General features: G+C 44.8%; 1 protein-coding gene across 1 annotated transcript; it reads right to left on the bottom strand.

Annotated features, from left to right (window-relative positions):
* Nucleotides 1-23,076: 23,076 nt before the first annotated feature.
* LOC146868755 (uncharacterized) lies at nucleotides 23,077-55,219 on the bottom strand. Its single transcript, XM_085624158.1, has 5 exons — nucleotides 55,096-55,219; nucleotides 54,574-54,638; nucleotides 40,293-40,441; nucleotides 31,521-31,616; nucleotides 23,077-24,092 (listed from the first exon to the last, which is right to left on the bottom strand). The coding sequence occupies exons 1-4, from the start codon at nucleotides 55,217-55,219 to the stop codon at nucleotides 31,577-31,579; spliced, it is 378 nt and encodes a 125-aa protein (XP_085480284.1). The 3' UTR covers nucleotides 23,077-24,092; nucleotides 31,521-31,576.
* Nucleotides 55,220-72,089: the final 16,870 nt, after the last annotated feature.

Here is a 72,089-nt window from a genome sequence, read left to right as displayed (position 1 = left end):
GTCAGATTTGCTGCGGAAAAATCAAAAACCGCTGGATCCATAGCAGTCAGGAATGCGTGGAGATGCCTGGGATTCGAGTTTCAAGCTCTGCAGTAGTGCTTCCGCTGTCTACGGGCGGCTGGTTTCTCCGCTGCGTTTCGATGGGCTATTTGAGGCATTGTGATTTGTCCGGCAGTTGTAACGTCACTCCGCATGGAGGTCTCTCTCCATTGGCTCCCTCCGCCACCGTTGCGGAAGGAAATTTCTTGTGGATCCCGAGACTTCGCAGTGGACGAGAAATGGGCTATCTTTGCCCATCGTAATATGGCGGACGCAAGGACTGCCGCAGGAGTGAGGAAAAGGATGTTTTCCGTCACTGCCGACACCGCGGAGGTGCCTACAACTGCCATCGTAATCAACCCCAAAGTGTTTTAAATGTCGATAAAAATAAATTGTGTAGGTACGAAGAAAATTGTAAGCAAGGGTGAGCCGCTGTGAGGAGTGAGGTTTTGTGTCACAGTGTTTCGCGCTGCGATTGGTCAGTTGGTATGCTTTTGTGCTTTGATTGATTGGTGACGTAGTAGTGGCATGCTGGGATTGGATGGCTAAAGATGAAATTAGAATTGCGATTTGTACTCCAAAAGACTATGAAAATAACAGCTGTAACATAATCAAAACATTCAATTAGATCTTGTTGTTTCAGATTAAATTGTCATCATAAAATGTTTTAAAGATTTAAAAAATTTGCTGAGGGGCTGTTACAATTCCAGGAAACAAAGGGGAAGAGGCGCCTCGTACACCTGCATATATTATGACTATCGAACATGGATTGAATACATGTGCTTGGCTTCACTAATAGAGTAGAATTACTGAGAAGGAGGGTTCTTTGAGTTTTCCTAGATATGGGACATTTAACTCCAGGATTCTTGATCGTTTGAAGGGAAAGTTGTATGAAATGAAGCCCCTACATATACCCCTTCAGTATAAATCATTTAATGCATGGTAGAGACTGCCAGGGAAAAGGAGAAAGACAAATACCAGAAGAGGACTAATAGGGCAGTGGAGAATTACGCAAATGTCTAATGGTTTGGTGGCAGAACAGTGTAGATGGAGAAAAGCTATTATAGAACAGACTAGATTATATCCAGTCCTTACTTCAGAGACAGGGGGAAAGGCAAAGATTTCATTGCGAAAGAAGGGGACGAGTCAGCTACTGATTCAGGAGATGAAATATTAGAACACATGTTGACATCGAGACCTCCACCACAAGTGAACCTAGCAGAGTAGAGTTGATCAGGCGCTAGTACTAGTTCAATAGCGCCAACTGCTCTAGTACAGCAAAGTGCATCCCAAAATTGAAAGACGCCAGCAGAAATTGCAAATTGCCTCCCCAGTAGTTACAACGGTGACTTACATAGCTTTAGTGACCAGTGTAATGCACCATCTGTAACTCAGGTGGTAGCCAGAGCTCCCCTGCTTATAGAAATGAGACCTGAGAATCAATTAGTTACTGGAGGAGGTTCCACTTCAGGATTTGCTGAGCTTCCCAGAACTCACAGATAGTTGTCCGGAAGCGACCATTAGTGGTGCAAGCACTTACAGATGTAGAGATGCTAGTACTTACAGCCCCAATCTCATCAGAAGAAATAGTTGCGACTGAGAAAGGATACATACCAGCTAGGTTTGATGAGCTAACAGGACCTCGTAGGGCAGAGAATGTGGGAACACCTAAGAGGTCAGACAGTGAAAAAGAAAAGCCCATAAATATCTAACAATTGACAGTTGAATTGAAAGAAATAATAAGGGGGTGTTTAGAGTTCAAACAAATAGAGCAGTATCCTAGGAAAGAGTTAATGTATCTGTGCAAGGAAGTTACGGGAAGAGCCTCTTTCACTCATGATAAAGTGACTGAACTCGCCCAGAAATTTGAGAAAGACCTAGCAAAAAGTGTGCATCTACATAGAAGCTATAGAGTCCAATTGGATGATCCGGCATCATCTGAAAATATGAGGATTACAGGCCTGCAATTGCATATTATAGAATTGGTCAAGTGCATCCACAGGTAGGGTGGGGTTGACAAATTAGAAATCAAATGGGCTAAGAAACATGAGAAGAAAAAGAGGGAAGCAGCTATTGCAGGGTAGCAAGGTGAAGGGAGTGAGGCAAGAGCAACAGCTTATCCTCTTAGAGAAATAGCAGGACGAACATGCGTTCCTTGAAGTCATGGTGATTTGGCAGAATTCACTAACAATATTCCGAAATTGAGAGACAAGCCGTGCAGTGGTATGCACAAGTGGAAAGGTTCATAAAGATTTCAAAGGTACTGTGGACTGATTTGAATACATTTTTGGACATTGTAATGCCTGTGGATTTATGGGCTGAATGTAAAACTGTGGTGCAGAGGCCTAGAGAGGAACCAGCAAGAGTGGATGGGACACATGCCCCATCTTCTATGGTGATGTAGAAGTATGAAGCAGTTATTACTTCTTTGAAGGTCAGAGTGCCTACGAAAGATATGGATTGGCTCAAAAAGTTAAAGAACTACTCAGGAGCCAAAGGAGACTGTACATGAATATTATGAGAGATTGTTGCAGGTTTTCCAACAGCACAGTGGGCATGAATATCCTAAGGAAAAGAATATGGGGATTTTTGTGTCCGAGTTTGTATTTGGACTGAAGCAAGAGATCTGTTCACACGTAACCCAAAGTGTGATCTGTTGGCAAAATAATTCACTCAACAAAAACCTGAGATATGCCTAATATTGTAGTGATGAGTTAGACACGAAGCAGAAGAAGATAAAAGAGAAATTCATGTTGGCTCAGACAAAGCTGGCTCATAAAGGTTTTTAAAACTCTTCTCTTATAAGGAACCAAGGAAACATGCAGGGAGTTGAGATTAACCCTGGGCGCAACACTACGCTTCGCCCACGTAGTGTACGTAGCGCTGCCTGCTTCGCAGTTTTCGAAGTAGGCGAAGCAGGCAGCGCCTACGCACACGCGAGGGCGAAGCGTAGCTGCCTGCCGCCCACCACCCGCCTCCCGCCCGCGCTACTTTTAAAAGATAACATAAAGTTATAATAAAGCAAATTAAAAGGCACTTACCTGAAGCGCGGCGTCTCCGGGGCACCCCCTCTTCCTGGTTTTCAACGTTTCTGACAAATGCGCATGCGTGGACGCCCGCGCATGCGCATTTCTCGCAAGAAATGGCATGCGCGGGCGTCCGCGCATGCGCATTTGTCAGAAAAGTTGAAAACCAGGAAGAAGGAGCCCCGGAGATGCCGCGCTTCAGGTAAGTGCCTTTTAATTTGCTTTATTATAAATTTATGTTATCTTTTAAAAGGAGGGTGGGCGGGAGGTGGGTGGCGCGTAGTGGGGCTACGCGAAGCGCGTAGTGTGTGTAGATTCGGGCACACTACGTGCTGCTTCACGTAGCCCCACTATGCCCACTACGCCCACCGCTAGTTGTGATGCCACAATCAGGTTTTCAGGGAAGTCAAGGAGGAATGCCCATATCACAGGGAAGAGGTAGAGGTATTTCTGTGGTTACAGGATTTGGATCAGATATTGCTGCTATGAAAAAGATTACAGCTTGTCACATCTGTTATAGAATTGGACATTGGAAGAGGGAATGTCGATATAATACTGAAAATGTTGGAGGAAATGTGCAAATGCCGCAAGGTATGTCAATGCAGAATTTGCCAGCACAGAGAATGCAGTGGCAAATCCAAATGATGCCAATTGCACCTGCACAGACGGGGAATCCCAGATTTAGTTGAAACCAGATGCCAAAAATTAATACAAATCAATGTCAGAATGCCATGCCACAATTTCAGAACCCAAACCAGAATACCTTGCGACAATTCCCATTATTCGAAACTGATGGTTCTAGTTCAGAGAATTCTCAATGATGGTGCCCGAGAGAGGAAGAAGACTACCTACTTGGTGCAGTCTTAGAGGTAGAATCTTACAGGAACCTGCAGTTTAAATGAGAGTCACCATATTCACTGACAGCCAATACAGGTTTGGTGTAGTCCATGATGTTGGACAGTTGTGGTCATAGCGAGGTTTTTTTTACTTCATCAGGAACTCCCACAAAAAAATGAAATGCACATCAAAAACCTGCTGGATGCTCTACAGTTGCCAGGGGAAACTGCTGTGGTGAAGTGCTTGGCACATCAAGGAGGACACTGATATGTTGCCATGGGCAACTGATATGCTGACTCTGTAGCCAGGTACTGCACACTGTTAGCCTGTTCACTTAATGGAGGTGTCAGATCTGAGTATGAAGAAGAGAGATCTTTTGCTATGTCAATGAAAGTCACTCATATGTGGGATGAGCTGAAAAGGGTACAGGAACATGTGTCAGGAGCAGAACAGAATATTTGGATAATAGCGGGTTGTGAGAAAAATGCAACTGATATCTGGATATCAGCAGATGGGAGACCAATATTACCGGATGTTTCTAATGACATGATATCACCATGGATACACACATTAAGGGAGAAATGCAATTGTGAGACTTTTCAGACAGAATTGGTATAACCCCAGATTCAGGATGCTGTCAGAAGATGTGTGCCATCGGTGCATAACTTGTAAACAGTTAAAGGGAGGAAAACAAAGCCATGTCACTATTACACACCTAGGGAGATCAGGTGGCCCATTTAACAGGATGCAGATAGATTTTATTGAAATGACTGTCCCTAATGGGCTGAAATATAACCTGGTGATCTGGTGTGTCTTTTCAAGATGGGGATCGCCTACCCAACTAGAAGAAGTGACAGTCTCACTGTAGCAAAGTTGTTGTTGAATGAATTGATACCCAGGTTCAGTATGCCTATGTATCTTGAGTCAGATAGAGAAACTCACTTCAACAACGAAGGTATGAAGATGATCTGCACATGCTTACAGTCTGAACAACGATTGCATTGCAGTTGCAGACCAGAATCCTCTGGTATCATTGAATAGATGAATGGTACCATCAAGTTTAGATTGGCCAAAGTCTGATCATCCACCTCTCTGAAATGCCCAGGTGCCTTACCATTGAAGCTGCTGAGTATTCGGAGGGCACCTGACAGGAAGACAGGGTTATCTCCTCACACAATAGTGATGGGCAGAGCAGTGAGATTACCTGCCGTTCCTGCAAGTGCTCTCCTAAATATTACTGTCAATATTATCTTGAATTACTATAAAGGACTGGTTGACGTAGTCTGTTATGTCTCTCAATAGGTCTGAGCTGCCAAATAAGATCTGCAACAAGAACAGTGCCACAGCCTCAATCCTAGTGATTGGGTCATGATCAAGAAACACGTACGGAAGCCTTGCTTTAAACTCAGATGGATAGGATTCTTCCAGGTGATCCTTACTACACACACAGCTGTTAAGTCTGCTGGAATCCCGAACTGGATTCAGGCCTCACACAACAAAAGAGTGAGCATCCAGCAGAGGTGCCTTTGGCCTTTGATCTTGAGCAAAGAGGATTGATAATTGCACCACCACTTGAGAGACCCACTATACCAGCAACACCATTGCCAGTCCTGCAGCAAGAAGACGAGAGGGGTAAAGATCAATGGACAGAAAATCAAGTGCAAGCACCAAAAGTAGCAGAGAGTGGCGTGGAGATCTCTAACAAAAGAAAAGCAGAGATCAAGTCACCAAAAGGCAGCACTTTGAATGTGGCTTTGAGAGACGAAGATCCAGGTGAAGGAATTAGCACTGGAGTGAGGAGAATTAATCAACAAGCAGAATGGCCACAAAGCTATGAAAACAAAAATCCAAGGGGAAGTGCTTCAATAGCTTGAATGTCAGAAGCAATATCTGAAATGCTGAATCTAATGCTGAAAGCAGCCTAGACCCAAATCAGCAATACCTAAGAAGATCAAAAAGAGCACGGGTTCCTTGTCACAGATATTCAGCAACTGAATGGTTATACTTTGCAAATACTGTTTGAAGATTACATTAGAAGATTTGTGCAACATGAATCCTGAACTGAAGGAAAACGCAAGTGGGAAAATAATTGAGAACAATCTAAGACTGAACAGAAGAACAAAGAAATTTGAACTGTGTCTATTAGAATTTTTTTTTTTCAGTTCGTTATTTAATAGAAGACTAAACTAGGTTTGAGTTGAAAGTTACAGAAGAATATGGATACAATTTTAGAACAACACGAAATAGAGCTAAGGATTGTTTGGTTAGGTACTTAACTGAAAAAAGAAAGAAAAAAAGAAAGTAAAATAAAACAAACATAAAAGAAGAATAACTGCACCAAAGAAGCTATTTACTAAACCTCGTCACAAGCTATTGAACTAAGTGCTATGAACTCAGAGAATGTGTTGCATTAGAAATAAATGTAAATGTATTATGGGTTCAATTTTTATAACAATTATAGTGATCACTATAGTACTGATAGGGTTTTAAGTAGCACTAGAATCAGAGCTTAAAGCAAAGAACGTTGTTAATTTGCATATTTACAACACTAAAGAAGATCCCTTCAATTACACTTTTGTAAGCTATAGGAAAAATTATTATTCGGCTAATGTCCATTCTAGGTTAGTACAAGAATATACTAACGCCATGAACACAAGAGACTGCTATGTTTGTGTACACTTACCTGCAACATGATTCAGAAAAGGTCACCTACTTACTATGCTATTATCGTTAGTTTTGAGTATTTTTATTCTAATCATGTGCCTAATACTTTCAAGTATATTCAGTGAATAGAAAGCATGAACTTCCACTCACAAGCAAAGGAAATGGATACAGCCTGGTACTATTTGCTCCCTCATAGACCCATAGATAGTGTTAAAGCTTATAAAGGTAATTTAACCTATTTAATGCAATCTATATAAAAATGCTTACATAATGGCTTTAGAAAATACAGTAACATGACACGCACTGCTGACAAAAAGAGCGAAGTTTTAGAGAATGCATGGAGAAAAGAGGAAAATTAATTTAGAAAGAAGATGGAATACCCTAAACTAAGACTTGATAGCCAACATAAAGGGCTACATTTGTGTGCATAAAAGACGGACACCTAACAGAACTAGACATGTAGGGATTAGTAGCTGTGAACACACTTTCGAATTGACAGGTGGATCTTGGCAAATATGCAGGGAATTGAGAATGTTATTCCAGGGGTTTAATACATTTGTAGACAGAATGCTTACTTTTTATTGCCAGCTGATTTGGAAGGGACTTGCTACTTAGGCATATTAATCCCAAAGATGTATCATGTAAAAAGTATAGATTAACACCTGCATATAGGCAGAAACGTAATACAGAAACAGGAGTGGGATTAGTAGGAGACATATTTGGAGCTGGCATTCCACCTGTAGGCGTCATTTTAAATGGCAAAAAGATTAGAAAGCAGTCAACAGTTGTTGACAAAATGGCAACTAGAACATCTGGAGCTTTGCTTGGAATAAAGACAGAACTAACAACTATACGGTCAAATGTATTACAAGACCGACTTGCATTAAACATTTTACTTGCCGAAAAATGCGACGTCTGCTGAAAGCTTAACTTAACTCACTGCTGCAAATATATATATGACAAGGGTTGGAAAATAGCTAAGAAAGATGCCACATACACCATGTTACATCTCGAGAAGTTAGAACAGCTCCCATTCACAACAGTAGAAACACCTTCCGCTGTTTGGTTAATACATGGCATAATATCTTTTCCAATTTCAATATTTCAGTTCACAGCTTGCATGAAACACTTAGCTATTAGTAGATATGAACTCCTAGGAGGCAGCTTCATTCATGAGTTATGGTCACTTCCATTTTCCTATCATTGTGAATGAACCAACAAAGAAGTCTTCCTTACGGGAAAGGAATGCAACTCTTCTGTTGGATATTTACTTGTTTCTAAACCTATTACCATTCACGGTACTTGTAATGCTTCGGGAGCTAATATGGCCTGTTTTCTAAAAGGAATTCCAGCCCCTTCAATAGTCCCCCTTAATTAAGTCCTTTCAAACGGACGCTATTCAACGTTGAGCAATCAGGATTATTGTGGAATGAAGGCCATGATTCCATATATCTTATCTGTTTCCCAGTGACCTGCTCAAACAACGTGCTCTTTCCTCCCGCTCAATGCAGTTTTGATAGCTTTGTGTGACCTTTCATTCCAACTTTGAAGACAAACTTTTACAAGCTAAGTCGACTTAAAGCATTATTGTTTCCAAAAGATATAGCACTAACATCTGCTCGAGAAACTTTTGAATTACAAGTTGCAAGGACATCTAGTGAAATACAGTCCTTGATAAACACCAACCTCCAACTGCATTTCAGCAAGTTAGTTCACTGAACATTTAATGCGTCCAATACCAGTGGAATAGCACACCTCTTTACAGTTATTGATACTTGCTTAGTCAGTTCCTTCCAGACAATCTTTGGAGTAATACCAGCTTTTATTCATTCCTTATTTTCCAGTGTGTTGGTTAGATTCCTCATTTATGGCATTTTGATTCTATTTTTGCTCCTCCGCAATGGACATTCCATTTCAAAACCCACTGGAATTACCACTGGTCCAGCTGTGCTGTAAGCGCATGGTCGAGGTTCTTCTGAATCATCCTACTCCAAGAACTGCACACTGAATAGTCATTGTCATTCTGACCTGTCTGGTTTACCTGTATACAACCTGTTGTAATAAGTAGAGATTCACAAAGTTTTCTTGTAAATAAGAAGAGTCGTTTATTAAAGCATCCAGCCCCTGAAGAGCAGCTGTGTAATTGAAGATGGGCTGCTCTTCAGAACGTGGAACAAGAAACATAATTTGAACATATACATGTAGTGCACAGTAATAGAAGCCATAGAGATAGAATTCTAAGGAGAAAAGCATTCTACATAAACTACTATAACATATCTTCCTTCCTTACAATAAAAACAAGAAATACAAGAGGCAGATACAATTGATATAATACAAAATCTTGAAATTGTTTAGGTAACACGTTTCACCTCTTGGTTCCAGATAACTTGGAAGAACTAGAAGGAGAAACCATACTGTCAACATCAACATTTACAAAGAACTGAAAACATGTTGATTTCTTCTCCTTCTCCAACATTACAGAATCACTGGAAAAGTCTGGGTTAGAAGAGCACAAAGATGATTGATATTGGTTACATTGACTTTAGCAATTTTTGAAATGCTGCACTAAGAACCATTGTTCAAAAGTACAGATGTTTTACCAACTTTATGAATAATAAAAACATCAGATAATGTTGATAGTCCTTTTTAGGTCTCGACCTTGCTATCGCGTAAGCGATCGAGAAGCGAGACTATAGAAAGCGGGTTTGAAAAGTGCTCCCAAAAAGCGGATTGCATGGCTAGCACGCGCACAATCACGCGCATCGTGCCGCCATGCAATCCGCCTTTTGGGAGCACTTCAAAGGGTCCGCTCCCCCGCCCCCAAGCGCGCGCGCGCCATGCTCCGCCGGTCTTGTTTTTCTTAACTTCAAGCGCGAGGTGCACGTGCGGCCAATGCTTGTTAAAAGACAGCTTCTAGATACACATACTTTGTTTCCCCTACTCCCTCTTTACACCCCCCCCCACCACTGGCATCAGTGCGGCCGTCTGTCACACCGTAGACTAAACTTTGAAAATGTTTGTGAGTGCCCATGATCTAGCGTATATACTATTTGAAGAAATGCCGAGCTCACCTAATGGCTCCCGTTCCAAAAGATATAGATAACTCTCAAAGAAGTCGTTCCTGAGCGCCTGGTGCAGGATGAAGGACATGCTGTGCCGGCAGAGCTTCTCGTCTGTCTTCTGCCAGCGAGACCTGAACGCCAAATGCGCCCCCAAAAACTCCATGGTTTGTAATCTGCTTTACAGACACCAGGGGAGCTTCGAGGGTGAGCGCGGTGACCGACGGCGATCTCTGCAAGTTTAGGGTCATATGTATGAAGGCATTTTGCATTTCCTAAAGGTGCAAATCAGAATTTTAGGCCATTAGGAAATGTAAAATGCCATTTCGGTATGTACGAAAGGCATTTGTGGTGGTGCAAAATGCAATTTCTATCTAATAGAAATCACATTTTGGAAATTGCTAAGTAGGAAATCATTAATAGGGATTTCCAAATAGCGAATTGCTGACCGCATGTACAAAGGAATTCCTAATTGAGAATAGTCGCTAAAAGGCCATTTAGGAAATGCAGTTACCATCAATCTGGTGGTAATCATGTGCAAACTATAAAAAGCATTGAAAATGCAATAGGTTTCGCCTTTTATAAAGTTAAAGCCATTTGCTTTGCTATACAATACCATTAGCAAAGCGAATGGCTTTAACTTGATTAAAGGCGAGACCTATTGCATTTTCAATGCTTGTTTTACATGTACAGGTAATTTGATTTTGACCTTATCACCTACGTGCAAAACAGGGTGAATAGAGTAAGCACACTTATTGACATTGTTGCAACTTTGTTTAACAGACCTATGTATTGTATTAATATCCAAGTTAGGTTCAAAAGACTTAGCCCAAGAAAGAGATAATTCTTGTCTGGGTCTCCTACCTTTCAAAAGAACAAAAGGAGAAAACTTAGTAGAACAGTTTGGAGTACTACAATTAAGACCAAATTAAATCTGCAACATGAGCTCTTACATCAATGCGAGCTTTAATGGCCAATTGAATACTTCTACTAAGGTTTTGGTAAACCTTTCTACAAGGCCGTTCATATTTGGAGAATAAAGAGCAATTTTGAGATGAAAAATATTTGCACTTTTGAGAAAATCAGTGAACACACGTGAGGTGAATTGAGGCCCATTATCAGATACAATAGTAGATGGTAAACCTTCTTTTTTTTTTATTTCCTGCAAAAATGTAATAATAGATAAAGAATCAGACTGATTAACCCATTCAATTGCAACCCACTTAAAGAAATAATCAATGGCAACTAGAATTTATAATTTCTCTGCTGAAATTCCTTCGCAAGGACCTAGGACATCAATTGCAATTTTGTCCCGTGGATTGTCAGGAAATTGAACTTGCACACAATCAGTGTGTTGACACTTTAAAACTTTATCAGAGTCAGCACACAGAGGACAATTTTTGACAAAGTTAACTATACAACTGTCCATATTAGGCCACCAAAACACATCTCTAACTTTTTTAATAGTTCTGGACTGACCTTAATGAGCAATGGACATGAATTTCTTTCTTATAGCTAAAGGAGGTACAAAGGAATCACCTTTTAAAATAAGACTTTCATTGATACACAGTTCTTCTCTAACTTTCCAAAAAAACAGCTATCTCTTTACACAAATTTCTTTCTAAAGGCAAACCATCAACAATTTAGTTTTGTAATGTTTTTAAGTCTTCATCTTCATCCATAGCTTTCAACCATTCTTCTTTGGAAATAACTTGAGACATTGAGAGAGCCATATCATCACCAGATGCCACAACACATTCTTCAACAAATTCTGACTGACTTTGATTTTGAGAATCTGACAATAGCCTGGACAAATAGTCAGCTCTCATATTTTGAGGACCAGGAATATAAATTACCTCAAAATTGTACTAGTTTAGCCAGAATGCGAATTAGTCTTGAAGAAGCTTTCCCTACGCCATTGTTTGATAAAAGAGAAATTAAATGTTTGTGGTCAGTTTTAAGTTTAAAGGACTTCCCCCACAAATAGGTTTTAAAATGTTCAACTGCCCAGGAGCAACCAAGGGCTTCTCATTCAATAGTTGAGTATTTTGACTCAGCAATTGACAAAGGTCTTGACACAAAGGCAATGGTGACCTCTTTGCCAGCTTTAATCTGACTAAAAACAGCACCATGGCCAATGGCGCTTGCATCAACAGCGATAATTGTTACAACGATGGTCTGCAGGCAGAAGAAACACAGAATCCAGATGGGTTCAGGTAAGATTTATTCACCGTCTCCACTGCTCCACTCCTGTCACAGCCTCGAGGTGCCTCACAAGCCCAACATTCTAAGGTAGCCTTCAGAAACACAGAGTGGGAACATTCTATTTAACAATAGAGAGGAGGGGGGTAAGGAAGGTACCAAGTGGGAAGAGTAAAATGACAACACATCTTCCCCCTATAGGGAAATAAAAGAGAGAAAGCAAATGAGGAGCATAGAAAGGAAGAAGGGACGGATTAGTGGGAGAAGGAGAAGAACTGAGGATAGCCAAAGATATGGTTGACATATCCAACTGAAAATGTTCAGGTGTTCATGACATAGTCTTTATGCCAGACCGGCATTTTGGATTCTCGGCGGGTAGTGATCTCACTGCTATGGGGGCTTGACTTGCTCCCCCTTGCAGAACTCTCACTTGAGGACCATTGCGAGGGCCATGTCAAACCAGTCTGTCCATGCTCCAACATTGTCCATTATCCATTATGGCAACATTTGGAGCAATGCGCATTGGTTGGGAGAATTTGGACGTTGACTTTTCCCAGCCGGTAGGCCTCTTTACATGCACCCGGTCCCCAACATTCCATAGTTCTTTTTTGGTGCCATGTTTGACATTGTATTTTTTTTTCATGCTTGGCTTGGTGGAGTGCAATTTTGTCTCTGGCCAGGTTGGGGTCTTACGAAACTCTATCCCCTCCCCCCAACCAAACCAGAAACAATTTTGTACATGGTTTTCTTCCTTTAAGGACAGTGAATCGTGAGACTCCTGTTACAGAGCTGGGAGTGGCATGGTAAGCCCACAACATTTCCAACACGCCAACTGGATGCATTCCTTAACCATACGGTTGATTCTGTCCACCAACCCATTGGCCCTGGGGCAGTATAAGGCAGTCTTAAAGTCGCAAACATTAAGGTGAGTCAGAAACTCCACCATGGCAGAAGACGTAAATTGCACTCTGTTATCTGTTACAATAGTGACCGGGATGCCTTCACTGTAAAAAGAGTCTTTAAGAAACTTTATTAATAGCTCAGTGGTGATTTGGTGAACCATTTTAAAAACCACCCAGTGAGAATTGTAATCTACCATGACCAGTGCGTAGCGTTTGGTCACCCCTGCCTTGTTGATGGGACCAATGATGTCTAGGGCTACTTTCTCCCAAGGTTTGTCGGGGACTTGTACAGCTGATATGGGAGCCCTATGAACAATCTTGGTTTTGTCACTGTTGGCACATATTGTGCAGTCTTTCACTTTGGCCTCAACCATGCTGTCTATACCTGGGAACCAGAAGCGTTCTCTCACCCTTGACTTGGTGAGGCCCCTGCCTAAGATGCCTTCTTGGGGGGCGAGATTGATAACTTGGTCTCTTAACATTGCAGGGGGTATGATTCTGTCATTCCTGAGTATCAGGTTATTGCTGGTATTTATTTAGTGTCGCACTTCCCAAAACGCTTTCGCCTCATCTTCTAACTCGTTCTTGCTGTCAGGCCATCCCTGAAGCGCATATGCTCTGACTTTGGCCAGCACACCATCCTCTGCGATAGCAGTGTCCCATTCTTCATTGGCGAGTGCTGGGAGATTGATGGCTAAGATGGGGTACTCATAGGTTTCAAATTCTTCCATTTCTTCTAAAGGAGATCTGGAGAGGAAATCCACGGCCTTGTTTTGGTTTCCTGGGAAGTATTCCAGTTTGTAGCAAAAACTCTCTAGACCCAAAAACAATCTGGCTATCCTAAGGGTGCTATTGTAAGAATCTTTTATTGAAAGCATGTGAATGAGAGGTTTATGGTCTGTTCTGATGTCAAATTGGATGCCCCACAGATAAAATTTAAAATGTTTGACTGCCCAAAAACAAGCCAGGGCTTCTCTTTCTACTACAGGGTAGTTGGCTTCTGATTTGTTTAGGTCACATGATGAAAAAGCCACAATGCACACCTCACCCTCAATGACTTGTGAGAGGGTAGGCCCCAGTCCCTTACTGCTTGCATCTGTGGTGAGAATGGTTTTCCTGGAATGCTCATAAATATGGGGGGCTGAGAGAATGGCTCTTTTAATGTTTTTGAAGGCATTATGATGTTCCTCCATCCAGTTGAATGTTTTATGGTTCTTAAGAAGTTCTCTTAGGTAGTGTGTAAGTTCAGAAAATGTATGAACATATTTTAACATGAACTCTGCAAGTCCTAAGAAGGACTTCAACTCTTCTTAGGTTTTTTTTGCAACTGCCTCTTGAACAGCCTTGAGCAGGCAAATTTTTGGCTTGAATCCATCCTTAGAAATGGTATGACCCAGGTATTCAATGGTGCTCAGCCCTATGTTGCATTTCTCTCTCTGGAGGGTGAGTCCTGCATCTCTTAGTTTACACATGACTTTCCTTAGGTGTAAGTCATGTTCTTCTTCTGTGGCCCCGTAGAGTAAAACATCATCCTGGAAGCAGAGGGTTTTGGGGATTCCCTCCAGGATACTTTGAACGGCATTCTGCAAAACATGAAGGAGTGGTGAAGGCCGTTAACTACCTTGACTCAGGATGCAGTTCAACCTGGTGGTGCGTACTGGATAGGTCCAGAACCGAGAAGCACGCGGCATTCCCTATGGTGCTCAACATTTCGTGGATCCTAGGGAGAGGGTGTCTGTCGATCCAGATGTTGCGGTTGAGGTCACCCAAGTCCACACACAACCTTATCCCTTTACCCTGGTCCTTCTTGGCTATCACAATGGGCGCAAACCAGTCAGAACTTTCAATAGGTTGAATAATTCCCTGACTTTGTAATCTGGATAGTTCCATCTTTAATGGCTCCTTCATGAGGTGGGGAATGGGTCTGGTCTTATGCACTACTGGCTTGGAGTCATTTCTCAGTTTAATTTTGTGCTGAAACTCTTTGAGTAAGCCAAGTCTTTCACTGAATATTTCTGGGAATACTTTGCAGATCCAGCCCCAGATTTTGGTTGACTGATAGATAAGACTTGTTCTGGGTTGTTGGGGTCTAGTTCGATCCCTAATTCTTTTTGGTGTTGCCACCCTAAAAGGTTGGACCCTTCCTTGATAACATAGACTTTGCCTACAGTAGGGCGATTTTTTAAGGTGTTGAGAGATTTGAACATTCCTTTGAGAGGAATGGGGTCACGGTTATACCTACTGGGGACAATGTCCGGGGTTTGAAGACCTTCCATTTTAGCATTTCTCATCTTGCCATAATCTACTGAGTTGATGAAGGTGTAGGGGGAGTAGGAGTCCACATACACTTTGATGGGGTTGCCATCAAGGCTGATGTCACAAACTGGGTAGTTAACAGCATTGATATTAGTGAGGTCACCTACTTGCAAAATTATTTTCTTGACCGACTGTGTGACCTCCTCAAGTTCTCTGCTTCCGCTACGTTTCTCTTTGTGAAAGGAGTTTCTGCATACTCTTGAAAAATGTCCCCTTCTGTTGCATTTCTTGCAAGTGGTGGACTTGGCATGACAAAATGGAGAGTTGGCAAGGGGATTGCTACCCCTGCAGCTGTAGCATTTCAGTTTACTGTGCTCATTTTCGCTTTTAGGCCTGGCACCATTTTTTTTCCGTATTCACCTCTTTTATAACTGAAGAAATTTCATTTGAGGTTGTGGATCTGATTTCTTTAAGGCATACTGCAGTGTGCTCTATAGATTTGGCAATTTCAGCCGCTTCTTGCAAGTCCGGTTGTTTTTGTAGTAATTTCTCTTGGATCCTTATGTTGTTGGTGCATCTGACTATCTGGTCTCTGATGAGTGAGTCATTTAAATCTCCAAAGTTACATAGACTGCTCAGACCTCTTAGAGCAGCCACGTAGTTTAAGATGCTCTCTTGCTTACTTTGGGTGCGGCAGAAAAATTTGTGCCGTTCTAAAACATCATTAATTTTGTCTCCAAATTGTTTCTCTAATTTAAGGAATGTTACTCTATATTCATCTGCCTCATCCTCTTCATCATCCTTTTTCAAATACTGGTTCAGGAAGTGAATTATATACTTTTCTACCATGTGCCCCCAAATTATGGAGAAGAATGTGTTGTTTTCTGGTTGGACTGAACTTTCCCCCCCCCAGATGCTATTAGATAGGATTAGAAAATTTCAGCCCCCTCCTTCCAGGGAATATTTGGCTCACCCACCTCATTCAAAAATGGAACTGGTTGGGACATACCTGCAGCTGCCATATTTGAAGGGCAATCAGGAAAGAAATAGAGCTATGTGTGAATATCTAAGCAAAGATAACAAAAGTCAGGTACTTTACAGGCACATACCATTTTAAATGTAACAATGGACCCTCAAAAGGACACAGTACATTTTCAGCAAGGAATAAAACAAGAAAAATACTTTCATGAGTTACAAAGTTTGGAAAAGGAACCCTGCAACAAAAGGAAGTTAACCCCAGAGGCACAGAAGAAAAGATGCAATAAAATGTTTACCGAGTACTTCAGCCCTGGGATAGTAAACGATGGCTATGAATTATATATTGGAAAAAAAAGGGAATAAAAAGTCACTTGAGGTACCTCCAGGGACAGCGAAGACCAGGAGTGCAAGCTGTGCTAGTCAGCACAGGACTGAAGAATGAAAGGAGAGAAAGAAGCCTTGATACTGTAGTAACAAACACGTGTAAGGCACTCAATTGCTGTGCCTGTTAGCTTGTATTATGCGGAATGATCCATCCTAAGCAAGAGCTGTGCTTGTTAGCTTAAATTTGAAGCAAGAGCCCAAGATGCTAATAAATAATTGACAAGCAAGAGCTGTGCTTGTCAGCGGTAATTTGTTTTGAAACCAGAAGGTGGCAGTAGAATTCCTTGAAATCTTCTCGGTGAAGCTGCTCGTGTAACAGAAGGTTGGTTTTGTTAGGTCTCGCCTGCCCCAGCGCATGCGCTGGTCTGGCGCGACTTATTGAGAGGGCTCCAAAAAGTGCTACCAGGCCAGCCTAGAGCTACATTGCATGTGCGCGGGCGCGCGCTGCGCTGCGCTTTACCGATTACTTTCACTTTCGCGGCCGCACGGCCGCTTTGATGTTTGATCGCAATCGCGATCACTTTCCCTTTGCCGCTTGTTTGTCTGTATTATTTGTATGTGCTGAGGCCCCCTGGGGTGAATAGGTAACATGGATGCCACGGGCCCTGCTGCAAGCTAGGAAAATGACCCCATTAACTGCTGTCGTTTACACATTTTTAACACATTTTGCACTGTAATGTTTACTCTATGATAAATCGTTGATATTAGACATCATGAAATATGAATTTAATATGTTAGCCAAATGTGATCTGGCTTTGGATTATTCCCCCAAACATTTGCTTGTTCTCTTACAATAGCCTGGACTTTGCACATGCTAACGCCCTTGCATGATTTGCACATAGGCCTAAATGCGCTAGAAACTTTATAGTTGATTGGCTTTTCCTCTGTACAATGATTGGGGTATTGTGATACTTTATACATGGTATTTCTTTTAATATGTTACACATCCATTTTTTATGAAGCGTAAGTTGGCATGTTTGTTTGATCCCTGTTGCTTTGAATGCCTGTAATGCGTAACTTTGAACTAAGAATTTGCCATGTAAATCAAATGTGTCTTGGCATTGAAACTATTCCGTCAACAAGTAGCATTTGTTTTTATACAAAAGCTTGGCCTCTGCTGATTTCCTTGAAATGTTTGCACACGCGGCCAGTTGCACTAGACAAGGAAGACTGGGTTTTCTCTTTTGCAATTGGACGATGTTTAGGGAACCATTGACATCCTGGTTCACTAGATCATTTTAAATAAAATGTATTTTATTGTATTATAGATTTTTTTTATTCCATGTAACAAGATGTCTTTTTTGTGATTTACTTTCGTTGCACTGTACTGTTATGGTTGTTTATGACTGAAATAAAGTAAACAATTACTTCTGCTGTGGCAGTAAAATACAGCAATTGCAGGAGTTCAATGGGTTTAAAGTTCCCTCACGACTCCGGGCCCCGGTGTCACTGCACCTCCTGCATCAACGCTAGCTACACCCCTACTTGAGGTTTGTGGCCTTGCTGAAGCTGACCCACACACCCCTGTTTAGTCTTAAAATCGAGAGCTCGCAGAATATTCCTGAGGCCTGCAGAGCAGAGCTCCTCTGCCCCCGGCCACTGGAGAGTCACAAAGTGCAGGGCAAAGTGCAGGTGCAGCTGGAAAGTTAATCATACCTCTTAGATTAACTAATTAGTGCGCACTATTCACCGATAGAAAAGTGATGCACGACTTATAAACATTTCATACTGCCGCTGCTTGTGGCCGTTTATAATTACTATTAGCAGGATGTGCCGACGATATTTAAGAGGTGCAGTGGGCAGAACTGGCATTCTATCTGAGAGGTTACCGGCAGGCTATCAAGAGAGGAGGACATTTATTGTCTGGGGAACTTTGTGAAAACAGGATTCAGGATGTTTAGGGAAAAGACAGGTTAGCCTGTGTATACAGAAAGAACAAGCATTTGCAATAGGTCTCGCATTTACGCGAGTTTAAGCTACTAGCATTGTAAATGACGGAGGGCCCGATTCACAGAACTAACTTAAGACAAAATCCTAAACTTACTACCATTTTGGTATTCACAGAAGGCACTTACTCATTTTGGTATTCACAGAAGGCACTTACTCATTTCGGTATTCACAGAAGTTAGGAGTCCTAACTTTAGGACTCCTAAATGCCTTCTGTGAATACCGAAAGCTTTAAAATTAGGATTTTTCTCAGTTTAGTAGTAGTATAGTTAGGACTCCTAACTTTAGGACCCCTAAATGCCTTCTGTGAATACCGAAAGTCTTAGAATTAGGATTTTTCTCAATTTAGTAGTAGTAAAGTTAGGACTCCTAACTTTAGGACTCCTAAATGCCTTCTATGAATACCGAAAGCCTTAAAATTAGGATTTTTCTCAGTTTAGTAGTAGTATAGTTAGGACTCCTAACTTTAGCACTCCTAAACTGAGAAAAATCCTAATTTTAAGACTTCCGGTATTCACAGAAGGCATTTAGAAGTCCTAAAGTTACGACTCCTAACTTCTGTGAATACCGAAATGAGTAAGTGCCTTCTGTGAATACCAAAATGAGTAAGTGCATTCTGTGAATACGAAAATGGTAGTAAGTTTAGGATTTTGTCTTAAGTTAGTTCTGTGAATCGGGCCCAGTGTCTTTTATTTATGCTTTGAAAACCAAAACATAAATAAAAGGCATTGCCATTTACAGTGCCAATAGCTCAGCTCAAACTCGCGTAAATGCGAGACCTATTGCATTTTTAATGCTTGTTTTGTTTATGTGGAAAGGAATGCTCCCTTCTCCCTGCCAGCTCCGTCCACAAAAGTTAAATCAGCTGAGAGGTAGATAGAGAGGCGGTTGCAGTTTGGGTCCTGGCAGATGGCAGAACATATCGCATTGCTCTCCACACAGCCTCTCGGTTAAGCAAGGCTGTCTAGCACTTCACAAACGGACAACGCGAAGGCAAAATGGTGACAGATATCACCTCAGCTGATTCTTCCTGATGACGGCGTGCTCTTAAGCCAGTGGTTCCCAAACTTAAGCCGTGGCTCCCCTTATCTATTGGCCACGGTCCGCGGCTCCCCATTATGTCATTTTCTTTTATGGGTGGCGGGGATGTTAGCTCGGCCTCTGGAGTACTTCAATTTTTCTCCTCTTTTGTCCGGTGGTTGGTCGCTTGCTTACCAAGACATCCAATGGTTGTTAAAAAAACAAATGATTGTTCTGCATCACAGACAGACTGTGCTAAAGTGGCATGTACACAAAAACCCCAACAGTAAATAAACGAGCCATTAGGGTTGCCATCTGACCAGTTTTCTACCAGCACCACCGGTTATTTCAAGTCCAAGCTGGTCCGAAAATAAATAACTCCACCCAAAGCTGGTATTTTTATAGCCCTTATGATCTGTACATGCTTCAAACAGCAAATATAATTTGAGATCTCTTTTAAATGTATTCTAGAGCTGTGTTGATGATAAGTGACTAATAATTGAAGTAAGCAACTTCATGAAAAGTGCTGCTGTCTGTTGAGTCCTGTAGCTGACACTGGAGAAGGCCTTGGTCATGAACATTCCCAGTGTAAACACAGTGGAACCATCAGTGCTGTGAACTCCCCTCCAAACGGACTCATGCTGATTCAGGAGTCGCACATGTAACCGTATTTTAGTATAGATGAGTAGGTGTTTATGAGCAAATGTGTTCTACCATGTTCCAAAATTTTTACAGAGTGGTGAGTATTTGAAAGAGTGGGGAGGGAGCGTAAGAAGGTTGTTGTCTTAATTTTTGAAGATAAGCCAACTGACGATGCAGTATTTTGTTTGTATTGGCAGGAAAAGTTACAACGCACACAACATAGTTCTCCAGTCATCTCAAACACCCCCATACCTTCACAAACACTCACAGCTGAGCGTTATAAAACCCCAATGGTTTTGGTTAGGAAAATATCTCTAATTTCTCAGCCATGCCAGCTCAAGGCTTCTCGGAGTGCTCTTAGCTTCCAATTGCAACAGAGAAGCAGCTGCCAGGGCTTGAAAATGTTACCCAGATATCTCGAATTATAATGGTTTTCGCACGCAAATAAAAAATAATATACAGTGCACATGGGAAGTACTTCCCTATCTGCTACGCACCACCATAATTTTAGTTTATTTTATTATTGAGCTGATTACTGGATCCAGACGATATAAAATGGGTGCTTTTCTCAGGGAGCAGGGTGTTAATTAATATTTAATTGAGAGTTGTTTCATTCTTGGTAGAAATTGGCAGGTCCAGTGCTCAGTTTCAAGGGAGGGACTGCATCCCATGAACCTGAATGAACCACACTGCCCTCAGTGATCTGTAGAACTGCAGCACACATGAATAGGATATTGTTATCATTTGTATTCAGTGGAAGGTTTCATTAGAATTTGCAACTGCGCCCCTCTTCCAAGGCCTCTCTTTCCTTGCATTCAACATTCTTTGCACATGAGTCATGTGGTGTCTATGCATCATTTCTCGGTGCACTTATTTTACATATAAATGTTAGAATGTTACATTGTACTTGCCAAAGTATTCTATGTTTTACATGTTTGGAATGTTTGGGTTAGAGGATGGAATTGCTTCTCTAGCAGTTGGAGCAGCCACCTTGAGCCCTCTTCACCTGTATCCTTGCCTATCCTTTTGGCTGCAATAAATCTACTGAAAGAGTGAAGACACCTGGTCTATTTGAATTCCTACACAACTTTATTGAAGAGAACACTTCAATTGTGGCGACAAGCTTGGGATGAACAATTTTTTTTTCTTTCTTCCAAAAAGAATTAAAAATGGACTTTCTGCTTTCCTGCTTTAAGAAGGTACTGTAACCTCTTTGTTACTTTTGAGGGCTCAAGGACTTATTTTTAGCCAAATTGCTTTCCTGTGACATTTCTCTGTCACTTATCCATTTTTATTTGACTGCGCAAGGACTTATTCAAACACTTCAGCAATTAAGTGTGTGAAGTCAAGAGTCAATCTTTCACAATAATCCACTCCTCTTATGCGCGTTAAATGTATTTCCTGCTATGCGTGCGAATGAACTGTGTGAAAGAAGCTTTTTAACGTTGAAGAAAGGCTTAAAAGTAAACAAAGCATGTTGAGCAGGTATCATTGAGTGCTAGCAGCGAGGAGGAGAATTCCATAGCAGGAGTTAAGCAGCCGTGTCTCTAATTGAAAGTAAACATTGGCAGCGTGTGTGCTCCAGCTGTTTGAAACCAAGTTAACCCCTTCGCTGCGACGCGAATTCCGCCGCAGCGCTGGGGGGGTTTGGGGTGAGCACGGCACCGCCATGCTCATGACGGAACCACGCCGTCATGAGTCACGGGTGAGCTATGCTCATGATGGAGTGGTTCTGTCACGACTCCACTCACTTGCGCTGATCGCCCGCACAGGCGGGAAAACAGCGCCGCGTGGGCGGAGCGGCCGCCAACGGCCGCAGCATGACGGAACCACTCTGTCATGAACACACAGCGCCCGTGGCTCATGACGGAGTGGTTCCGTCATGAGCATGCAAGGGGTTAAAGAAACTGACTTCGTAATTGAAAGATACACAGCACGGTGTTTCCTTTAATTCATACCGCCCCCGGCTTATTGATGTTGAAAAGCAAATAAAAAATTTTTCCCCCTATGAATTGGTATTTAAAAGCAAATAAACACCTTCACAGTGCTTCTATCAACAATCAGCCTCTCTGTTTCAGTGCATCCTACCCAGCATCACTACTCCGTGTTTATAATTGAAGATAAACACGACCGGAGTATCATCTGCACTTAAAATTCTTCTTGCTCATCCAAGCGTGAAGGGAAAGCCATTATTCTTGATTTAAGTGCTTTCCTTCAGCCTGCTCAGTCAACTGTGAAGGGAAATCCATTACACCTTCATTTCATTGTTCCCTTTCAACCATTCAGTTATAAAGGAAAAGTCATTAACTCTTGTAACAGTTGATTGTGCTTATCGTCTACTGCAGCCAAGCATCAAACAGTTTAAAGCTCAGCTGTGTTTAACCCCTTACGTGCGCATGACGGAACCACGCCGTCATGAGCCACGGTCGGTGTGTGCTCATGACAGAGTGGTTCCATCATGCTGCGGCCGCTCCGCCCACGCATTGCTGATTCCCCGCCTGTGCGGGCGAAATGAAGAGTGGGCGGAGTCGTGACGGCACCACGCCGTCATGAGCACAGCTCGCCCATGACGGCGTGGTTCCGTCACGAGCATGGCGGCGCCGCGCTCACCCCGCACCCCCCCAGCGCCGCGGCGGAATTTGCGCCGCGGCGAAGGGGTTAAACGACAATTATTTTTTTTTCTCTTCAACAATCAAGCACTAAGTAAATAAATACAGCTTCTCACTTCGACTATCTTCAAATAAACAACATTTCCATCTGCTTCAACTTTTACTAATCAGAATATCCTACAGTGCCTTTCAGACTGTCATTTTTCTTTTCTTTTGATGTGTTCAGGAAACAAAGTGTATTACATTACCTTGTTTTTTTTACTTCAAGGAGTCCCACTTTTCATCCACTTCATCTAGATTTCTAACATGATTACTACCATAGATATGTTCAACCAGATTAACAAAGGAAGTACTCTTCAACAAGAACTTGTCAACAATTTTTCTTCTTAGTCTTTCTGTCACAGCGCCATCTACTGGATTCACAGCTCATTTTTCATCATCAGCGATTAACACCCTATTTTTTTTGTTGTGGTCTTCTCCATGTGTTAATGCAAAATTAATACATTTTTTTGCTGTTTGGTATTTTAATTACAGCTAACGCATTTTAGATTTAACAACATTTAGTTCCATTCTTGGCACTTAATTATTATTTTCTTTTACAGGAACGACTGCTTTATTTCATTGTTTTCACTGCAAGCACATTCTCTACATTATTTTATTGGTTTACAGGTTACATCATGCAAACTGTTACACCTCCTGCTTTATTTCTACAGGATCCTGGGGAACCACCTCTAAAATGGCGCCTTTGGTTCAGATCTTTTGAAGCCTATATTGGTGCCATTGATGGGTTAAAATTCAAACCAGAAAGAAAACGTAGCCTTATGTATTATTACTTAGGTGTTGAAGAGCAAAATGTTTTTGACCATTTACCTGTATACTTGGGCCAAGATTTAGGTGATCTAGATGAATATCAGCTGGCAGTTAAAAAATTAACTATTTATTATGAGGGAAAAGTCAATTTAGTTGTTCATCGTCACAAATTTTTTACACGCATCCAAGGTCCCAATGAATCTATTGACACTTATATAACAGCTTTAAAAGTTTTGGCCAGTTATTGTGATTTTGATCATTTCACCTCACAATTAATTAGAGACCAATTAGTATCTAGGTGTTATTCAAAGAAAATCCAACAAAGGTTGTTATCTTGTAGAAATCCTTCATTAGATGAAGCTATTGATATAGCGAAGAGTATTGAAACATCTGAATGTGATTAAAACATTTTGCAAACTCAACCTTTGCCCTCAACCACTGGTGCATTATCTACAAAGTCCTCACACACAAATGATACTGTAGCAAACAAATCCAGAGGCGCTTTCTCAAATTTTAGAAGCTTCAGAGGTTCATCTTGTGGTCGTGGCAGAATTGTATGCTTTAGGTGCGGTTCAAATTCCCATGTTTCAAGTTTTAAAAATTGTCCAGCTGCAGCACAAGAGTGCTGGAAATGTAAGAAAATTGGTCACTTTGGTAATGTTTGTAGAGGAGGAAAACGTCATTCCATTAGACTGGTTCAAGACTCCGATGTTGACACTGTTGTTGTAGAAAACAAACTTGAAGAATTAATGTTAGCAGTAGATTGCATTGACATTAATAATGTACATTCTGAGAACACAATTTCAGATCCTTTGGTCCAGATTTTCATTGATAGTATCAACATTCCGCTACTTATAGATTCTGGGGCAAGAATTACTATAATTTCTATTGACAAGTATAAACAAATCTGGTCACACAAAGTGTTATTGCCCCCTAATGTTATCACTACTGCATTTGAAGGCAGCAGGATTGATTTAGCAGGATACTTCTGTGGCAACATCACCTTTGAAACTAAAACTATTCATGGTAAGATTTATGTAGCATACAAAGGTATTAATGTCCTAGGATGGTGGCATCAAGCAGATTTTGGGATGATCATTAAACCTGGTCTTAAACATCCTGTTTCTCTTACCAATTCAGCATCTGACCATTCAACTTGGAAAGAAAAATTTAGAAATGTATTTTCTGACAAAATTGGCTTGATTAAAAATGTTTGCCACACCATCAAGATTAAAGAAGGTGCGCAACCAGTCAAGCATAGACTACGCAATGTCCCTCACAGTGTTAGAAGTGAACTGTCTGCAATTTTAAACAACATGCAGAAGGATGGCATTATAGAGAAAGTAGATGCCCCTCTATGGCTTTCTCCGATCGTTTTGGCCAAAAAGAAAAATGGTGAACTTCGTCTATGCATTGACTTGCGCTCCATCAACAACGCAATTTGGGTAGAAAACTTTCCATTACCCCGCATTGAGGACCTAATCACTGCTGTCGGCCAATCCAAATGGTTTTCCAAACTGGATTTACGAGCTGCGTACCAGCAGGTGGAACTGGATGTGTCTTCTAGGAATTTCACAGCTTTCGTTACACCTGATGGTACCTTCCAATTTCGTAGGATGCCATTTGGCTTGGCGTCAGCTGCTTCTGTGTTTCAGAAAGTCATGAGTAATCTATTTAAAGATATCTCTAATGTAGTTGTGTTTCAAGATGACATTTTGGTGCATACTGTTTCAAAAGAAGAACACAACGTTGTGCTTGAAAAAGTACTCACCGTTTTGCAAAACAATCATGTTACTGTCAGAGAAGATAAATGCATTTTTCTAGTAAATGAGATTGAATACTTAGGACATGTCCTTTCCAAAGATGGTGTTAAACCTAAACCCAGTATTGTGGATGGCATCGTCAATGCACCTCACCCAACTGACAAAGATCAACTTCGATCGTTCATTGGGCTTTGCGAATTTTACTCCAAGTTCATAAAGAACTTTGCAACTCTCACTGAATGTTTCAGAAGTCTTGTAAAGAAAAACTCTGATTTCATATGGACTGCCACTTGTCAAGACCATTTTCAGCGCATAAAAGAGAGCATCCTTTCTGCACCTGCTCTTCAAGTATACGTGGAAGGGCGCGATACATTTGTTACTGTGGATGCCAGTTCTTGTGGCATGGGTGCTGTTTTATTGCAAATGTCTGGCAACAATAAGCTTACAATTGGTTTTGCATCCAGACACATGAAAGATGTTGAACTGAGATATTCAGTTATTGAGAAAGAACTGCTTGCTTGTGTATGGGGAATTGAGAAGTTTAAACCATACTTACGGGGGAGAAAATTTTGTTTGTGAACCGATCACAAACCTTTAGTGGATATCCTTTCTGGCAACAAAATCAAAAAAGCAACCGCTAGGTTAGCCAAGCTTTTAGAATTCAATTTTATTGTACAATACATAGCTGGAGGAAAAAACATTAAGGCTGACTTTTTATCCAGACATCCTGTGCAGGTGGACAGGTCTAATGCTTCAGAAGATGACATTGAAGAATATTTTATTGCTAGCATTGACGACACCGTAATCTGTTCTGACATGGTAGAGTGGCATAAAGCATTAGAAAGTGATTCATTACTTAAACAAGTTATGGAATTTGTAGTGAAAGCTTGGCCTAAGGAAAGATCTGTTGAACCTGAGTTACAACCATTTTGCAAGGTTGCAAATGAGTTATCTCTTGAAGGTAATCTTTTAGTCAGAGAAGGTAAATTGATCCCTCCATCTTGTTTTCGACAAAGAATCCTAGAAACGGCACCTTCAGGTCATTTGGGTATGACTGCTACCAAGCGCAGAGTTTGTAATGATTTTTGGTGGCCGTCTGTTGATCGAGATGTGGAAGCACTTGTTGTTAATTGTACACAGTGTTTATACAGTGACAAACATTTGGTCACAAATTCTCCATCTCCCAAACCTTCAATTTCTCCCAACAGAGTGTGGCAAAAGGTTGCAGTGGACTTTCTTGGACCATTTCATGTAATACCCAATTGTATGAAATATTTCATAGTTTTAATCGATCATTTATCCAGGTGGGTAGAGGTCAGAGGTGTTTCTGAACCAAATACCAAGTCTGTCATTCGATTTCTTCAGGATGTATTCAGCAGAGAGGGCACACCTGAGGAATTACTTACTGATAATGGGGTTCAGTTTACTTCACAACTCATGCAAGATTTTTTGACTAAGATGGGCATCAAGCATTTACGCACTCCTTTATACTTTCCTCAGGCGAATGACAAAGTTGAAAGATTCAATAGGGTTCTAGTTGAATGCATTCAGAGTGCCATCAAAGCTAAAGTAGATTGTGAATCTGCTATTAGAGACGTAGTATGGGCATATAGGACTACTCCTCACTCTGTATCTGGTTGTGTTCCTTTTGAGTTGATGAGAGGGAGGAAAGTGGTATCTACGCTCAATCCATTTTGGAAGCTGAATTGCTTGAATAATAAGTGTGATGTTACAGGAAATTCGCTCATTGCTAAAAATCGTAGTGATGAAGCTAGTGTTAGGAGATGTGATAAACTCTCCGTGCCTGTCTCCATGAAAGAAGTCAATTTTGTGGTTGGTGACCTGGTTCGTGTCAAGGACCCTCTGTTGTTACAAAAAGGTAAATCTAAATTCAGGGATCCTGCACGTATAATCATAATTAAAGGTAACAGTGCAAAATTAGAGAATGGTCAATGGTGGAATTATGGTCGTTTGGCCAGAATAAATCCTGTTTATAATCCAGTGGTAAATTTTGATGAGAGTTCTCCTGAGGTCAGAAGGAGTTCAAGAATTAGGAGGATTCCACGTAGGTATGTCCAATAAGGATTTTTGTTTACAGCTTTGTCATATGTGTAATCTTCCTTTTTAAAAGGAGGGAGATATGTGGTGTCTATGCATCATTTCTCAGTGCACTTATTTTACATATAAATCTTAGAATGTTACATTGTACTTGCCAAAGTATTCTATGTTTTACATGTTTGGAATGTTTGGGTTAGAGGATGGAATTGCTTCTCTAGCAGTTGGGGCAGCCACCTTGAGCCCTCTTCACCTGTATCCTTGCCTATCCTTTTGGCTGCAATACATCTACTGAAAGAGTGAAGACTCCTGCTCTATTTGAATTCCTACACAACTTTATTGAAAAGAACACTTCAAGTCACCTTCGCTAACTGGATGTCTTCCGATACACACAGACACATCATGGGAGTGAAGGGGCAATGAAGACATTAGCCTTGCTGGTAAATATATAAAACGTTTTAATCAAACAATCTCACATTTATAATGGATTACCCGATTTTCCTGGTGGACACCATTACTAGAGTCACTTCAGAGCATGAGCAGCAATAACCCTCCGCATCATGTCATGATTGTTTGCGCCTGTCCTGCAACACATCATACGCTGGTCCAAAACATTTCAGAGGCTGACCGGTGGGGCTTCCGAAACTCCCCCGCAAGACATGTTTACTCAGGCCGCAAGTGCACATTTCAAATATGCACCTAACCTGTTTCAGAACTGAGGTGTACTTCTAGAAAGCTTGCTACCTTTCACACGTCTCCCAGAAGTGCGCGGCGCCCCTGGCAAGTTCTTGTTGCACACCAGGAAGCCACGGCGCACAGTTTGGGAACCGCTGGTATAGGGGGAGCCAGAGTCTGCCATGATTTCAACCACTCTGCCATCAATAGTAATGGTACACATGGGAGGAACATAAGGTTCTGAATCAATATTTTTATCAGCATTAACAGACACTTGACCTAATATATGAGATTGAGATACATCTTCTGTTATACAAATAATGCTGTTTTCAAAAGTTGGTTCATTATTTGTTTCATCAACAATTTCCTCATCAGCAAGACTAGCTACTCTCCTGTTGGCTTGACACCAAGCACCAAAATGACCCAAATTTTTACATTTGTAACATTCTTTACCCTTAGCTGGACAATGCCTAAATTTAAAAGAATGAGATTTAGAACCGCAACGAGTGCATAATAATTTGGTTCTAAAGGTATTAGACTTAACATAAGAGTCTTTTGCACTAATAGCTGCTACACCTGAAGATAAATTATCAACATTGATACTGTTAAATGAATGAATGGAGCATTCCACACTCTTAGCAGTTTCAATAGCCTCTTGTAAGGATGGGTTACGTTGTCTTAAAAGTTGCTCTTGAATTGTTTTATTAGAACAACGTATGATTAATTGATCATGAATGTATTTATCAACTTGAGGACCAAAATCACATTCTGCAGCCAACACTCTTAAATATTCAACATAAGCATCATCTTATTCATTAATCAATTGATGTCACGTATAAAAATTATGCCTCTCCATGACAATGTGCGGTTGTTCAGTAAACCTTTTTTAGGTCTTGCGCCTAGCGTGGCAGTGCACAGACCTGCTCGCGTAGCACGAGACCTCTTGTACGGGGTTTAGAAAGCTACCCACGTGGTCATGCATGTGGTTTTGCTTTCCCCCGCTGGCATTGGCTTGCACATGCTTTTTTTTTTTTATAAATGGCACACGATTGGGCAAAGGCGGGACAATATCACGCCTTTGAAACACCCATTCACGATAGTGGCTAGCACGCTGCCGCGCTCACTCCCCCCGCTCCTCTGTGGTGCGCGCGCACCACTAGTTTATTTAAATATCAACTAAACTAATGCAACTAAACTAAAAGCTGTCCCCGGGAGCAAGAACCAGTCAATTAGGCAGATTATCAATCCGCCGTGCTGCTTGGAGCCAGAGGATGTCTGAGGCCAGTTTAACCACTTCTTCTGTCTCTTGCTCATCGAATGCATCTCGATGTTCGTATCAGTGGCAAGAAAGGAAGTTACCTCGGTCTTGTGGCATCCAATGGCGAGAAACATGCAGCGCATTCAATGACGTTTTCAAATGTTTCTCTTCACCTAAAGTTACGAGTGAGGCGCGCGCGCAGGAGCTTATGAAATGCCCAAACCTCTTCATTTACTTACACAAGAGAAGCACGTTATAACGTGTGTGGGTGTTGTACGGGTGTTGTATGTTTGTATCTTCTGTGTTTGTATGGGGTGTGCAAGTGCACGCAAGCCTGTGTGCTGGTTGTATTTATTACATATTGTAGTTATGGGACAGGGACAGCCATCGTGTCACTGGTTGAACTTTGAGCTGAATAAATGACTAGAATGATTTTGTGTTCGATGTGCACATTAATTGCAGCACTTTGTCAAACTGACACAATGCTTTTATGGATCGTGAATCCGGAGTAATTCGGTGCTCGCGCGTGCTCTTGTATATACTGAAATGTTGCATACTCACTGCGGTGGGTAGGGTATGCCCAGACGTGGGTCCCGTGCTCACTACGCCACTGGAGTCAAGCTATCCTGGCTGAAGAGGGGTGAAAACCCGAAACCGGTCCTAGAATATTTGATTCCGGTCCAGGGACGACATGGCTTGGCAGTTCGGGCTGGACTGTTACCATGAGGCACAGGGTCAAGACTGATTTGCATATGGCCATGTCTGAACTGGGGTGGTGTGGTGAGCAAAATAACGATGGATTAAACCCAGATCTGTGACTGGGGGTGAATGTTTTGCCAATGTGCAACATTCCGTCCATCCGCTTGTGTGTTTTGCTGTTCGCTCTATGTGGGAAGGGTATGCCTAGACGTGGGTCCCATGCTCACTACGCCACTGGAGTCAAGCTATCCTGGCTGAATAGGGGTGAAACCCCGAAACCGGTCCTAAAATGCTTGATTCCGGTCCAGGGAAGACATGGCTTGGCAGTTCGGGCTGGACTGTTCCCATGAGGCACAGGGTCAAGACTGATTTGCATATGGCCATGTCTGAACTGGGGTGGTGTGGTGAGCAAAATAACGATGGATTAAACCCAGATCTGTGACTGGGGGTGAATGTTTTGCCAATGTACAACATTCCGTCCATCATCTTGTGTGTTTTGCTGTTCGCCCTATGTGGGAAGGGTATGCCCAGACGTGGGTCCCGTGCTCACTACGTCACTGGAGTCAAGCTATCCTGGCTAAAGAGGGGTGAAACCCCGAAACCGGTCCTAGGATGCTTGATTCCGGTCCAGGGAAGACATGGCTTGGCAGTTTGGGCTGGACTGCTCCCATGAGGCACAGGGTCAAGACTGATTTGCATATGGCCATGTCTGAACTGGGGTGGTGTGGTGAGCAAAATAACGATGGATTAAACCCAGATCTGTGACTGGGGGTAGATGTTTTGCCAATGTGCAACATTCCGTCCATCATCTTGTGTGTTTTGTTTTCCAATAGGGCACTTTTTTCCATATAAACGGAGACTTGCCTTGTTGAAAAAAGAGAGGAGGATTCTAGCAGAAGGGAAAGGTCCTGGAACGGGCGCATCAGCTTTGTGCAACCTAAGATGCAGACTACAAATGCTGGGTATGGGGTCTGGTTCCAATTCCAGAGATCACTGATATATCCCTGTGCTCATGTAGTGAGGGTAGGCTTAGGCAGATATATCGTTTGTCAAGGTAGGGCTGTTCATTGAATGCAGTTTGCTAGTAATGCTGATTAATTTATTCAGTTGTATATGTTTCCTAATTGAGCACAGTTGCTTCATAATAGAGGACAATAGTTTCAATAAATATTGTAAACTTTCTTTGTATCTTTCTTTTGTTTATTATGGACATGCATGAGTGAGAAGTGAAAGATGATGATCTGTTTCCACTGTTCCATTGGGGACTAGAGTGCTGTGTTCTAGATTGCCAATTCACCTGTTACTCTGGGAAAGTTAGGGGGGCAGGTTTGGCACTATGTGCTAGTCTGATATGGGCACATAGGTACTGATGTGTTATGGTGACTAAGGGCGTTATTATGAGTTTGGCTGTCTGTGGACTGCCGTCCTAATGGTGGCAGTCTGACGGTGGTGAGCCATCCACCGCATTACGAATTGAGAGGGTTGCCTGTGCAGGGGCCGCTGCTGGACCGCCGGCAATCCCAGCACACTGCTGACTGCTGAGGTTGCGGTCAGGGGAAGGCAGCCTCCATTGGGCGGTGCAGAGGTGCAAGACTGCCGTCTGTATTACGAGTTGGCTTTCTCACGAGCCAACCGCAGTGGTCGGACCACTATCTAAAGATTGGCAGAGAAGAACGATTTGGGGTGCATACTCACCCCTTTCCAGTTCTTCCCAGCAGATGTGGAACTGGATCCCTTTCTCCAGGTCCTTCCTACACAGGAGCATCTTCACCCCAAGGAATACGATCCTTTCTGCAACGAAATACAGGTATTATATGGATACAATGGTTCTGTCGGGGATTTACAATTGCTTTGGATTGTTCATAATTTAAATAAGGTATATGTAACACGTATCCATGATTTAGGAAAAAAAGAAAAAATAAATGACAACACCCAAGCAATACTTTTCAATCGATATTTTTTAAGAAAGAGAATAATGAATAAGTTGGGCTACCACAATACAATTGAAAGGAATGTGAAGAAGAAGTGACATGTAAAGGTGAATACAAACGATACACTTAATACAAATAATATAACAAAAACACTTAAGCAGATGTAATTTTTGATGAATGAGTCCATATGTTTGATCACATATGCGTCATGTTCATGTATGAATTGATTTTTGAACTGAGACGTTGTGTAGACTCATAGTATACGTCAAAGTTTCGACCCTATGTTAGGCGCAAAACTTAATAAGCGTCACGGCGGGTCTTCCTCGGGATGAAGGGGTAGATATGTAGCCCTGCGCAAAAGTCAATCACTGCGCGTGAGTTAGGCTTCTAAATACAGCAAAGGTCGGTATGAATTGACCTCCAAAAGGGCACGAGTTGTGAAAGTCTGGGAAAGTTGCCAGGCGATTTAATCCTTTAGTGCCAGTCGGGTACTTTTACATGATCTGGTGAATTAACATCTCTCCAGCTCTCAGTCCGAAGCAATACAGGTAAGCACATTGGTGTTGTATACCTTTTACCGGAGATGGCGACATATGGGTCAGACTCCGGCAATGGTTAGGTGGTATTTTTCATCATATATCATGCATATGCATGCATCCGACACATATGCAGTCGAAATGTACACACAGGCATTGATATATATTGAAATACATTGACCACTGCTGATGACCGCCGCAGCCACACCACCAATCCCTCAACAAACTCTCAATACAGAGGTCGGATGGCCAAAGTCTCAGCGGTTTCCTAGCTGTCGCGCATGCAGTCCTACGACAGTAAAACAGCCAAACTCGTAATAAGGCTCTAGGTCCCTAAATTTTGAGGTCCCTTTTATTCAAATTTCGGACACAGTATTTGTGGTCCTCGGAGCTTAATACGGTTAATGGAGCGAGGGACATGTGCCACCTCCCATCTTTAATTACTCATCCCTGTGGGATGGGTTCCCTTTGCTCTTTTTAGGCTCTGGGAGGGTGGCGGCAAGCCCCCCTTCCACTAATTAAAATGGAGGCCCTGGAGGATGGGATCAAGGACCATGCACCCCTTCCCTTAACCCCTTCCATGCGTTAGACGACCGTGAGCCATCCAACGCAACGGTGTTCGTGTGCATCAGACTGATCCCACGCATCCCCACACATGGCACTGTAAATCCCTCTGGTTCAGGCACCAGAGGGATTTATTTTATTCCAAAACTGCCTCGGTAGCTGGGGAATAGCTTCCCCAACTCCAGAGGCTGTTCTGGGTTGTCAGGGAAATGACGAACTGCATTCACGGTGCACTGACGTCATTTCAGTGAAAACCAAAGTGAAATGAGCCAATCAGCTCATTTCACTTTCACTGCCTATGTGCTTGTGGGGCTATCTCAGCCCCCTGAGCACGTAGGCCGAGGGAAGCAGTATCATAGGAAAGGGGGCAATCTCTCCTTTCTCATGGTACTGCTCTCTAGTGGATCCCTGCTTGAGGATCGCCACAGAAGGGCAATACCCAAGCAGGGATCCATCAACTAGACACCAGGGCGGACGGGAGCAGCCCCTAGGGCAAGGGCTTTTGCACTACCCAAAATTTTTGGATGAAATCAGTCTTTCTGTCCCCCTTGGGGGCAGAAAGCCCACTATGATACCAGGGACTATTTCTTTGTTGTTCAGGGGTGTGGGCTGCCAAGAATGGACATGCCAATGCCCCCACCCCGCAGATGGGGGCAATAGCCTCTGATATATTCCCCGGAGGGCAGAAAGATCACTAGACATCAGGGATGATGTGTTTTTTTTTACACAGGGTGGGGGCTGCCCAAAATGGGCATGCCTGTGCCCCCACTCCCATGAACACAAATTGGACAGATTTTCTGCCCTGACCTTGGGGGCAGATGGGGGCAATAGCCCCCAATCTGCACCCCTGGGGGGCATACAGACCACTAGGAAGACAGGGACTATTTTCTTTGTAGGTCAGGGGTGGGGGCAGCCCAGAATGGCGCATGCCAATGCCCCCACACTCAAGAAATTTACCAGAGTCTTTCTGCCTCCCGGGAGGCAGATTGGGGCAATACCCTCCCACATGCCCCCCTGGGGGGGGCATAAAACCCTTTATGAAGCCAGGGACTATGTTTTTTGTAGGTCAAGGATGGGGACTGCACAGATGCCAATGACCCCACCCCCCAAAACATTTTCCACAGTCTTTCCTCTCCCCCGGTAGGCAGATAGGGGCAATAGCACCTGATATGTCCTCCGCCCCTAGGCACCAGAGATTATGTTTTTTTATACATGGGGTGGGGGCTTCCCAAAATGGACATGCCAGTGACTCACCCCCACAAACACAAATTGGACAGTCTTCCTGCCCCGGGGCAGATGAGGGTTATTACCCCCGATCTGCAGAAAACCCACTAGGTAGCCAGGGATGATTTTTTTGTAGATCTGGGGGGCTACCCAAAAGGGGCTTGCCAATGCTCCCACCCCCCCAAAAAAATCGCCGCAGTCTTTCAGCCCCCCCCCCCCCCGGTGGCAGAGGTGGAGCATAGCCCCAGATCATTTCCCCGTGGTAGAAAGCCCACTAGGCACCAGGTATCATATTTTATTTTATATGTAGGGGTGGGAGCTGCCCAAAATGGGCATAACAGTGACCCCCGACCCCCAAACACAAATTGGACAGTCTTTCTGCCCCCCTTTGAGGGCCAGATGGAGTTTTTTACACCCTATGTAAGGAAAATGTGGGGTTTTCTTTAGCAAAAATTGAGGTTTGCAGGGGATTCTGGGTAGGAAAACATTGGGGAATCCATACAAACCACATATTTCTGGACTCCCCCAGATGTGAAGTTTTCAGAAATGTCTAGATCTGGTAGGTTTCTCTCGATGGCCGCTATGCCTGGGACCAAAAACGCAGATGCCCCCCTTGCAAAACCAAGTCTTTTTTGTGATCGATAATTTAGAAGTTTCCACAGTCCATTTTGGGACTTTTCGTCTCAGGAGCACTAGGGCTACCCATACAAGTGAAGTACCAATTTTATCTGGAGACTTGGGGTAATGCTGGGTGGTGGAAGGTTGTGGCTCCCCACAGATTCCAGAACTTTCCATCACAGGAATGTGAGGAAAATGTGTTTTGTTTTTACAAAGTTTGATTGTAAGGGATTATGGATAACAGAACCTGATGAGAGCCACACAAGTCACCCCACCCTGGATTTCACTGAGAGTCTAGTTTTAAAAAATTTACAGATTTGCTAGGCTTCCCCAACGTGCCGGCTGAGCTAGGGTTCGAAATTCACAGCTAGGCACATTGCACAAAAAACGGTACGTTTTCACGGAAAAATGTTATGTGGCCATGTTGTGTTTTGGGCCGTTTCCTGTGGCAAGCACTCAGCCTACCCACACAAGTGAGTACCACTTTTATTCAAAGACTTGGGTAAATCCTGGGTGGGTGGACGTTTGTGGCTCCCTGTAGATTCCAGAACTTCCCATCACAGAAATGTAAGGAAAATGTGTTCTTTTTTTTACAAAGTTTGAGGTTTGCAAGGGATTCTGGGTAAGAGAACCTAGTGAAAGCCACATATGTCACTCCATCCTGTATTCCACTGGATGTCTAGTGTTAAAAGATTTACTGGTTTGCTAGGTTTCCCTACGTGCTGGCAGAGCTAGGGTCCAAAATCCACAGCTAGGCACATTACGAAAAAGGTTCGTTTTCACTGGAAAAATGTGATGTGTCCATGTTGCGTTTTGGGCCGTTTCCTGTTGTGGTCACTAGTCCTACCCACACAGGTAAGGTACCATTTTTATCGGGAGACTCAAGGGAATGCTGGGTGGTTGGAAGTTTGTGGCTCCTGCAGATTCCACAGCTTTCCATCACAGAAATATGAGGAAAATTTGTTTTTTAATACAAAGTTTGAGGTTTGGAAGGTATTCTGGGTAACAGAACCTGGTGAGAGCCACACAAGTCACCCTATCCTGGATTTCTCTGTTTGTCTAGTTTTAAAACATGTACAGGTTTGGTAGGTTTCTATAGGTGCTGGCAAGGCTAGGTTCCAAAATCCACAGGCTAGCACAGTGCGAAAAAAGGGTCAGCTTTCCCTGGAAACATGTGATGTGTCCACATTGCGTTTTGGGCTGTTTTCTGTCACAGGCCCTTAGCTTACCCACACAAGTGAGGTACCATTTTTATTGGGTGACTTAGGGGAACACAGAATAGCAGAAAAAGTGTTATTACCAATGGACTTTCTATGCATTTCTGACTTCCAAATGCAAGACAATGTGTAAAAAAGAAGTCATTTTGAAAAATGCCATAAAATTCACATGGCAGTATGGGTAGCCACAAATTCGGAGATGTGCAAATAACCACTACTTCCAATATCCATATTTTATTCCCATTTCGTAAATACATAAGTTTCCATGATACCTATTTTTCACTCTTTATATTTTATCAAATGAATTGCTGCACCGGGTACATAATATAAACCATTGCAAGGTTATTGGCTCTGGGTTCCTCGGGTTCTTGGTGAACCTACAAGTACTATATATCCCCTCAAACAGAAGGGTCCAGCAGACGTAACGGTATATTGCTTTGAACAATCTACCATACTTAGATGAAGTTACAGGTGAAAAGGTGGGCACAAATGGCTGATTCTTTTCAATAGTTTTTTATTTCAACTATTAGTTTCTATAGGAAAACCTTGAAGGATCTACACAAACTACCCCTTGCTGAATTAACTATATTGTCTACTTTTCAGAAATGTATAGCTTTCAGAGATCCATTATTGGTTTCACACCCATTTATACCACAATCTGGAAGGAGGTCAAAAGCACAAAAAAAAGGAAAAATAGGCTATGTCCCAGTAAAATGCTAAAATTGTGTAGAAAATTTTGGTTTTCTGACAAATTTCTGCCTGTTCCTGAAAGCTGGGAGGATGGTGATTTTAGAACCACAAACCCTTTGTTGATACCATTGAAGGGGAAAAAAGAGACGCATTCTTCTGCAACATTTATTTCCCATCCACGAATCTTGAGTACTTTTAGAATCCTCAGGCTGTTGGAAGAAAGGGACTCAAATTTGGTGAGAACACCTTATGTGGACACAAAGTTATGGGGGCCTCAGAGCTCCAACTACTCCAAATAGCCCCAAAAAAGGCTTCACCCGGGGGTGGGATGTGTAGCAGCGAACGGGTTAACTGCTATCTGCATTGTGAGTGCTTGCACTGTTTTCTTATTCTGCAGCAAAATTAAAAAAACTTTTGGGCCCTGGTGATGTCCCTCTTATCACCTCACCAACAGGCCTAAGAGTCAGGTTATCGCTACCCTACCCCCATTGTCTTTTCTTGCATTTTTTTAGGGATCAGGACTGAGTTCCTAGTCCTAAAATGGCCAATCATAACTCAGTAGGAGATTTGTCAGATCCGCGTAAGCTCCGCGTCACTAGATATACAAAGGTCCTTTTCGCAATGCTGTACTTGCGGTGGCAGTCCGACCGCCACCACCCTGACAGGTCTCCTGCCATATTATGAGTGTGCCTGTGGGACCACCATGAGACTGCTGTCTCCATCAGGATCAAGGCTCCCGTGGCAGTCTTCAAACTGCCTGAATATGCTGGCAGTGCCAATGCCGGCACCACTTAGCATTACTTCCTGCATATCCACTGCCCTTTTAATGGCGGGGGCACACCATGAAAAGGAAGGCAGACATGCAGGACCCCCAATTTTTCCGGCCCCCACATGACGGATCACCCCAAACCTTTCCATGCATAAACTAGTCAACAAGTAGCACTGGATGAATCTGGTCCTGGGGGTGTACGCGGGGGCACATGTTGTGCCCCCCTGGAATTGCACCCTCGTTACTTCACGGTGTGGCATGCATGACATGGTGCATGCCACACCATGCAGGAATGTGCAGAAGGCACTCTCAAAGCAGCGGTATGCTATTAAGGCTCTTCAATGAGTTTAACACAGCCACTGCCGTGAGACAGCCACAGCACAGCCTGCCCCCCCTGGATTAAACTCATAATCCGGCAGGCAAGCTCACCACAGCCTTGGCAGAATTCCTGGGACCGCCGCAGTGGCAGTCTCATTGGAAGATTGCCAAAGTCGTAATAAGGCCCAAAATGTTTCACCATTAACTGCTCAAAAACTACAGAAACGATTTACAGCATGCTAAAATGGACTTACAGCAAATCACAACAAGCATTGGCATAGCCAATAGGTCTCGCCTTTGGGACCTTCTAAGGGTTTAGCCATGCAATAGTTAGTATTGTTGCACCAAGGATATTGTGCTGCATAACTAAATACTTATAAGGTTCCAAAAGCGAGACCTATTGGCTATGCCATTGCTTGTTTATGTTGGAGGCGGGTTCGAGGGAGACAAAGCGTGTGAGTGAGAGTGGTGAGAGTGGAGGGGCATGGGGGCCCTCGTTTCAGTGGCTTAGGGAGGGGCAGCAAAGGGTTTAATTACAAGGGTAAGGCGGGGGAACCAAGCAGCGCGGGAGGAGGTTTTTGCAGATAAAAATGGAGTCGGTCGGATAGAGTACATTGCCCCCATGTGTCTTCAATTATGGTCGGCGTGGGTTACTCAGATGAGGCAATGCAGTATGTTCAGTGGTTTTTTTGGGAATATTAGCAACTTTTCCTTGCATGTTCTATGGTTGTTATAGGTTTTTGTTGTTGTTTTGGATGGGGGAGGATGTAAATAACAGGAGGGTAGAGGTTGGGAAATAGTATGTGAATTATAATTTGAGTAACGGACGGATATTAGAGGAGAATTAACAGATGTCAGATTTTGAGGGCACTATGGAGCTATAGCAAGAGGCAGCAGTTATTTGCGCTACGAGGCCATAACAGTCCCAGAAGTGTGTTATGCAAAAACTGAGTACCATAGGAAGCAGTGCAATTTTACCCCTTCTTTACTCTTTTATAGACCCGCCCTCTTATTTGTATACAACTTAGAGCACCGTCATCACCATTGAAGATAAGGAGGGAAAATAAAGAGCAGGGCAAAGAAGGAAGGCGAGAACGCAAAGATTAATAAGAACAGAGGATGAGAAAAGAAAAAAAAGAAAAACTGACAAGAGCCAGTAATGGCAGGAAAACGGAAAGGAGATTAAAAGAGTTCAAGTGTAAGAATAAATAAATAAGAAAGGTGGGCAGAAGAGAAGAGAAAGGCAGAAATAAAAAGATTAAGATGAAAGGAAACAGTGAATACAGACCAAAGGGAACACAGAGAAACAGAGCGGAAAGAATGCAAGAAGAAGACTAAGGAGGTAGGGTCAGCGAGCACCACGTAGGTGAAGGGGTACTGCTCCTGGTAAGTATCAGGGGTGTTATTTGCAGGTCACTGGTTCCCACTCTTGCACAAAGACGCAGATGGTCAATACAGTGACATGTGTAGCCTGCTGGTCACTGGTTCTAAACCCAGCCACACAACAAGGTGGGTAAGTGCACCTATTGCAGAAATCTTGTGACTCCTGCAGGACACAGATTAAAATACCAGAAAGCTCAGTCGGTTATTGCAGTGAATGTTAGTGTGGAACATACTGGTAACCAGTTCCATTGATTGTGAGACAGCTAGCTCACAGCAGTACACTAGCTATGAAGGCGCTACAGCAGTAGGGTCCGACAAATCTGATGCACCGCTACTGCTTGGCAACTTCTACACACTGTCGATCCTACCTACAGTACGTTTCATTAAATCTGGCACTGCTTGACTCTGGTGATCCAGTGCTGGGACGCTTAGAAGCAGGCTGCATCAGATGAGAAGCGCTATTAACAAGCACTGAATGGGCATATGTCCAAGGACAGAGAAGGCATGGTGTTATAATCACCCGTCACGCACTGCAAGCCTATGGTCTAATCTGCAGATACACCTAGTGAGAGGCCAAAAACTAAGGTGGCAGCAATTTAAATTTCCCCTGCATTGCCCTGATTGCAGGAGGCTTGAGGTTAAGTTTCAATCAGAATTATGGCTGAAGTGGAGATGAAAGAAGGACAGATGTGAGAATGGGGAAGAGAAAGGAAAGAAGAAGAAAGACATAGCAAAACAGGAATGGTTTATTATATACGTCACGGGCTGACTTCAGACAATAAAAAATGGCACTAGCTGTTGTAATCCTGCATATTGTCTACATGACAGAAGGTTCTCGGCAGTCTAAAGCACCAAAGATGCTGCTTCTCTGCTGCTATTTATCAACACAGCAGAAGTCTCAGCTGAGCGAGAGAGGGGGCTCGGGGAGAAGCTGATATGGCACTCCTTGTCATTTTTTTGATCCTCTGTGCGATGGCGTTTTGCAAAAAAGCACACGGCCTGCAAATAAAAATAATTGCCCCAACTCCGAAAGCACACACCTAACTTCTCTCCAAAACTGAAACTAAATTGCAGTAATCTTACAAGCGATTGTATCGAACGTCTGGGGGTCTGAAAACCGCAGTGAGCTTGGTGCAGTGCAAATTTAAAGACACAGCACCCCGCGTATAACTGCACATTGTTGAAAGAATCTGCATAGGGGGAAAGGGTTAACAGACCTGCACATGTGGCCGAAGTAGACAGAGGCTGGCAACGGGTGGGTGCTGGTGGTAGGAGGTATCCACAGTGCGAGGTCTTGGCATCTGCCTTCTGCTGTGTACTGAGAAATCCACAGCTCATCTTCTGCTTGGAGGATGGGGGAGGGCTTCTAACGTGAGGAGAGAGGGGGAAAGCCAAAATCATAAAGAGGCAGTGACGGAAGAGAAATTTAAGGTGGGCGTGATATTTGCCTGATGGAGATGCACCCACTGGGTGAATCCCGAACACTTGTAAGCACGAAGGCGGGGGAGGGGCGGAGGCAGGGAGCAAGCGAGAGGAAAGACAGATGGCGCTGAAGGCTGGCGGTTCGCACGTGCACGCTCGCATGAACGCAAGCACTAGGCCAGCCAGCAGCACTTTGAAAACTCACCTACTAAATGTCTCTCCGTGCAGCGCATGCGCGCGGACTCAGCGAGACCTAAAAAGCGCTCTCTTTCTGGACTTCGATCTAGTGAATTTGGTGTGCATCTGTTCAGCGGTTTGGGCTGTAGCTGTGTCTAAAATTCCTAGGAAAAATGTATGGGGAAAATGTGTTGTAGGACCTCCTGTTTTCTCGGCCCCCGCATGACGGATCATCCCGAAACTTTCCATGCATAAACTAGTCAACAAGTAGCACTGCTTTAGAAAGTTTCCTGGAGGTTTGTTTAATGGCGCCTAAGTTATTAGCAAAACAAAAAAGGCATTTTCCTATGGAAACACGATCCTGACTATGACTACCCAGTGGCGACCACCACGGTTCACTGGCATAATATCGAAACAATAAATATAATGCAACAGAAATATTGTGTCAAAAATATCGATCCATGAAATATTGGTGTCCTATACATATAAAGGTAAGGACAAAATATCAAGAAAAAAATATCGCTTAACACTAATATCTAAATAATATGTACAAAAACATAGTTTTTAATGTATAAGTAGTTCAAAATAGTAAATCTTAAATATTTTAATATATAACAGTAATATAATGTGAACTAAATATATTTAAATATTATTTAAAAAATATATAAATATATGCTTATTTAAAGAAAAACACACACATATATAGTATGTGTGTATGTTTAAATACACATAAATTCAGTAAAACTAGTAAAAGATATGAATTTGAATTTATATTATAATTGTCGAACTTTTCCTAAATTCCGTAATATGACAATAATAATAATAATAACAATAATAATAATAATAACAGGCAAGCTTCTAAGGGGCATGGTTACACCCACTGGTGTGTCCCTGCGCTGAGGCACAGACTCGTCAGATGTAAGGAGAGGAGCCGTATGCGCGGAAGAGCCAGGTTTCCAATTTCTTCCGGAAGAGTAACTCCGATGGTTCAGCACGTAGGAAGAGAGGAAGTGCATTCCAGTGCTTGGAGGTCAGATAGCTGAAGGAGCGGGCTCCCATTCTGGCTTTTTTAACTGTAGGGATCTTAACCAAGTAGATTCCGGTTGATCTAAGATGACGAGTTGGAGTGTAGGGAGTGAGCAGATTGTGTAAATAGCTAGGCCCTTTCCCCTGCAAGATGCGGTGGCTAATATACAAGAATTTGAAGAATATTCTCTCCTTAAGTGGTAGCCAGTGTAGGATAGAGAGAGCTTTCCTGGTAGAGGTTCTCCTGGGAATCATCAAAACAAGGCGAGCAGCCGCGTTCTGAATGTATTGAAGACTATGAAGGCGTTTGTTAGTTGCTCCCCGGTATAGAGCATTTCCGTAGTCCAGGTGAGATGTTACTAACGCATGTACTAGGGTTTTCCTGGCAGAGATGGGGGGCATGTCCAGAGTTTTCCGTAATCCTCTCAAAACTCTGAAGCACTTCCACGCCACATTTTTGGTGTGAGCCTCAAAGGAGAGATTGGAGTCTAACCACACACCCAAGTTTTTAACCTGATTGCTTGGGGAGGGGTAGGGGCCCATTATTTGAGGCCATGAAGCCGATGAGCAGATAGAGGGATATTTTCCCACCACTAGAATCTCTGTTTTGCTGCCATTTAGTTTTAGAATATCTATATCTATATCTATATCTAGATATCTATATCTATATCTATATATATCTCTCTCTCTATATATATATATATATTCACTTAAAAAACCATAGGTTTCACACATGTTATAGTTAGGTGGATATTTCACTCGTAAAAAAACAATGAAATTCCCCCGTTATAGTTAGTTCAGATAACTATAACTCGCGCGCCCGCAATCCACTGCTCATGACGTCATATATTACATCACTCATGACATGGTCAGTGGCATCACTCATGACATCACTGATGACATCATCCTTGTGATAGAGTGGCGGTCGCGCGAGTTATAGTTATCTGAACTAACTATAACGGGGGAATTTCATTGTTATTTTACGAGTGAAATATCCACCTAACTATAACATGTGTGAAACCTATGGTTTTTTAAGTGAATTTGCAAAGGTTTTTTCAATGCTAATTCCTAACTATAACGTGTGTGAAACCTATGGTTTTTTCAGTGAATTTGTACGGTTTTTTAAATGCTAATTTATTTATGTATTATTTTTTTTTTTATATATTTATTTTACAATAAACTACGTTTATCGCACCCCGCGAGTTTAAAAAAAAAAAATCGCGGGGTCCTTCAGGGACCCCCTGACAAAGGCTAGGGGGTCAGGAACTCTCTACCCTGCCCCCTTTTCACGTTCGCCACCTTCCTTTTTCACTCTCGCACTGAAAACAAACAAAATGGCGGCCGACACTTCCTGATTTCGACCGATTTGAACGTTGACTAACATGTAACCACCAATCAGAATTACGCTCGCGCACGTTAGGGTGCTCGCACGGTGCGCGCAAGGTGCGCGCACCCTGCGCGCGTATAGATATATATATATATGCTTTTAAATGCTATTTTCTCAGGAAATACTGAACAGATTTACACCAGACCTGCAAAAGGCACTTCCTTGACCTTATGGCTACCTCTCTGCCAAATTTCATGTAATTCTGTTCAGCCGTTCGGGCTGTAGCTGCGACTAAAGATCCTATGGAAAAATGCATGGGGAAAACGTGTTTTGGGACCCCCCCTTTTTCTCGGCCCCCGCTTGACGAATCACCCCGAGACTTTCAGGGTAGGAGCTGAGCGGAGCACCCCATTAGTTTTGAAAATTTTGCGAGGATTCGTCAACCGGCGCCAAAGTTATTCAAAATAGAATTTTCAGATTTCCTATGGAAACTCGGTCCTAACTATAACTATCTACTGGCGACCGCCAGTAGATAATATATATATATATATATATATATATATATTCACTTAAAAAACCATAGGTTTCACACATTTTATAGTTAGCTGGACATTTCCCTCGTAAAAAAACAATGAAATTCCCCCGTTATAGTTAGTGCAGGCAACTATAACTCACGCGACCGCAATCCTCTGCTGATGACGTCAGATATTACATCACTGTATTTAGACACCTATTTACCCATGTCTTCTTCCATTAATCTTTAGCTATACATATATTACAAATATTTATTTTTCAGAAAGACACATATGTAATCAGTGATGTAATATCTGACGTCATCAGCAGAGGATTGTGGTCGCGTGAGTTATAGTTGCCTGCACTAACTATAACGGGGGAATTTCATTGGTTTTTTACGAGGGAAATGTCCAGCTAACTATAACATGTGTGAAACCTATGGTTTTTTAAGTGAATTTGCAAGGTTTTTTAAATGCTAATAACTAACTATAACGTGTGTGAAACCTATGGTTTTTTAAGTGAATTTGTACGGTTTGTTAAATGCTAAGTTATGTATTTATTACTATTTTTGTTTCTGGTTTTTCACCGTGCGCACACGGTGCGCGCACGGTGTGCTTCCAATACCGGGCGCAAGCTGTGGGCACTCGGTGCGCTACGTGCACCGAGCGCCCACGATGCGTTGTGCGTGCCGTGCACGCACGGTGCGCGCACCCCGCGCTTTTTCGTCCAAAAAATAAATGTTTTTTCACCCTTGGGGGTCCTTCAGTGACCCACTGACAAAGGCTAGGGGGTCAGGAACTGTCCACCCTGCCCCCTTTTCACGTTCTCCTCCTTTGTTTTTCACTGCCTCAGACTGCGAGAGACAAAATGGCGGCCGACACTTCCTGATTTCGACCGATTCGAATGTTTACTGACATCTAACAACCAATCAGAATTGCGCTCGCGCACGTCACCGTGCGCGCACCATGCACGCACGGTTCCTAACTATAACGTGTATGAAACCTATGGTTTTTTCAGTGAATATATATATATATATATATATATATATATTTATCTACCTATCTATGGTATGGGTTCTATATACCACAACAACTTGCGTTACAACATGCAAGGCATTTATAGAGGAGACGGTGTACATTTCACTGATGAAGGCAACAGAGTCTTCCTCTTGAACTTTAGACTCTGCATCGGTACTTACTTGTAGGTACCACAAAAAAAACACTTCATAAACACAACGGCTCTTTTTAGAGCCCCCTAATATCTAAACACTTAAATTTGATTTTTACTTCTATTTTTTGTATTGTTTTTTTTCTGCCGTGCGCGTACGGTAAGCTTACCGTACGCGCACCCCGCGATTTTTTTAAAAAAAATTTAAATGTATTTTTCATACTTTTGGGACCTTCTTGGACCCCCTCACAAACGCTAGGGGGTCTGCAACTCTCTTCGTTGCCCCCTTTTCACGTTCTCCTCCTTTGTTTATCAGTGTGAGACACACAAAATGGCGGCCGACACTTCCTGATTTCGACCGAGTCGAATGTTTACAGTCATGTAACCACCAATCAGAATTGATGTCGCGCACGGCAGCGTGCGCGTACGGTAAGCTTACCCTACGCGCTCGGAGCGCGCTTATAGATATATATGTTGATTTAAATGCTATTTTCTCAGGAACTACTGAACAGATTTACACCAGACCTGCAAAAGGCACATCCCTGACCTGAGGACAACCTCTCTGCCAAATTTCAAGTAATTCTGTTCAGCCATTCGGACTGTAGCTTGGACTAAAGGTCCTATGGAAAAATGGATGGGGAAAACACGTTTTGGGACCCCCCTTTTTCTCAGCCCCCGCTTGGTGAATCCCCCCGAGACTTTCAGGGTAGGAGCGGAGCGGAGCGCCCCACCTATTTTGAAAATTTCGCGAGGATTCGTCAATCGGCGCCAAAGTTATTCAAAATAGAATGTTGCGGATTTCCTATGGAAACACGGTCCTAACTATAACTATCTACTGGCGACCGCCAGTAGATAATATATATATATATATATATATATATATATATACATAGATATATATATAGATATAGATATATCTAGATATTCCTAATAACTTTGGTGCTGTTTGACGAATATTCGTGAAATTTTCAAAACTAGTGGGGCACTCCAGTCAGCTCCTGTCTTGAGAGTTTCAGGGTGATTAGTCAAGCGGGGGCTGAGAAAAAAGGGGGGCCCCAAAACGCATTTTCCCCATGTTATTTCCCATAGGAAACTTTAGACAAAGCTGCAGCCCGAACTGCTGAACGGATTTACACCAAATTTGGCAAAAAGGTAGCCCTTGGTTCAGAAAGGGCCCTTTTTGTTAAATGGTGGAAATCCGTTCAGTAGTTCTTGAGAAATTCAAAAAAGAAAAAAATATTGAGATCTGGGTGGAGCCGAACCCTCCCAGCACGAGCATGGCTCTGATTGGCTGCCAACACTTCAAACCAGGAAGTGTTGGCAGCAATCTTGTGCTCGGACTGAGGGAGAAAGAAAAAAGTAAAATAAAGATTAAAAGTACAAGAAAAGGGGGCAGGTTAAAAACACCCTAACCCCCAGGCCTGTGAGTGGGTAAGTACACACATGTCACATCAGGCCCACCCCCTCCCTGCACTACTGTGCAAACGCGCCCCCTTGTGTGTTGTAAATTGGGGGATTAACTCCCCTTGAGTCCCGAGGGTCCCTGGGGGCCAACTAGCCCATGAGCTACCTCCAGTAAGCGCCACAGAGCAGCATTGCAGAGAGGTGGTCCAAGGCCACGCCCCCTTTTTACACCACTCTGCAAGGCAGCTCTGTGGCGCTTATAGTCATCTCATTGTCACTACCCATCCACTCCTTCAATCACCCAGCCAGCACCATGTACTTATCCAATCACTAACACATGCACTGCTACAATTTCCCCTGAGCACTACTGATGCAGTCCAGCCATCTCCTTGTCACTACCCATGCACTCTTCCAATCACCCAGCCAGTTATATTCTCCTTATCTAATCACTGTGCCAAAACAAAAGTGCTTATACATTCACCAAGCACTCTCCTTGCAGTACTATAATCATCCAGTCAGTACCCATGTACTCATGCAATGACTCAGGCACTAACAAATGCACTGCTTCAATCCCCTGAGCACTACTGATGCAGTCCAGCCATCTCCTTGTCACTACCCATGCACTCCTTCAATCACCCAGCGAGCATCATGTACTTATCTAATCACTCCGCCAAAACCCAAGCACTTGTAAATTCACCATACACACTCCTTGCAGTACTCTAATCATCCAGTCACTACCCATATACTCATGCAATGACGCAGGCACTAATACATGCACTGCTACAATCCCCTGAGCACTACTGATGCAGTCCAGCCATGTCCTTGTTACTACCCATGAACTCCTCCAATCACACAGCCAGTTCCATGTCCTTATCTAATGACTGTGCCTAAACACAAGCACTTATAAATACACCATGAACTCTCCTTGCTGTACTCTAATCATCCAGTCAATACCCATGTACTCCTGAAATGACCCAGGCACTAACACATGCATGGCTACAATCCCCTGATCACCACTGATGCAGTCCAGCCATCTCCTTGTCACTACCCATGCACTCCTCCAGTCACCCAGCCAGCACCATGTACTTATCCAATCACTCTGCCAAAACCCAAGCACTTAAGAATTAACCATGCACTCTCCTTGCAGTACTCTAATCATCCAGTCAGTACCCATGTACTTATGCAATGGCCAAGGCACTAACACATGCACTGCTACAATCCACTGAGCGCTACTGATGCAGTCCAGCCATCTCCTTGTCACTACCCATGCACTCCTTCAATCACCCAGCCAGTTCCATGTACTTATCCAATCACTCCGCCAAAACCCAAGCACTTATATATTCACCATGCACTCTCCTTACAGTTCTCTAATCCTCCAGTTACTACCCATGTACTCATGCAATGACCCAGGCACTAACACAAGTACTGCTACATTCCCCTGAGGACTACTGATGCTGTCCAGCCATCTCCTTGTCACTACCCATGCACTCCTCCAATCACGCAGCGAGCACCATCTACTTATCTAATCACTCCGCCAAAACCCAAGCACTTATAAATTCACCATGCACTCTCCTTGCAGTCCGCTAATCATCCAGTCAGTACCCATGTACTTATGCAATGACCCAGGTACTAACACATGCACTGCTACAATCCCCTGATCACTACTGATGCAGTCCAGCCATCACCCTGTCACTACCCTTGCACTCCTCCAGGCACCCAGCGAGCACCATGTACTTATCCAATCACTCTGCCAAAACCCAAGGACTTATAAATTCCCCATGCACTCTCCTTGCAGTACTCTAATCATCCAGTCAGTAGCCATGTACTTATGCAATGACCCAGGCACTAATACATGCACTGCTAAAATCCCTTGAGCACTACTGATGCAGTCCAGCCATCTCCTTGTCACTACCCATGCACTTCTCCAATCACTCAGCCAGTTCCATGTCCTTATCTAATCACTGCGCCAAAACACAAGCACTTATAAATTCACCATGCACTCTTCTTCGTCTTTCCGGACTTCTGTTGCCTCTCTTTTCATTTCTCTTGCTTCTTTCTGCACTTTTCTTCCTCTTTCTTCACATGTCCTACCTTTGTAGGCATAGTTAGAAATTAGCATTTAAAAAGCCTTGAAAATTCACTGAAAAAACCATAGGTTTCAGGGACGTTATAGTTAGAAATTAGCATTTAAAAAACCCTTGAAATTCACTGAAAAAATCATAGGTTTCAGGGACGTTATAGTTAGAAATTAGCATTTAAAAAACCTTAGAAATTCACTGAAAAAACCACAGGTTTCAGGGACGTTATAGTTAGTTGGACATTTCACTTGTACAAAACCAGAGAGATTCAGCTGTTATAGTTAGTTCAGCTAACTATAACTCGCGCCCCCGCAATGCACTGCTGATGACGTCACATATTACATCATTCATGACATGGTCAGTGACATCACTGATGACATCACTGATGACATCTCAAATGACATCAGTGATGACATCACTGATTACATCATCCACGTGATAATCTGATGCACCTCCTCATACCCTAATATAACCTTTGATACACCCACTCTAAAATACAGACTACCGTTTTCGAAACCATAGACACACCAATACCAGTTAGTACATACCCACTCCCTAATTCCTAGGTCTACACACACATCCACTCATTCACCCCTACAGTCACTCATATATGCAGTCAACCGTCAATATGACATTGTCATATGCACTCACATATCAATACAGACACTCACACACCGCCACTCATCCATAGAGTTGCTCACACACCTAGTCAGTCATGCAAAGAATCAATCACACTCCCATTTACTCACCTATACAGGTATACACACACCACCTCACTTATTCAAACATATACTAACACATACTTACACTAGTATACAATAACTAATACAAGTACACACTGATCCATACAACCACTCTCACAATCACTCACCCTCACATATAGTCATTTATACACTCCAACACTCACATAAACTGCCTTTCACATATGCAGTTACTCACACATGTACCACTGAGGCATCTATTCACTCACCAACACACCCATACACACAATCACCCACCCATACAGCCTGTCACAGATGCACTCTTGAACCCATACACCCAGTGAATCATCCACTCACACATCTATGCACAGAGAGTCACAGCCCCCCACCCACCCACACAGTCACTCAGGCACCCATACAGATACTCAGATAACCAATCAATAACTCACATAGATCATCACTCAGCTACTCACCAACCCATGCAACCACTTACACACCAACTGACAAACTATACTGTGTGAATGTCTGTATCAGTCACTAACCCATGCATTCAGTAAGACACATTTAATCACTCACTTATACAGTCAGTCAAGCACCTACTAAATCATGCATCCACATACTTATACACCCACTCATTCTTCAATACACCTTGGCATATATTTTAAACACATTTAAACTTTATAGAAACACACAGTCACTGACTGGATGAAGTCATCAGTGATGTCATCAGTAAAGTCATTTGAGATGTCATCAATGAGGTCACTGACCATGTCATGAATGATGTAATATGTGACGTCATCAGCAGTGCATTGCGGGGGCGCTAGTTATAGTTAGCTGGCCGAATTTCTCTGCTTTTGTATGAGTGAAATGTCCAACTAACTATTATGTCCCTGAAACCTGTGGTTTTTTCAGTGAATATATGTACGCGTCAGGCTGATCCGGATGGTGGGAGTGTTCGCTGGTGCCTGATGGTTGATTTCTGTTTCCCGAGTGTGCCCTCGTTTGCTGAGCAACGGTTTTTTGATGGTTGATCATGCCGGCTTCGGGCGTGGAGGGCTGCACCACCCAAAGTATTTGTATGGGGCCACGGACCGCAAACTTTTTCGACGCCCTATTGTGGGTAGACAAGCGTGGGTATTCCAGGCACAACAGACACTTTGCGGCTCATTGGAGGGACGATTTCTGAAATACATTGACTCTATCCCATTGGGGTCAAAATGCAGGCTACAGCACTATAAATCCCAGAGGGCACTGGGGACTCAATCGAGTAGCTCATCGACTGCAATTATTTAAAAAAATGTCTGTAGCAGCGCAAATCAAATAAGTGATGGCCTATGATTAAGGCATGTTTTCCGAAACCCGTCAGGCTGATCCGGATGGTGGGAGTGTTCGCTGGTGCCTGATGGTTGATTTTTTTCCCCGAGTGCACCCTCGTTTGCTGAGCAACTGTTTTTTGATATATATATATAATTACATACATTTACAAAAAATAAAAGAATTACAAAAAAAACTGCAATCAAATTGTACATAATACTTCAAATATCTTAAAAATGACATACGTTTATATATAAAAATATATAATTAAATACACAAATACATAATAATATATATTTAAAAAATACTAACAAATCTATTAAACTCTAGGAATGCTTAATATACTATTCCCACTCCAATCTTTGCAACAGTATGGAAAGCTTTGGTGTCAGGAGGGGTATATTTACTATTCCCACTCCAGTCATTGCAACAGTGAGGAAAGCGGTGACTTCAGGAGGGATAACATTTTCTATTCCCACTCCAGTCGGAGAAACAGTAGGAAAAGCGTTGGATTCAGGAGGGGTAAAATGTACTATTCCCACTCCAATTGGTGCAACAGCAGGGAAAGCGTTGGAATCAGAAGGGGTACAACTTATTAGTCCCACTCCAATTGGTACAACAGTAGGAAAGTTTTGGACAAAGGAGAGGTAAAATGTACTACTCCCACTCCAATCAGTGCAAAAGTAGGGGAAGCGTTGGACTCAGGAGGGGTAAGATTTACTATTCTCACTTCATTCAGTACAACAGCAGGGAAAGCGTTGGATACTGGAGGGGTAAAATTTTCTATTTCCACTTCAGTCTATGGAACAGTACGGAAAGCGTTGGACTCCAGAGGGGTACAATTTACAATTCCCACTCCAGTCTGTGCAAGAGTAGGGAAAACATTAGACCACAAACGGATAAAATTTACTATTCTCACTCCAGTCTGTGCAAAACTGGAGAAAGATTAGTCCCATTCAAACAAATACCATATTTAAACAACTCTATTAAATAACTAAAAGTATAAAATTCTAAATATAAAAATTATATGTCTAAATTGTGACACATATAAAAAAATTACATAATTATTATAATTGTTATTAATTATTATCAATTAAACCGACAATTATTAATGTAATTAAAATGTCACATTATATCCCCACATATATTACAGCCAACAAATGTAATTGATATAAAAATGTATTACATAATTCATATATCAAGTAATAAATAAAACAGTTTTTAATAAATTAATAAATAATTTAAATGTATTACTACTTAAATAACTTCCCACCCTATTATTCTGCAAACACAACAAAACACACCTAACATATAATATAAACAAATGTAAACATTAAATATTTTAGAAAAGTATCAATAAATTAATAAATTAAAAATTTCATTTAAAATTAATAACTAATTAGGAATTAATTAGGTTATTAACTCCCACATTCCTCTACAAACTAAACAACCCACACCTAAAATGTAACTTATCAATTATGATAACTTCACTGTTTACATAATAATCAATGACATAATTAATAATAAATTAAAAACTAGTTATCAGTAAATTATTTCTTAATTAACTTCCCACTTTGTACCCCTAAAAACACAACCCACACTCAAAATACATCTTACAAAATATAATAATTACGCAATTTACGCAGTTAATTATCAATTAAATAATTAATAATTATATAGTCATTAATTAATTATACATAATTAAGTTCCCACCCTTAACCCCTACAAACTCAAGAAGCACCTGAAATATAACAAAAAAATATTAATTACAAAGTTTACATTATTTTCAATTACATAATTAATATTAATTAAAAAAATAATTATTAATGAACTATAAGTAATTAACTTCCCTCCCTTTGCCCCTACAAAACCAACAATGTACCTAAAATGTAACTTAAAAAATTAATTAATCACACAATTTACATAAGTAATTATAAAATAAATAATTAATATTCATTCATATTAATTATTAATTAATTATAATTAATTTACTTCCCTTCCTACAAGCCCCACAACCCGCACCTAAAATATAACTTTAAAAAAACGTAATTGCACAATTTACATAACTAATTATTAATTACATAATTAATATTAATTCAAATTAATTATTATTTAACTATCATTAATTTACTTCCCACCCTTTACCACTACAAACACCACAACCCGCAAGTTGTCGAATTAAAAAATCTGAACTGTAAGGATGTTCAGAAGTTCTGAGAGTCAGCGGGGAGAATGCAATTCCCAGCATCCAAAGACTATGGTGCCGATTAGGATCCTGGAAAAAATTTCCCCAACCGAATTGAATCTGGACTTTTTTCCGTACAAATGGTAAAAGCGCCGTACAAACTGCCAAGTACGATTCGTATGGGAAAAAGTCCATACAAATCGCATTGGGAAAATTCCCCCACACGTCCTCGGGTCTGGAAAAGTCTCCGACACGTCCCCGGACATTTTTACGTACAAATGGGAAAACTGAAGTCCAAATGCGCAAGTACGATCCGTCCCATCCGTCCGATTGTACAACTGTATGGAAAAAAGACCGTCCGGAGCGAACTCCCATAGCAACCATGGAGATGTCCAAACAAGTGCCCGGTACGCGCCGTACCCCCCCCCGCCCCCCGTATGTACGGAGCGTACCCCCCAGCCCCCCGTATGTACGGAGCGTACCCCCATACCCCCCAGCCCCCCGTATGTACGGAGCGTACCCCCCAGCCCCCCGTATGTACGGATCGTACCCCCATACCCCCCAGCCCCGTATGTACGGAGCGTACCCCCCAGCCCCCTGTATGTACAGAGCGTACCCCCGTACCCCCCAGCCCCCCGTATGTACGGAGCGTACCCCCCAGCCCCCCGTATGTACAGAGCATACCCCCACCCCCGTATGTACGGTACGGACCCCCAGCGCGTAGCGCTGGGGGTCTGCACCGTACATACGGGGGTGGGGGTACGCTCCGTACATACAGGGGGCTGGGGGGTACGGGGGTACGCTCCGTACATACGGGGGGCTGGGGGGTATGGGGGTACGCTCCGTGCATACGGGGGCGGGGGGGTGTACGGCGCGTACCGGGCCCCCTAATCAGCTCGCATCGCTGCGTACTTAGCTTTTCCGGCACTTTTTAGGTGCCGTAAAAATTTTCCCATCCGGACTGCAGTCGGTGCGAATCGTAATTGCTGGTACGTAAAAACATGCCTAACTCCGTCCGGACGTCACGTCCGCGGTGTCCCGGATCACATTTGTATGTATTTTTCTGTCGGTTGGTCTTTTTTCCGATTCGTACGGAAATGGTGTTTCCGTACGAATCGTAATTGCATGTTTGTAAAGTTTTACAACCCGGTACGAGTCGGACGGAGAAAAAGCTCCGACCTACGGTTTGTACCGGGATTTTCCAGGATCGTAATCGGCCCCTATGTCTTTGTTGACACCCCAGCCACAAGTTCCAAAGAACAAACATGGTCATGTTGCACCCAAAACACACAAAGTACAGAGGGGTGAGAGGATAAACCCTCTTCGACCTCCCGCTCAATAATTAAATATTACTAAAAGAAGAGGGATTAAAAAGCTACGTGGAGATGAATAAGTGTGTGGAAATGCACCAATTTTATAAAACTGCTTCATCATAGGGCTGCTCACACACCTCCGCACCAGCCAAACGCTGGAGGTGGAGCAATAGGGAAGGGAAGACAATACAACACACAGTGTGAAGTGGAACCATAGGTGAGCTAGCAGTGCAGAACAAGTGATAGTAAGTGATATAAAACATGGTACCGGGAGATCCTTATTACAATTTAAATATTAGGTGCCCCATCCAAAATTTTCAAAACAAAAACGTGGGTGGCAGGTTGGAGAGCTTATAATGAGGTTCCAAACCCCCCACTCTGCATAAATGTCGACATGTTTCAGCCAGCACTAAATAATAACCGGCTTTCCTCAGGACTTCTCACCACTAAAATCCGTAGGTGCAGAATCTTCCTCCTCAAAATTTAGAGGAAAAAAGGAAAATATCATCTTAAGTGGAGTCCCTCGCCTTTCGAGAGGAACCTATAACGATTAAAAACATAATAATAAACATAAATTTAATAGTGAGATGTACTCAATCCCACTATGTGTAACAATAAATGTCATTGATATGGTGAATCATGCCCAAACACACATACAAAATCTCCACTGAAGCATACTCACACCTCCCCTCAAAAAAGGATTAGGGTGGTTGCTTCCAATCCTAATGCCCTATAGCAGTTGTAGCTACCGGCCAATACACTCCATTCAAAAAGTTTTCAAATCAGGAGGTGTGGTTATTTGCATTAACCTACTAAACATTGCTCAGAACACCACAAGTATACCCGGCACCGCTCACTGCGCCAAACTTACCGAGTTTATTAAATTCGTAAACTCGAAATGGCGGGGGAGTGAGAACAGCTGCCCGCACGCACTCTCTGTAAAGAAAAAGAATGTGATAGAAAAATAGTCATTAAAAAAATATGAAAATATGTTGCACAATAGTAGGACTTTTATTATGAAGAGCCTAGCGACCTCTTACACATCAGATGAATTTAGGTTTGTGTACTCTCGCCCTGTTCAAGTGCGCCCTATCTCTCACTCAAAGAGAAACCTCCTTGTTAGATATAGATTAGGAACAAGGGTCATCTGTATTACGGAGCACAGCCCCGAGTCTTCCGACACTCTTAGTCGTCTCATTCTAGGGTGGAGTGCTACCAAACTTTCTCAATAAATGGAGATATCCTGCTGATCTCAAGATGCCAGTGAGACTAAAACCCCCATCTGTGTGAGAGGCTAAGGACCCATGTCAAGCGCCCCACCATTAGCGAAATTCAGTTATGGTCTGACAACCAACTGCGCAGCACCTCCAAATGCCCCCTGCGTCCCGCTTACTGCTTTCAAGGTCAACTGTTTGCCACCGTATTTCATCTCTCCTGCTCCGCCGTGTAGGGTACTGCAATGGCGTTCTCTCGATACTTTTGAGGGAGTCCAGGCCATGCCCCTCACGGTGCGTCATCCCTCGTGATCCACTAACAACACAGGCGTCTCAAAGAAACACTAGAGCGCTCAGAGAAACTTGAGCGCTCCTTCTCGGGTATTAAACTGAAGGACCCCGGTTCGAGTCCCCATCACTACCACTACATTCTGCCTAGTCAAAAAAAAATTAAATGTATATATTGAGATAATATTTCTCTGTTTTTTATATTCGTTAATTATTTGAATATATTGGAACTCAAATATATATTGCAACACCTCCCCAACAGTCGGGCACATCATTTTTTTATGAGAAAGGAGCCAGACTAACTAAATTGGTTTCAGATGCCTCATTCTGCCACACAACTAAATCGGGGTAGTATGGACTAAAGGGAGTAACTAGACTAATAAATACTAGGCATGTAGTGGGTAAACCATACACAGAACTAGAACAACTAGAGATGAGTTAGAACCCAGAAAGACCCAATCAGGGAAAAATTGAACTGTCTCCACAAAGGGCCCTAGATGTAATCAGAGTGTAATATGGTCTTCTATCTATCGCACTAGTAGGTTGGAAGTCTTTTTTATCTTATTAGTAGAGGCCCGAATCAGAGGAAAAGAGGATAGAAAAAAACAATGATATTCCATACTATACAATCTAGTATCTCTGATGATCCCAAGGGAGAACTACATAGGCCTGAGCCAAAATTCCGTTCCGCTCGCGGAAATTGCGATAATTTGGCATTTTTGCGTTCTGCAGAAAGCGCGAAAATGTCAAAATTTCCGCAATCCGCATTTTACCAGTAATTTTTTTCTTGCTCGCGCTGTAAAAACATACATTCTCGCGTGCGCGCGATCGCCTTACCTGAATCCCCGCGTTCGCCGACAAGTTTTCCCGATCCGGTCGCGTTCTCCACGAGATGTTGGATTGTTGGTAGCCATTTGTGCTGTCTCGTGACAGTTCGCGCCCGCATTAACGTAATTTGTCGCGTGATCACATCATTTGTCGTTTGATCACGTCTTTCTTCTCACGATCATGCACCGCGAGAGTATGAGAAGATTGAGATCTCGAACACGTCATTCTCCACCGCGAGCAAGAGCGTGAGGACGCGGGCATGTCATATCGAACGCGAGCGGGCAGGACAAGTGAAAACAAGATGGCCGCGCCCGTGAGCAACCGCATGGGTAAGTTGGCGAGCCGCGATCACGCAAAAAATACCGCGAACAGGCGGGAAAAAAACTTCTGCGTCTTCGCGATATTTCCAGCGTGTTAGCGGAGATTTTCAACATTTTCACGATATGTTTGCGAAAGTGAATTTCGCAAATTCCGCCCACCCCTAGTACTACACCGTGTTATGCAGAAATGCTATCCAATGCGGCTCAAGGATTATAGAGGCTATTCCAGGGGATATCATCATTTAATCCCCTGATGGAACTCTGAGATCTATAAATTTATTTCTGTTCACGTGCTCTTTCTGGATTACCGCTGCTCAAGTTGATGTTCGGTTTGTCTATCACAGTCCAGAAGAAGTCCTCAGCCGAGTGCTTCTTCTCTTTAAAATGATTAGTCAATCTACTTGTTGTCCGTTGACATCTGAAGGTCGACCTATGCTCCATGACCCTTATCTTTACCCGTCTGGTAGTCATACCAAGGTATAGTAGATCACAGGGGCATTTCAACAAGTAAATTACGTAGGAGGAATTACAGTTTGTGTGACTCCTTTGTTCCCAAGGGTGGGGCAGCCCTAAGTCTATACTTTTTGGATTTGCTGTTAGATGACAAACATCGCACATCCCACATCTTGTGTGCCCTGAGACTGGGGGAAGAAACCATCTCTGATTCTCACCACCTGTTTCCTCTTGCCTGTTTCTGGTTGTTCTAGGTCTTGTGTGAACCAGAATAGCTTTGATATTCTGGCTCCTCTTAAATGAAAACAGGGGCTTCTCAAAGGCAAGTCCCTTAGAATTTAAAATTCTTCAGTTTCTCAAAATGATTTTTTGAATGTCATTTGAGGCTGTGTTGAATGTAGTCACACAGACTGTTCTCTCAGTGGATGTTTTTTCATTAGACTCAAGAAGCGCCTCGCGTGGCAGTTGGGCGCTCTTTTCTTTGCCCTTCGCACTACTCTTGAGGGGTAGTCCCTTTGCAGAAGTTTATTTTCAAGGGTTTCAGCTTCCAACTTGAAGTCTGTGCGACTTAAACAATTTCGCCGAAGTCGCAAAAATTGACCACCAGGAAGGTTTTCCATTAGGGATTTAGGGTGGAATCTTTTGAGTGACAATAAACTGTTTCTGTCTGTGGGCTAATGAAACATTCTTGTATGTAGGCAGCTGCTTTCACAAAAAATAGTCAAATCCAAAAATGGGAGACTGTCCTTCGAGATAGTGGACGTGAAGAGAAATAAGGGATTCCTACTATTCAACCACGTCAGAAAATTGTCCAGAGAATCCCTGTCACCCTTCCATATCAGAAGGACGTCGTCAATAAACTGCCTCCAGACCTTAATGTGATTGAACCAAGGACCTCCATGGGTGTAGATGTACTGGTCCTCAAAGGCAGACATGTACAAGCCAGCTGCGCTAGTAGCAAAAACACTCCCCATGGAGGTCCCATGGATCTGGAGGTAGTAAGTCCCCTGAAATTCAAAAAAGTTTCTGGTCAAGGCAATTTCTGCCAAATGTAGAATGAAAGGTCTGGGCATGCTATATTCCCAGTCCAAAGTATACAAGATATCTTCAACCACCCTTAGTGTTTCCATCTGTGGTATGTTTGTATATAAGGACGCCACGTCCAGACCTACCAAGAAATCCTCTGTGGCAGCCGCTGAGGGTGTGTCAGCCAGTAGCGTATCAGAAGTTGAGTCAGCATACACACCTCCAAGTACTGATGCATCTCTTGAAGGCTCATAATATGCATTTTGTAGCAATGCCAATCACACAGGGCATCTTTGCAGGTGTATTCTCAATGGACCCATCAGCAATTGCATGTCCGGAGATTGGCCCAATTGTTTTTCCAGGCACAAATTCATTGTACACTCTGACGTGCAGAGCAGACAGCAGAACAAAGGCTGAATACAATCTAATTGTACAGGTCGAAAGAACAGAGACCAGTTCTTGTTCAGTTCCTCAAGCATGGGTGTGCCAAAATACTGCATAATGCCAACACGGCATAACAGCAAGTGGGGCAGATCCATTCTCACTTGCCTGAGTGGCGGAACATTCCTTGTGGAGCAGTAAAACTAGAACCAGGATCCTGATAACCAGAAAGAGGACCAGTGAAATACCTTCAAACAGATTCGAAACCAATGAGTGAATGAAGGATGGAATTACTCTGAAGATAGTCTGGAATATAGTGACAAACTCCGACCCAATTGTTTTAAAAAGGTGTACCACTCCTGCAGCATCTGGATTATTAAATATGCAGTGCACCAGCTCTTCAAAGTGCTGTGGGAGATTGGTGCATAGAGGCGATTGAATTTCAGCAGAGGACTTTGCAATTTGAAGATTCGGGTGCCGATTAGGATCCTGTAAAAACATTCCCCGTACGACTCGTATCCGGTCTTTTTACCGTACGAATCGTACAAGTGCCGTACAAACTGCCAAGTACGAATCGCATGGGAAAAAGTCCATACGAATCGCATTGGGAATTATTCCCCACACGTCCTCGGGTCGGAAAATGTGTCCGACACATCCTCGGACGATTTACCGTACAAATGTGAAAAGTGAAGTCCGACCGCGCAAGTACGATCCATCCCGTGCGTCCGATGTTACAACCGGATGGAAAAAACACCGTCCGCACCAAACTCCCATAGCAACCATGGAGACATGTGCCCGCATACGCGCCCAACACTCCACCCAGCCCTCCTATGTATGAGTCGATTCCCCACCCGTGTATGTACACCCGTGTACGTACGAGTCGAACCCCCACCCGTGTATGTACACCCGTGTATGTACGAGACGTACCCCCACCCGTGAATGTACACCCGTGTATGTACACCCGTGTATGTACGAGACGTACCCCCACCCATGTATGTATGGAGCGTACCCCCACCCCAACCGTGTATGTACGGCCCGTACCCTCACCCGCGTATGTATGGAGCGTACCCCCACCCCAACAGTGTATGTACGAACCATACCCCCACCCCCGTATGCATGGAGCGCACCCCCCATCCCAACAGTGTACGTACGGACCGTACCCCCACCCCCGTATGCATGGAGCGCACCCCCCATCCCAACAGTGTACGTACGGACCGTACCCCCACCCCCGTATGCATGGAGCGTACCCCCCATCGCAACAGTGTACGTACGGACCGTACCCCCACCCACGTATGCATGGAGCGCACCCCCCATCCCAACAGTGTACGTACGGACCGTACCCCCACCCCCGTATGCATGGAGCGCACCCCCATCCCAACAGTGTACGTACGGACCGTACCCCCACCCCCGTATGCATGGAGCGTACCCCCCATGCCAACAGTGTACGTACGAACCGTACCACCACCCCGTATGCATGGAGCGTACCCCCCATCCCAACAGTGTACGTACGGACCGTACCCCCACCCCCGTATGCATGGAGCGCACCCCCATCCCAACAGTGTACGTACGGACCGTACCCCCACCCCCGTATGCATGGAGCGTACCCCCCATGCCAACAGTGTACGTACGAACCGTACCACCACCCCGTATGCATGGAGCGTACCCCCATGGCAACAGTGTACGTACGAACCGTACCCCCACCCCGTATGCATGGAGCGTACCCCCATACCAACAGTGTACGTACGAACCGTACCCCCACCCCGTATGCATGGAGCGTACCCCCCATGCCAACAGTGTACGTACGAACCGTACCACCACCCCGTATGGATGGAGCATACCCCCCATGCCAACAGTGTACGTACGAACCGTACCCCCACCCCGTATGCATGGAGCGTACCCCTCATGCCTACAGTGTACGTACGAACCGTACCCCCACCCCGTATGTATGGAGCGTACCCCCACCCCAACCGTGTATGTACGACCCGTACCCTCACCCATGTATGTATGGAGCATACCCCCACCCCAACAGTGTATGTACGGCCCGTACCCCCACCCCAACCGTGTATGTACGACCCGTACCCTCACCCGCGTATGTATGGAGCGTACCCCCACCCCAACAGTGTATGTACAGACCGTACCCCCAGCCGTGTATGTATGGAGTGAACACACACCCCACCAGTCTAAGTACGGAGCGCACCCCAGGCCCCAACACCAGCACCTTCACCCAACATCGCGCATCTACGAGTCGTACCAAGCCAGAGACAAGGACAGCACTGTACAACAAAATGGCCGATGTACGCACCGTACACACGCTAAAAACACACGTACACAACCAGGACAAAGCAAAACAACACAAGAATACTCTATTCGAATCGCACAAAGCCACAAAACATGTCCAACAAGCACAAATACAACACATTCACTGACCTGCAACTGCCAAACTCCCAAACAGAGGCCCAAAACAAAACCACTCCTTATAACACACCCACCCAAAGTTCAAACACAGCCACACCCACCAATGGACCAATAAAAAGGGCCCACAGACACAAACCATGAGCCTTTGCAACAGACTCACTGCTGCCAGACCCCACAGACAACACACAGCACCATACTTGAACCTCTACTACACCTTACACTTGCACACCTTCACACACCCACCTTCACAAACACCCCCTCATCACATTCACACACACACCTGCACAACCACACCCACACACCCACAAACATCCACACCCACACCCCCCACAACCATCCACACCCACACCCCTCACCATGCCCACTAACAAGAATCCAAAGTTCACTAGCCAAGAGTTGGAGGTCCTTGTCGACGAAATCCTCAGAATCGAGCCACACCTCTTTGGAACATTGGTCAGACAGACCAGCATTTCCGAAAAAACAGCCATGTGGCAGACGATTGTCGATGCTGTGAATGCTGTTGCGTCCACCAGAAGGACCAGGCATGAATGCCAAGCCAAGTGGTACGATCTGCGGAGGAGGGTCCGAGCCAAAATGACCGACGACCACAACCAGGCCAACATCACTGGAGAAGGGCCGCCCCGCAGACGCGTACAATACCATCCCTGGGAGGAGAGGGTGATGGCCATACTGCCGGTGGTGGCAGTGGACGGAGTAGAAGGACTCCGAGAGCCGGGTGAGTACACAAACAACTCACCTCACATGGGGGGAACGTCGTCCACAACCAAACTCACAATCATGCACGCAACCACCCCAAGCTATCGCATGACTCAACCACACTCCATGAACACGCACATGCCACTAGCGCCACCATGCCCCATGCACCCAGCTGGACAATGCCAAGTCACAGGCCACAGAAAACACCAACACAAAACACGGTAAGCCGGATGGCGGGAGTGTGGGCCCTAAAAATCACATAGTGCAACTCAGAAGCAGACAACAATGCCCTCTGCCCATATGGCCTAGGTCACAGCCAGACAAACAGTGTGTCCCCACACAGGAAAGACTTGCCAGCAAATGGTGGACGCCTTGCATTAAGACATGGGGGTGAAGGCACTTTTTGCACATGACAGCAGCTAATGAACAGCCAACACTGTGAAAGAGTGGCAGCACACACCACCACAGCAGCAGCGCAGACACAGACACTACACCCAATGGGTGCCTGGAGATCAGAAACAAACTCACATGAACAAGCCAAGGGCCATTCAAAGATCTGCAAAAAGTGTGTGCATAGGAAGCTGGCCTGAGGTGACAGAGGGTGACACACAGAGGGAGGGAGAGGGGGAGAGAGAGGGAGGGAGACACAGGGAGATGGACAGAGGGAGGAGGCTGACACAGGGAGGGAGGGAGAGGGGGACAGAGAGGGAGTGAGAAAGGGAGACACAGGGAGACCAATTCAGCCTTGGGTGGTGTGGGAATGTCTGCTCGTCAGCAGGTGGACTGCGTGCATGTAGACAAGGGTGGCCAGTGCCTGAATCCCCCTCTCTTCTCCATGGCAAAACTCTGGGCCATGTCTCAACCTGTGCACCAGCACAACGCCAGCTACCTGCATTATATAAGTGTGTGGAACAAGTCTATGTGCCCACGTACAGTGCAACACGGAAGGCGCCAATGCATGGCTCGCCACACCTGCTCACTCCACTGCTGACTGCAGTCACAATTGACGCAGCAAGTAAGACTGTGTCACACATACGTAAAGTCTCAAAAGCTGTGGCCAAGGGACATACCCATGCACAAGTGCACTGTGAGTGGAATGCAAGACATATCCAAATACCCAGAGGAAATGTGCCAACTTTGAAACAAATGAAACATGGATGTTGCATGGAACATAAATAACATTGTCTCTCTCACACACAGGTCAACGTCGTGGATCACCCCCCAACACTGGGGGGGAAGACTCACAGGACCCGGCTCTGCGGGATGACGATCCCACCGGCAGCGACGACTCTCACCACTCTGTGGACGATCCCGACCAACCTGGCCCCTCTGGTGTCCAACCACCTGCAGCACCTGCGTCAGGTACAACTGGGCCAACCACCACCCCCACTCCTGCCACATCCCAGGAGACACCCAGGATCCCTGCCCCACCACCACAATGCAGCCAGGCTCTCCAGGAGGGACACGGTGTACCGAGCACCCAGGAGGAGGCAGGCGACAACGCTAATGCCACCCCTCAGGGGTCCCGGAGACCCGATGTGCCCACAAGGGCAGGCCAGGTGCAAGTGGGCAGGGGTGGTGGGAGTGGAGAACAGCGGAGGCGCGAGCCTGACCAGTTGGCTGCAGAACCGGTATATTCCCATGTCAGAAACATCCTGGACACATACCGGCAGGACACCACGGGCATGGGCCAGGTTGTGTCCACCCTCAATGAGATGAAGGGGACCCTCGAGGAGATCAAGACCCAGCAGGCCCAGCAACATGCGGAGCAACATGCCTGTCTACAGCGACACCAAGGGCGGATGGAGGACAGACAGGCTGAGCTTGTGACGGTGTTCACGGGAATTCACCATACACTCCGTCGGATGGCCGACAACATGGGCAACCCTCCCTGTGCCACCAGGCCAAGAACATCACCACCCACAGGGAGGGATCAGGAGGAGGAGGAGACATCCGATGGAGCATCCCAAACATCGTCACGGCCTGCTTCTGAGGGTTCCCGCAGGAGGGCGGGTTGTCCACGGAAAAGACCGTGAGGGTCGGCGCAACAGCACCATCTCCCAGGACACCTGGCCTGGCACCTGGCCCACTGGACCAACAGCAGCACATCAGCAAAAGACATTCTCTGCCACATGGACTTGCTGGTCACTGTCTGACCAATGTTGACAAAGACTGTGGCATGGACTCTGATGATTTCCAATGGCAAGGACACCAACTCCCCCAGTGAACTTTGGATTCCACACACCCGCAAAGCCCCTCTTGTCATACCCCCCCGTACCCCAACACAAATAAAAAGTTACACGATAAAGAGATGATGCCTACATTTTGCATTATTACCTTACATGTGTCTTGTAAAGTCTAACCATGCCTGAGTTCTCATATGACTTCCACCATCCATACCCTGGGGCCTGAGTTTGGCACAGGACACACATGGGTCACAATGTATTAGGCAAGACAGACATGGAGCACCATACACACCCGTGATGGGCCCAACCAGCTGAGGGGGTGGCCGCACAACCGTGCCGACAGACATATTGAGTACAACGACAGTCATGCGCAGAGGTCAGGGATCATGTGGAGTGTCCTGGGGGGCACCCAGGTATGTGTAGACAGGTGGCAGAACCATGTCCTGCAAGCCCTTTCAGGTGGATGCAGAGAATGGTGGCCTGGCCAACGTTGGATGCATGGGGATGGCACATGTCACAATACCCACACAGTCATGGACATCATGCACAATACAGAGTCTAATCCCACACAAACAGCTTGCATCTTGCTACTCTACACATAGACACATAGCCACTATCACGGAAAACCATGCCAGACATGCCGTATGTCCCGTGGCAACACACCAGCATTGACTGAGAAGAGGCACCTTGGAGGCATAGGGACACCTTTATTAGTCATGTATTCGGGAATGCAGAGGCAACTCGGAGTACACATACACAGGTCATGTGGAGTAACATGTGGGTCCAACACTGGAACCCCCCTTCTGCAGCACAAATGCGTGATAGCCATGGAACTGGCACACAAGTGTCGGGTAACAGCTAAACACCCCCTGCTGCTCACGGAAAGGCTGCCATACACCATTGATCCTCTGATGTGGAAGTCCCACACCATGTCAAGCCAATGCAAACCGGATGTGTCCGAGGGCAGTGTTACACACATTGATTCCATCATCACAATCCACTATCCCATCACAGATGACTGTCAACAAGTCTGACCATCTATCCAGGTGTACCCAGCTACATGTAATGTGTCCCATGGTGATGCGACATGTCTGCAGAGGAACCAAACATCGACAGGGGCAGTGTGCACACATCGTAAACAACTGCCACACCCAATACACCCCTGATGCATCCCTTACCCTAAGGAGACTTCCAAACTTGTCCGTGCGTGTAACGCTGAGTCAGCACACGATGACGTGTCCATGAGGAATAGCAGTGCCACAACAATGCAACCAGCAGACGGCATGCGCAAGTACCTGGGGATGAGAGACACACAAGAAGTCAGCCACAAAAAGCACAGCCACTTGCATGTGCATGTACTCGACACATGTAAGGATGACAACATGCTAGGTCACAATTATGACTGTGGAAATACACTCATCACTGGCACCATCACTCAAGTGACACATCCACACACACCTCTGACTCACGTGGCATACATGCAGATGGACACACACATCGCAACACATGCCACACGGGGACCAATGCGTGCACACTCAGACACTGGTACTCACCACTAAGCAAAGAAGTCGCGTATGAGCCGACTCCGAATGTCCTCTTGTGGAACCACATCCTCCACATCACTAGCCCCATTGCCAAGCCCTTCGTCCTCCACGGGTGGATGGTCCTGATCATCTTGATCCAGGATGAGTGGCACAGCTTTCTCAACTGCCATGTTGTGCAGCATGCAGCAGACCATGAAGATTTGGCAGACCTTCGCCGGGGCATATGGGAGGGCGCCGCCGGTCTTGTGGAGGCATCTGAATCGGCTCTTCAGGAGGCCAAATGTCCTCTCTATCACTCGCCTTGTCCGGCCATGGGCGGTGTTGTAGCGGAGCGGGGCCGGCATGCTGGGGTTGCGGAGAGGTGTGATCAGCCATGGCATGTTGGGATAGCCAGCGTCCCCTACATGGAAACCACATGGGCATAAGTAGGACAGGAGAAGCGGTCGTGCTGGAAGTCTACGCAAAATACAGGACAGACAGAGTGTACCCACCAACAACACATGCCCGTTCGTTGCGCAGCTGCGTCATCATTTCAGGCACCCTGCTACGCCTCATGATGTAGGCATCGTGTGCTGATCCTGGAAAACGAGCACAGACATGTGAAATCACCATGTTGGACAGACACACCACAAGGGCATTGATGGAGTGGTAGTGCTTGCGATTCCTGTACGCTACCTCCTGTGCCTGTGGTGGTACCAAAGCCACATGTGTCCCATCTATGGACCCAATGACATGGGGCATCCCTTCCAGGGCATAGAATCCACGCTTGACCCCAGTCAACTGTTCAGGAGTTGGGAAATGGATGAACTCATCCAGGTGAAGCAACATGGCCTCTAAGAAATCATGCAGCACACGGCTGAACATGCTCTGGGACATGCCACCAACATGAGCTATGGTATATTGAAAGGTACCCGTGGCAAGAAAATGTAGGGCTGCCATTACCTTCAGCTTGGGTGTCAGTGCCGTAGGATACCTGTGCAGCGGTTGCAGGTGTGGTGCCAGCCTTGCCGTCAACTCCTCAATCAACGGTTGGGGGAAGCGGTAGCAGCGTATACAGTCATTCTCCCGCATGTCAGCCAAGTCCGGAATTGCTCGGGGAAGAGGCGGCGCTCTGCAGTAATTTGGAAGTGACAAGGAAGAGTGAGTGCACTACAACAACAATTTATATGTACTGAGCACATGTTAATCTGTCAATACACATATGCTACATACGGAGTCAGGTATGTGCTACATGCCCTGGACACGTATGGCTGCCAGGTGACACTCCTACCAAGACCCAGCTACACACGGAGATTGTGAACCTCCACATGCCATGGCATGGGACTAGCTGTGTCCCAGTGTGAGTGAACAGCCAGATGCAACACAGGAGTGACATACATCAACACATCAGCAGAAGAAGGATGTCGATTGCAGAGACAGGTAGCGGAACTCTAGAGCCACAGGTCACATGACATTACACTAGGACAGCCCACACACCTTGCCATTAAGGTGTACATGTCATGACTCACCACACATACATTGAGAGGATGCAGACAGGTCCTTGTTACGCTACTCCGTGTCCCATGCATACATACACACCTCACATCCGATACCACATGTGGCCTGGTGTGCGTAACAGTGTGCCATGTCCATCTACACACAGACACATGTTGGTTGCTGCAACAGCTGATGCTTTTGAGGGAACACCAACATCAAGCTAATGGGAACACACCACACATACATGACATAGACACATCGTGCACCGTGGGTAGTCACATGTCTGGTGTGGTAACCCCTGTACCGGGCATCAGGGGACACTTGCGTGTGTTGTTGACTGTGCCATGCCAGTGACGCTCATCCCAAGTGTGCAGTACGACATGCACACATGTCAAAGGAGTGAAGGGCATGCCTGGCACATATTGCACCGTCACACATAACATCTGTACACATCGCATCATACATCTATTGCCTTCTCGACTCAGGAGTAATGTGCCACATCACAGCCTTTCACACCTGTGCCCCACACATGTAGTACTGCCCAGACAATGCCTTGATGTCCATCCATGGACAAGTATGTCAGCTCTATTCCTTCCTGTGTGCTGCCTGTCACCACTGTGATGTGTGAAAGGCACCGTACATTTGCTCTGAGGGCCTGTGTACGTTCCCTATCACTATGGGAGTGCTGCCGTAGGCCTACCCATAGTGATAGTGATCGTACGCGTGTGTGTATGGTCCGTATCACTATGGGTGTGCTGGAGTATGCGTACCCATAGTGATACGGACCGTACACGCGCCTGTACGCTCACTATCACTATGGGTGTGCTGGCGTATGCATACCCATAGTGATACGGACCGTACACGCGCCTGTACGCTCACTATCACTATGGGTGTGCTGGCGTATGCGTACCCATAGTGATACGGACCGTACACGCGCCTGTACGCTCACTATCACTATGGGTGTGCTGGCGTATGCGTACCCATAGTGATACGGACCGTACACGCGCCTGTACGCTAACTATCACTGATAGTGAGCGTACAGGCGCGTGTACGGTGTTGCAACTTTGTTGCAAGGTGGTTCTGGAGTTGACATCATGCTCAAGAAAAAAACAATTAAAACCCACTGACTGTGCTAGGTTTGAAGGGATTGGAGGAAACATAGGATGCAAATGTGAATGACCAATCACTCTGTACTCCTGTGCATGAAACAGGCCAGCAAGCCAGATATAAGGCAGCCAGGTCCCATGAGAGAGCACTTGCCTGCACATCTTTGGATTCTACGACCCAGCTGCTGCTCCTGATTCCCTGGAACCATGTCAAGGTCTGTGGAGAGGGCACAGCCTTTCACCCTGGAGGAGAACCTGGCATTGCTGGATGTGATCCTCCCACAGTACCCCCTGCTGTATGGGCGACCAGGGTATCAGGTGAGTGCAGAGTCCACTAGCACAGACTGTGTCCTTTTTTGTGACTGTGACTTCTGCCATTGTGTACAGGTGTGACACACATGCAATGTACTGTAGGGGGAGTTCCAGGGGGGGGAATGCCTGATGTCTCCCAGCCAGAGCATGCTGTGGTGCATGTCTGCCGTCCTCACTTGCATTGTGTTTACTGTGACAATCACTGCATGGTGCATGCCACATTCTGCCTGTCTTATCCTCCTGGGAATGTAGCCTCTACAGTCCTCATGTGATTATGTGGTCAGCCCAGTGTGACAGGTGACTGTACCCACAGATGTGTGTTAGTTCTGTGTACCTGTGCTGAGAGTGTCCACATGATGTGTTCGTACCCTGGACATCGGTGTGTGTGTAAGTCCCCTGTCATGTGGGTGGGTGCATATGTGGAGTGTAGCACCCAAGCTGCATGAGGGATGGATATACCCTGCCCATGTGATGTGAGCAGGGAGCAGTGCTGTGTGTCTGACGTGCAGAGCCAGCCCCACACCAGTGAGCCCCCCCCTGTCTAGTGGCACATGTGCAGAGTGAGGTTTGTAGCTGCATTTGGCAATGGCAGGTGAATGTCCTGTGCCTGTGTGTGTCTGTGTACTCTGCTGAGGTAGCGTCAGTGGCCTGTGGCATGTGACTGCTTTGAGGTGCTGCACATAATCCTGCTGTAGCTTGTGATGCACAGTGTGAGCCTGGATCATTGATTGTGTCGTTGCCCTCATTCCACCTGTGTACTTTCAATGGCACGTACTGCTTTTGCCCTTCCCCAGAGGATCATGTCCCTATGACAAAGGTGCAATGCGTTGGATGCATACTATGCCTTGTTGTAAACAGCAAATTTGTTCTAATATGTGTCTCTGTGACATGTGCCAGGTGTATTGATGTAGTGTCACTTGTTCATCCTCACAGGTAGGCGCCTCTGCCAAGAAGCAGATCTGGATGAACGCCGTCAGTGCCGTGAGGAGGACGGAGGGTCGCAAGCGACGCCTGGCCCAGGTGAGAAAACGCTGGCAGGATATCCGGTGCTGGATGCGGAGGATCGCACGGGTCCTGCTGGGGGACTCACCAGAGACCCATAAGAACCGCGGGCGCCGCCGTCTGACCCACATCCACAAACGTGTGCTGGCGGTGGTCTTTCCAGACTTGGACAGGCGCTTACAGGAGAAGCAGCAGCAGGAAGGGGGTAGGTACATGTGTGTTTGTTGTGTGTCACCAGCATTTGTAAGTGCACAGTTGCATGGATACACTGCCCGGGTTCAAAGGTGCTGTGCAGATCCTGTTACCCACAGTATAGCGGTGCTCTCCTGCCTCCCTTCCCCTCCTTGCAATGTGTTCCCTGGTCTGTGTGTAGTCACTCCTTCACAAGGTTATCTAGGCTGGCACTTTATCCACGTGAACAATGCCTGTAGCATCATGTGTGGGGGTGGTGTGTACCAGGTTTTGGGACCTTGCCTGTGCCCTGTCCAGTTCAGTACTTGTGGGTTCCATGTCAGTTGGCACTGATGCTGAGTCGAGACATGGGAGTTAGTCTCTCAAGTGTCATGCCTTACAGCACGCATGTCCTATGTTGTGGCCTTTGACATGATGTGCATGAGTGTGCGATATGCATAGTGCAGGGATGGTGGTGTGTGTTGCAGTCATTCCCATTCAAGACCATGGAGTTGTGTGGCCACTACTGTCCCCTGGGGCATATTTTCCTAGGTGTCATGTGTGTCATCACAAAATGTGGACACTCTCAGTGTCTACAGCATAGGTTGTGCTCTGTGCCATTGTCCCCTGGCACCATGTATATTGACGTAAAATGTAGTACAAGTGTCCACTGTACAGCCTGACCTGATTTTCCTTGTTCATACTCACGGTGGCCAGTGCCTGTGTGTCTTGTTACAATCATCTGATGATGACCATTTGTACATGATTATTTGGACAGGCGCACCTTGGGTATTTTGTGTCCAATCTTGCATTTATCCAGCCCATGTGTATTTCACCCAGGCTAAGAGATGTAAGTGCTTCCTGTGTCTCAACAAATTGTCTCATGTAGGGGGTGGTTGGTGCGGGCAAAGCCTACATGTCAAAACCTGATATCTCCTTGCTAGGTCTGGCCCGTGTGTGATGTTTGTCTGGACATACACTCAAGGTGCAGTGAGCCAGTCATGGTGGGCATGTTTTCAGTATTACCTATGCAGCATGTGCCTAAAGTTCATGGATATGGTCCCTGCTCATCCCTATTTTCGGCAACGCTGTGTGGTGCAGATGCAGTGCTGGATTGTCCCCAGAGCCTGGCTCCTCTGTCAAAATCCATTTCATGTAATTTGCTATTGTGTCATGCTCTCCATAGTTTTTCAGTGGCATGGTGGGTCAACCAACTGTGTGTTTCAGGGCCTACATATGTACCTTGTTTTGCAGATGTTACTCATCTTTCTTTTCAGGCTATGCACTGTAACCTATGTAGATTGGACTCATGTGACATATGTATACAGGTGTATGATAATTGCTGTCTCTTCACCTTGCCCACAGCATCGTCGGGGGACACGGAGGGAGACATCAGCACAGATGGGGCGGAGGGACCGAGCACCAGTGCCAGCGGTGACATCTTGGCTGGCACATCGAGTGGAACTGAGGCGGAGGAGAGTGAGGCCGAGGACCTGTCCACTGCCACCACAGAATATGAAGCTGACGGGTCCGAGGATGAGCTCTCCGAGTGGGTGGAGGCTGCACCAGCAGCTGACAGTGGCACAACATCTCTCCCTGCCCCCTCCATTGCCATCAGCCGCCTCCCACTTGCTCGTGTCCCTTCCCAGCGTGCCCAGTCACCACATGTCTCCTTCCTGCCAGGCACCGCACCCCCTGCCCCTGTCTCCACTGCTGCCGCCAATGCCGAGTCTGTGGACATCCAGCGGCAGTTGCAGGTTGGTTAGGCTGCAATGCTTAATGTCCTCCATGGCCACAGCCAAGTGCTGAACAACATGGAGGCATACTTGGAGAGCATTTTCTCATCGCAGGCTGACCAACGCAACTTGCTGAGGTCCATTAACTCGACACTGACTGCAGCAGTGGGTCTCCTGCAGCGCTTCGTCCAACCCCCTACCCCTGACCCATCCACACTTCCCACTCCCATGCCTGTCCCACGTACACCCAGATGTCAGCATGCACCCACCACAACAGACACAGGCACCACACCAGCAGGGAAGGTCAAACGCACACCTCCTGGCACGCACACACAGGGTGAAGTAGGCACACCCACTGGGTCGGGGGGCAAACGTAAGACACGCAGCCAGAGTGGGAGTCCGCATTCCACAAAATCCACTCCCTCCAAATCCCCTCCCCTCAGCTCTCCTGGCCACATATCCAGCAAAGACTCCTTCATGGCCGCTCTGTCCCTGAGCCCCACAGTGACACCACCCCGCAAGCGGTCAAAGGAGTCCCTGGTCAGGGTGGTTGAGTCCCCCCCCTGTCCACACCCTCCCCCAGTGGCGCTGCGACCCATCCCTCCGACCCCCCCCCCTCCTTGGGGCCTGTGGTTCCTTCAGGTGCAGGGGAGTCGCTGGAGGACCTTGCTAAGGTGTGCAGCACCATCCTGACCTCCGCCTTTGGCGCTGCCCCACCCCCTGTGGTGGAGTCCTCCGTCCCTGCACCCACGACGCCTACCCTTCGCCCTCATGTCCTTGCGGTGCCTGGTCCTTCCCCCCCACATGATGCCCCCCCCCTGGAAGACAAAGGAGTCTGACTGTGCAGGCAAGCTAGGGGACACGCGTCCCACTGTGTCCCCCACCTGGATTTGAACTTTGGATTGCCCTATGGGCATTGTACATTTTGAACTTTCAAGGGACAAACAGATTTTTGGATGCTGAATAAAGCAATTTCTTTTTCCTTAGTACACTACTTCTGTCTGGTATTGCTGTTGGTGGACCTGCTCCATTATTTTGGGTGGTGATAATGTGTTGGGTGTGTGGGAATTGTAGTCTTGTGCTGGTCATAGGGTGGACCCTGGTATCTGTGTGCCATCACAAGCTGTTGGCTACATAACTTTGTTCATGTAAGCAGTTACTGCATGGTGACATCGTCCCAAGGTGTGTTCCTTCCTCTGTGTTACCTGACAT

Source organism: Triturus cristatus, chromosome 1_2 (genome assembly GCF_964204655.1).
Source record: "Triturus cristatus chromosome 1_2, aTriCri1.1, whole genome shotgun sequence".
Lineage (NCBI taxonomy): Eukaryota > Metazoa > Chordata > Amphibia > Caudata > Salamandridae > Triturus > Triturus cristatus.
This window is presented reverse-complemented; position numbering and strand designations above follow the sequence as displayed.

Bases quoted from the DNA above. Each gene is read 5' to 3' on its own strand.
- LOC146868755 (XM_085624158.1), bottom strand. From the start codon at position 55,219: ATGACGCACCGTGAGGGGCATGGCCTGGACTCCCTCAAAAGTATCGAG. The intron at 54,639-55,095 runs GTAAGCGGGACG...TTTTCTTTACAG, and splicing joins AACAGTTGACCTTGAAAGCA to AGAGTGCGTGCGGGCAGCTG. The intron at 40,442-54,573 runs GTAAGTTTGGCG...TCCTCACGTTAG, and splicing joins TTACGAATTTAATAAACTCG to AAGCCCTCCCCCATCCTCCA.